Raw genomic sequence first — 72,089 nt, forward strand, 5'->3', positions numbered from 1 at the left:
TTCACTTACAAATTTTCCTTCTCCTCCTTTTTCTACTGTTGATCTCCTGTCCCCATGACTATTAATTTTTCGTCTCCCTGCACTATCTGAATAATTTACTTTATCTCATCATTCAATTCTTCAACCAGCGCGGAGTGGCCGTGCGGTTTCAGGCGCCACGTCACGGACCGCGCGGCCCTCCCGCCGGAGATTCGAATCCTCCCTTGTGTGTGTGTGTGTGTGTGTGTGTGTGTGTGTGTTGTTATTTGCATAGGTTACATGAAGTGGTGTATACGTCTAGGGACCGGTGACCTCATGTGTTTTGTCCCTAAGGAATTCACACACATTTCAACTTTTTTTTTTCTTCTTCGTCTACAGAGCTAGTTGACATATAAACTTGTGCTACCGTGGTAGGTAATGGCTTCGTGTCTATCTTGGCTGCAATAATGCGTTCGCTATGCTGTTCGTAATAGCTTAAACGCGCTCCTATTTTTTATTCGTTAATAAACCTACTTCTGCATTACCCCTATTTGATTTTGTATTTATGTCCCTGTATTCACCTGACCAGAAGTCTTGTTCCTCCTGCTCCGAACGTCCCTAATTCCCACCATATCTAACTTTAACCTATGCAGTTTCTAACCTACCTACCCGCTTAAGGGATCTGACATTCCACGCTCCGATCCGTAGAAAGCGTTATCTTTCTCATGATAACGGCGTCTTCCTGAGTAGTCCCCGCCTGGAGATACGAATGTGGGATATTTTAGCCAAGAGGACGCCGTACAGTAAATCAGCATGCCCTCGGGAAAAATTACGGCTGTAGTTTCCCCTTGCTTTCAGCCGTTCGCAGGACCAGCACACCAATTAATTTTACAAGGCCAGATCAGTCGGTCATCCTGATTGTTGCCCAGCAACTACTGAAATCCTGCTGCCTCTCTTCAGGAACCAATCGTTTGTTTGGCCTCTTCGTTGTGGTTGCACCTACAGTACGGCTATCTGTATCGCTGAGGCACACAAGTCTCCAATACAATACAAAATATTGGATGAACTAATAAATGTAGCGGAAAACCAAGGGCAGCAGCGAACAACTGAGTAAATTTACATTATATACTGTGTCATATATATGTAGAGTGTAAAACTAGTAATTTATAGGTAAATATCGGAAAACAGAAGGTTTAGAATTAAACTAAAATAATTGCAAGTGCTTAAATAACCGGCGACCATGTTGCCTGGATTCATATTTTTGCTAGAGCTGAGACCCCATAAGTGTGAGCAGCGAGTGGTCACATTTCGGTATTTATAAGTACAATATCGGAGACATGTTTTTCGCTCGTATCGGCAGCGAATACTTAGAATATATTTTGACGAGTTAGCTAGCGTGTGAACTCAGAACAATTCAAGCTAGGTGAACAGGAGAGTACTTTCAAACACTTCCTCGATTACTTGTGAATGATTGGAACTTGTTAATCAAATTTTATTTTAAAACAGACGCTGATGAAATTTTGAGTTATTTCCTAGGTTTTAACGGGGTTTACATGTTAGCACCTGTAACATGGCATACTGCTCTTGTTTACTACTGTTTTAATGCTTTCACACAGTCGTTATGTTGGTTCAGTGTAGAAATGACAATAATAAACTGAGTTTATGTTTAAATCAAAAGTACAGTGAGTTGTGTAAATTGTTTTCACCACATAATACTGCCTGCATATTTAGTTATTGATCTTTGGTACTAATTACCTAGCGTAATTCCAACAAATACTTTTGGTTGGCCCCTAGGCAGTAATTTGGACAATTGTTGAAAACCAGCAACTCATTGTGGAACAGACGAACAGTGTTTTAGACTAGCATCCATCGATCTGTACTTCGTTACTTCAGTTTATTATTCCTTAAGTCGTACTTGTATGCACAATACCTACAATGAATTAACACTTTTGAATTTTAATTTTTATATTGATAAATAGTACAGTGACACACGACAATTCAATTACATAACTCACGGAACAGTACAAGGTGACTGCCATTGCTCCTCCATTATTATTCACGGTAAACAATTGTGTATCACATCGACGTGTCTTGTATTAATTGTTCTATGCTTTGTGTGATTGTGCTGACTTACTAGATCTTGCACCATGGAAATTCATTTGAGTGACCCTTGTGCAGTGAAGCAACTTTAACATGTTACCATTAACAGCTCTGTGGAATCGCTTTACACCTAATGTTTTCAAAGTAGATAATTACGGATATCGTTTAATCTCGTGTTTTGGACTATATTCTTGAAACGATCCTAACCAAACTCTGTCCGTAAATGATTCAGAATCCAACAGCTACTTGTTTCGTATATTTTTCTAAGTGTATCCCTAACCACGGTACCTGTTTTAATCTTTAGAGAGGCGGTCCATGCGTTTTTGGAGTAGATGACAGTTACTGTTCAGCTCTTCAACTATGCCATCTTGAATCCTGGTTACAATAACAGCAAGTTCTCACTGGAATGAAGCATCAACAATTAAATATTTCTGTGTATAATATGCCAGCGATCCGGGCTCTCTTCGCAGAGGTGGCATTAAGTAGCTACTTAACTAGCATAACGTATTTTGATTGTGTACCACGAATAATATTACTCAGTGGACAACGTTAAGTAAGTTGATGTAATAACTTTCATGTTAACTTACCCAATGTAAACAGTGAACGGCAGGAAGACTGTCTAAAATCATGAGTGGTATGCGTTCCATATGGATTTAGCGTTTTTAGAGACATCTCTGTTGCAGCCACATGTAGTGAGAGTTGTTTCACACAGTGGAGAATGGAAAAACAGCGGCGACCAAAGCGTTGTGAAGTAGGCGCGGCACAGATAGCCGTGCTGACAGCGGCAGTCTACGAATCGGCGGACGCAAGGACGCACGCAGGCCGAGCGCCGAGCGAAGCCTGGAGAGTGCTGAGTAAGGGAAGTGAGGCCAGCATGCTCGCTAGGTTACGTTGCAATATACTGCGTGAGTAATAACAAGAAGCTGCCACCGAGGGTAAAAAAGTCCTCCTGCCGGATATAAATAGTGGAGCGCAGGCAGCAACGGACAGAAGCCATTAGGAAGCAGTTCGGATCCGAGAACGGACGTGGTCCGTGTCTGAATGTTCGATCTTCGTAGGCGACGATTCCGGAAGTCTGTTCCAGCTCGCAGGAGTTATCCGTTCGACACCAGACGTCGGCCCGAGTCCTGTCGGCACCATGGCTGACTAACTACAGCGAGAACTTCCAGCATACCGGCCGCAGCGCGGTCTTGGGTACAGGCGCCCCTGGGGACTCAAGACCGGACTCCACGGCAACCCGACCCCACGACGCGTGGTCCGTACATGACGGGAGCTCCCGGACATCGCGACTGACGGCTTCCCAGCCGCCGGTGCAGCAGGCGGCGGCAGCTGACCTCACGGCGACGCGGCTCCGTGGGCGTGCCCGTACTTGGGGAGCCGAGCGGCGACGAGTTCATCTCAACCACAGGGCGTCCTGACCTCAGCGCAGCACTGGTGGCGCGCATGGTCGGAGAATGTACACAGCAGCAGCCAGGCGGAAGGATCAGCAGTGCTGGGCAGCGACGACGAGGGAGAAACTGTAAAGAATGCTCAATAAATAACTGTAAAACTCTACGCCGTCTCAGTCTTCGGCGCAGCCACTGTGTCTGCTGATAACAAGTACTGCAGAAGTCGTAACAACTAGCAAACGCCCACAACCAGTCGTAACAAGTGGCCATCTGAAATAACATCTCATGACAATGATGGAAACATATCGTGATGTAAGTAATACGTTTACAACCAATGTAAATATGGTGTGATTCTTCAGTTTCTCCCGGCGTATTTGTTGCTCGAACAGTCCTCGTGTGTACTGCCGGTTCATAGTGCCCAATGTACACCATATTTCGGTGATCAGACATGTCACCAAGGTTAGGTGCAGTGACGAAGTGACCTCCTGAGCGCTCGTGGCCGCCTTATACCCCCTGCCCTCCACAAGCCGCTCCCTCCGCGGTCCGCGCCCACGTGTGCAGTGAATCTCGGGGGGCAGAGGATATATATACTGTGTCTTAAATTAAAGCAATAATCGGAAATTTTGGCAAGTCTTCGTATATTTTCCCACAAAATATTTTAAACAGCTGATAGCGAAATAAAGGACATAGAACGTAAACAAACGCAACATGCATATCAGTAGATAAAAATGCTCTTCGTTTTTTCCAACTCAACGGATTTGCACACATATTCCGATAACTGGTTGATGTGCTCGTTGTGCGGCGTGACTATCATAGGCAGCAATACAGGCCTAACAACGACGGATCAGCCTATGAATCTCATTCTGAGGCAATAACGCCCATTCCTTCCGCAGAGCTGCTCGTAACTCTTGGAGGGCGGTTGGTGGATGCTGACGTCATCCAATCCGTGGCGCTAGTGCATTCCAGGCACGCTCTATCGGATTCAAACTGGGAGAGCGATCAGGCCACGCCGTGCGTGCAATACCGCCCGTTCACAAGATAACATCAATCAGCCATGCAGTGTGAGGTTGAGCATTATCATCCACCAATAATAAATCTGGGCCCACAGCAACTCCCGACAGTAGCACATGAGGTCTCACGATCTTGTCACGGTACCTGACAGCAGTTAAACCATGCCTCTTCACCCATACAATTTCATGAGGTGTTTGAGTGGTCAACATAATCCCTGCGTACACCATTCGCGATTTCCCTTGATATTGGGGAATATTTGGGTCAAGAAATGATGTGCCATGTTTCTCCAGATTCGAATCCTTGGAGAGTTACTCTCCAGATCAAATAGGGGCTCATCCGGCCAAGGTGACCGAGCGGTTCTAGGCGCTAGAGTCTGGAACCGTTTCACCGCTACGTTCGCAGGTTAGAATCCTGCCTCGGGCATGAATGTGTGTGACGTCCTTAGTTTAGTTAGGTTTAAGTAGTTCTAAGTTCTAGGGGACTGATGACTTCAGAAGTTAAGTCCCATAGTGCTTAGAGCTAGCCAAATCGGGGCTCATTTGTGAAAAGAACACTGACCCACTTTTCGACAGTCCCGGCAGCATGTTGGTGACTCCAGTCAAACGTTCGTTCCTGTAAAGACGCGTCAGAGGTACACATACAGCAGATCTCTGACAATAGAGGCCACTCTGCCGAAGCCTTCTGTACACCGGTTGCCTCCATATAACACACCCAGTGGCTGCTGGGACGTCAGATGCCGTATGTCGTGCAGAACTAAGGCGGTACGGTCGTTCTCTTATGGCCAAATAACGGTTCTCTCTTTCTGATGCCAGATGTGGTCGGCCCTGCTCTGTCCTCGGGATACAGTTTCGGTCTCTATAAATTGTCGCCACATCCGAGAAACGACAGATGTATTCACATCAGTTTGCGACAGTGCAGCTTCCATTCTTCCTACGGCCCTCCACAGCATAGAGTCTCTGTTGCATACTGCACCACCTGTGACTGTATACACAGCGATTGTGGATGTGCGACTAACCGGCAAACGCTGCCTGTTTGATAGATGCCCCGACGTCGTAGTTTGCGTAGTTGTCCGTTGATCGGAATACCATCCTCAATAATGGTGATGTATGCATCTTCTATGGCGATAGAGTAAATAACATGGACACAGTTGCTATCGGCAATATTATAACAATTAACATCGTAGACATATAACCTCAGTTTGCATATGAGGACTCCACGGAAAAAACGGGTTAAGTGCATTTAAATGGAAAATGAATTCACGGCAAGTTTGATGGGCAGCTGTCGGTACTACAAGGCAGTAAAAATAACTTTCAAATAACGCGGCAGGATGCCGAGATCCAAAGGGTTTTACTTTTAGTAGTAATGGAAAGAACGTCCTAAATCGAACTTCACACGGAAAGAATGGAGCATGTCCAGGGTTTGCTTCAACTATTTGCAATACATTTGTAGGTTAGTAGAACTGCAGCTGAAATCTTGATCGATTCAGTTCTTTACGCTATGTTATTTCCTTATTGTAATAGTGTTTAGTGTGAAATGTGATAGTAGTGTGGTCCTTTTAGAGTCGTTACAATGTGTGCATCGTCACAAGATAAAAGTGAGAAGTCATCCGCTAATCAATCAGCTGAAAAGAGAAAACGATATGACAATGTTTGTTTAGACCTTATCGCAGTGTTTCATGAGTTGAGCGAAGTCTGCAAGTGCTCATTGTTCGAGCGTTTAAAACAAATCAGCTCCCAACGACAGAGAACAACTTATCAAGAACTTTAATTTGTCAGGTGAGTGGGATGACCAATCTTCCTGTTTTACCAGCTTTATTACTGTGAGATAAACTACTCGTAGAAGGCATAAGTATGACGATTCCTACGCAACAGATTGCTGTTTCCGATACACTGTAAGAATCAAGCGAAATTATACCATGAGTGAAATTCCTGTTTGCCAAAAGGTCTTCATTGCTTTGCATGGAATTACGTTTTACTGCTTCAACATTCATCAAATCTCCATCAGTGATCTTATATTTTATATTTACACTGAAGATTTAGGAAATAAAGGAGTGAATAGAGTTATTTGCTTTTTGTGCTACTATGTGAGTGTAATCTTTGATCCAAAAGTTAGGGTTCTAGTAATATTCTGTGATTCGTCCTCAGGAATTCATAAGAACAATCTATGTTCTTGTCATTACGAGATTAATTATTATCAAAATAGTATTTAAAATAAGAGGACACTAACATGGAATGTGATAAAAACTTCGCTGTGATAAAAAGAATGTTATTAGAGCGTTACCAAAAGACCGGGATTCATGCTTCTGAAACCTCAAGAGTGGATTCAAGACCTTACAAAATCATTATTCCGTAACATGTAAGTACACGTGATTGAACGGACTTATTAAAAGCATATAACAAACCGAAGTTTCGATAAAACAGCTCATAGAAGCTCTGTTGTGAAGTAAGACAAGCTGTCCACATACAGGATTACTTAAAATGGAGCCTGAACAGCAGTACGTTTGGAAGATTCTGTTGGTCTACAAATAGACGCCGAGCCTCGTATCAACAGCTGGGCCTTGGGAAATTCTTATGGCGTCATCGAGCGTATAATGATAAGAGTTTTGCAATATGGAACGTTTTGAAGCGTAAGCCACGATTGTCTTGCAAATAACTAATTCCGGAAGTACATTTTCATATCTCCTGCCAATACCTTGCGCACATTATGGAAATTTACCAGAACTTAAACAATTTTGTGGTCAAATTTCTGTTCCAGTATACCACATAACGAACCAAAATCGAAGACCAACGAAAAGAATTTCCACCGTTAAACAACGCAAAGAAGGGACGAAAGCTTACCAAAAAGTGACGGATTTACCACATTATTTACGTGGGAAGATGCATTTCCTTTGCATGTATTCTCTTATTTATCAGATGATTCCAACTGTCAGTTTTTTCTAGTGAACATCTTCTACTACCATTAAATTTGGCATCACCGTTATATTAGTTAAACTCAAACTGATTGTTTTATGCATTTTTTTTGTAATTTTGAAAGTTTAAATCTGCTCTCCTTATAAATGTACGAAATGTGACTTACCCCGAGTTTCCCGTGGGTTCTTCGTATGTGTTTAGTAATAATTATGTATATGTTAGCGCACATTACAAGAATCTATATAGGACGGTTAATGCTAGTACCTATTCATGCAGTACCACTGTGTGGGACACCAAGAGAAATTAATATTTGGTTCCTAAAGGAGATTAATTCTGGTTTACAAGAGAGTTTAGTTTTCACATGCAAAGTACTTGGTCTTTCTCAAGAAAGACTTCCTTATAGAGCCTGAACACTTTACTATCTTTGAATAGTACGAGAAATATGACTGCTTTTATCACGTTGAACTGTTTAAGATTCAGTACAGCAAGCTGTTTGGAAGCTACAGTAACGAAAAAACTGGTTAGCTGCTTCAGATGTCTAACATATTTACTCACATTGTAATAATCTACTGTTTACAATGACGAATTACTAAAATATTTTTAGTGAAAATAAGGATGTGTATTAAATTCACATGTTTAATGATGTAATGGCAAAGAAATTAATGTAATGCTTTTATAATGTGTGATGAAATTAACTGATGAGACACAGTTAGAGGTACAGTGTTTGACATAAATACGTATTTTATTCTTTTATAAATAATGAAGGTCGTTAGGCTACTTTTGAACGTCGCCAATATAGTGGTTACATAACTGATTGCCCAGTTCCATTTTTATTGTTCAATTCTTTCACGATATCACTTTCTTCTCTCTGAACGATTCCGAAGGTATTTCGCTTACCATTAAAGTATTCGTAAATTATTTAATAGATTATTTTAGGGTGATTGCTTCATATGAAAATACACATGAATCTTATAACGAGAGAGTCCAGTAATGATTTATCTATTCTTCCAGAGATCATCTGAAATGATATAGAATTTGTCATCGTACAAGTATAACACAACATAACTCTAAATATACATACACATAGAATGTACAAGTTACTTTTTATGAGAATGGAACAGTTGTTCGGCTGCTACCTTGTCGATAGAACCGTCTCAGCATTTTCTTGAAATGATTTAGGAGACACGCGGAAAACGTAAATCAGTGTTGCGGGACTAAGCAACTCCTTCCTTCTGTGCATGAAGTTAAGAACTGTACAGTCTCATTCGGTTCACCCCTGTTGTGCAGTGTTATTTTTATGGTACACAGTCTGCTCCATGTAACTTATTGCACGAAGCAACGTTCGTTACAGCACACACTATGGACACCTACTGGCGATTCTTGTACCACGAACGCTGTGTCTGAGTGATGCCGTGAATTTAAACACTTCTGGTGGCCACCAAAACCCCCAGACATGAACATCATTGACTATATCTGCGATGCCTTGAAAAGTGCTCTTCAAAAGAGATCTCCATGCGCTCGTACTCTTACGGATTTATTGACAGCGTGACTGGATTCATGGAGTCAGTTCCGTCCAGCACTACTTCAGACATTAGCCGAGTGCATACCACGTCACGTCGCGGCTCACGGGGGCCCAACACGCTATTAGGAAGAAGTACCAGCTTCTTTAGCTCTTCAGTGTAGCTTCACATGGGTAAGACAGGACTTGCCACAGTGTACAAAACAGTAACGTCCTCTTTTATTACAACTTGATTGTGTCGAACTAAAACAATCGGGTTTTTTCCGATGTGTGAGCTAATGGCGTGAAAGATTGTATTCTCTAATGTTATTTCAAGTGGCAGAAATGTTTCTAATACACACGTGAATGACAGTTAAGTTACAGACAATGATTCGAACGTGAGAGATCCTCTCAGATCGTGTAATTTCTCCATCAAGCTGAAAGAAACTGCTTAATATATACTACGGCCATTAAAATTGCTACACCAAGAAGAAATGCAGGTGATAAACGGGTATTCATTGGCCAAATATGTTATACAAGAACTGAAATGTGATAACATTTTTACGCAATTTGGGTGCATAGATCCTAAGAAATCAGTACCCAGACAACCCAACTGTGGACGTAAAACGGCCTTTATACGCCTGGGCATTAAGTCAAACACAGCTTGGATGGCGTGTACAGGTACAACTGCCCATGTAGCTTCAACACGATACCACAGTTCATCAAGAGTAGTGAGTGGCGTATTGTGAAGAGCCAGTTGCACGACCACCATTGAGCTGACATTTTCAATTGGTGAGAGATCTGGAGAATGTGCTGGCCAGGACAGCAGTCGAACATTTTCTGTATCCAAAGGCCCGTACAGGACCTGCAACATGCGGTCGTGCATTATCCTGCTGAAATGTAGGGTTTCTCAAGGATCGAATGAAGGGTAGAGCCACGGGTCGTAACACATCTGAAATGTATCGTCCACTGTTCAAAGTACCGTCAATGCGAACAAGAGGTGACCGAGACGTGTATCCAATGGCACCCCATACCAGCACGCCGGGTGATACGCCAGTATGGCGATGACTAATACACGGTTCCATTGTGGGTTCAGCGCGATGTCGCCAAACACGGATGCGACCATCATGATGCTGTAAATAGAACCTGGATTCATCCAAAAAATGACGTTCTGTCATTCGTGCACCCAGGTTTGTGGTTGAGTACACCATCGCAGGCGCTCCTGTCTGTGATGCAGCGTCAAGGGTGACCACAGCCATGGTCTCCGAGCTGATAGTCCATGTCGCTGCAAACGTCATCGAACTTTTCGTGCAGATGGTTGTTGTCTTGCAAACATCCCCATCTGTAGACTCAGGGATCGAGACGTGGCTGCACGATCCGTTACAGCCATGCGAATAAGATGCCTGTCATCTCGACTGCTAGCGATACGAGGCCGTTGGGATCTATCACGGCGTTCCGTATTACCCTCCTGAACCCACCGATTCCATATTGTGCTAACAGTCATTGCATGTCGACGAATGCCAGCTGCAATGTCGCGATACGATAAACCGCAATAGCCATAGGCTACAATCCGACAATTTTCAAAGTCGGAAACCTGATGGTACGCATTTCTCCTCCTTACACGAGGCATCACAACAACGTTTCACCAGGCAACGCCGGTCATCTGCTGTCTGTGTATGAGAAATCGATTGGAAACTTCCCTCACGTCAGTACGTTGTAGGTGTCGCCACAGGCGCCAACCTTGTGTGAATGCTCTGAAATCCTAATCATTTGCATGTCACAGGATCTTCTTCCTGTCGGTTAAATTTCGCGTCTGTAGAACATCCTCGTGGTGTAGCAATTTTAATGGACAGTGGTGTAGATGATTTTGGAGATTAAATTTTCGCTTTTTCTTTACTCCAATGACGGTTTCGAAATAATGAGGACAGTTTGTGGTGGTCGGTAGATTTCGCAGCAAAATAGAGGAAGGTTTTTTGCCAGTTCTACACAGGGTGGACGTGTATAGGCTTCTGAATTTTAATTATCTGTAATCGGCAGTGGTACACTTCGTTGGATTTTGCGAACTGATGAGATGGAAATTGTATCTTGCAGTTGAACTTAAAAAGTATACCGATTTTGCTCCCAAACTAAAAGAAAGTGGAATGCGTCTATTTCCGTGACAAGAGGAATTTATTATCGTTGAGATTTTAAAAGAGGCTTGATCGTAAGAAATGCGTTTACATTGTATAAAAGTGTTCTCCATCGCAGGACTGCGGTCACTTGCAGTGCGGTGGTTTACAGCATGGTCCAGTGTATGTGTGTAGTTGGTTATGAGAGGTGGCTGCGTCCCTACCATGGCGCGGCCTGTGGGACGGGGTGGCCTTCATTTACGTCCTATTCATTAGTTAGCTTTATATGATTTTGTGTTTGCGAAGGACCGTATACTCCAGGAGACCGCGAGCCCATGGGATGGGCACTCGTCCGCCGGCAGAATGGTGCTATGCCGCAGAAAACCTCGAGGCCCTCAGGAGTAGCAGCTGGGCGTTTCAAAAACGCTATCAGCCTCTGTAGGTGAAGGGAAGGAGGGAAGGGATGAGGGGAAGTAGGAGGGCCCTTAATTTGGGCAGTTTGTGATCGTACATTGAAGGGAACGCACGTTCAATTACTTTCCCCTCTGCAATCTTTAGGGACAACGATTTTCCCCAGTATATGTGTTTTAGTATTGCCGGTTCATTCCGACGTTTTTCTTACGCCAATTTCGATGTGTAATTAGAACAGTGATGCATCGGTTGTGGTAGCATGTATTGGCTTCAGTTACGTAGAATGCACGGTGATTGTCAAGCTGGCGTCTGCGGCAGACTGTGAAGTCAGACAGCGATACATGCCTGTGTGCTGACAGGTAATACATTTATTAAAATCCTCTCTGTTCAGCACCAGCTTCTCATCGGTTGAATTATTCCGTACCAAAAAAATAGAGATAGTACCTCCCACTCCAGCCATTTTTTCCCGCAGTTTGTAGAGGAAGGGTAGTGTTTGAGTGTGTCTGCTACTAGTTTCGAGTGGAATTGTGGAATTTTATCCCAGCAGGATAACACCAATCATATGGCATCGTCAATTTTTTAGCTGTATTGCGATTTTAGGCAGTCCTTGCGTAGCGCTGTGAATGAATTTATGTAATTATGGCCGATCATTAGGAAAATTACTTAAGTAGAACCAACCCTTACTCCACCTTCCCAACCAAAATAAATACACTAACCTAACCTTCCTCTCTTGCATCTGGGCAGTATCCATGTCTTGGAGTGGGAGGGGAAGTACACTTGGCTTTTCCATATCGAAGGATCACGCTTCGAGTCTCGGAAAGAGCACCGTCATTCTTAATTACCTGCCAAATCCGAGGTGGGGTTAGGGTGGTACGACAGCACAGCCCTGTGAATTCCCACCAAAATTCGAAATCCCCACCAAAATTCGAAATACCCGTCAAAATTCGAAATTCCCACCAATAGTTTGGGAAGGGGAGGGGGAGAGGGCATTGGCCCATGTTCCGTGGGAGGAAAACACATGATGTCATCTGGGGGTTGGTGGGGGGTTGGGAGTGGGCGTGGTTTGGAGGGGTAACTAATTGATCAGTTTAATTGGTTTAGATATCAAGTTGATGTAAAAATTGCGCGAATGGTACGATGGTGTGTTCCAATCGTCTCGCGAGGGGGGATCCAAGTCCTAACAATCGTTCCAGATTCTCAGAACTTGAACTGAACTATGTTTTTAAAATACTAAAACTTGCCCAGCAGGGATACTAACATTGTGCATGTTGTTCAAACTAATAATAAAAGTGATTTCGCTTTTATAAACTCGTTCGTCACAAACCTTATTAGTTAAAAAAAACTGTGGAATGGACGATGTATGATGCTTTGAAAACGAAACATGATAATATTCCACCATGTTAAACACGTATACATCTACTATATTAATGGCCTACTGTTTTGTTTATATTTATGTAAAATTTTTACTTGTGTGCTTTCAGTATATATCTTGTATCAGTCACACATTACGTGTTGCAATTCCAATGTACCACTATTTCCTGTAATCTGGTAATCAATATATGTAATAAAAGTAAGTGTACAATTTGCGTGCCGCTAAAACTCAGAAACGAGTCCTGGTACGATCAAGGTATATATAATGTGTGGTAGCTCTCTATTCCCCATCCACGAAGAAGGTTCCAGTTTTAACCTGAAGAGCGTACTTTTGAAGATATAAGGCCTGGGAAGTTTCGACATCTAGAAATTTCTAAGACATTCGAGAGTATTCCACAACATTCCATAATGTTCCGGAATATTACATAATGATCCGGGATGTTCGGAAGTACTCTGGAACATTTGGGAAGATTCCAGAATGTTCACGAACATGCCAGATCATTGTGGAACATTCCAGAACACTTTAGATTGTTGTGGAACATTGTGGACCATTCGAAGCCTTTATGGTATGTTCTGTAATTCGCCACTGTTGGGGCTCCCCATTGGTAGGCGTATATAATACAATACCCGTCGTGGATTTGAACGTCAATTTCTTATCAGTGACGAAAGGAGGAAAGGAAAAGGTAGTGAAGTGGGTGAACAAAAACAAACAGTGATATGTGAATAGTCAAAGTGATAAAGTCGATCACGAAACAGACGAAGAGCGCCATGCATGTTTAAGTTCCAACGAACGACAATGAGCACTGTGAGAAGTAGAAAAACCGAAGAACTACGAAATGAACGGACTGAAGAATCCAGAATTGCGAAGCAATCTTCTCATAAAAGACTGCAAACTCAAGCCAACCATGAAAATATCACCCTATGAGCAGCTTAGACGAGTAGTCAAGTAAACAGTACAACCTAACAAACGAAGAATTCCAATATGCCCCGACGAAAGAATATAACAAACACAATTACGTCGCAGGCGAAAAAATGGATAACATCAGCCAATATAGCGAAGCGAAGGACTATGGTAGAAGGACACCAGGATTCTGTTAAATAAACGGAAAAATTCATTTCCACCACTCGAATCACCTATGCACGAATCTTCTCTTACATGTTCAGGGAATATCGAGAATCGAAATACAGATACTTCTTCCGAATTTGGAAGTGAAATGCGTTATCTACCAGAATCTTCTCTTACATGTTCAAGGAATATCGAGAATCGAAATACAGATACTTCTTCCGAAATTGGAAGTGAAATGCGTTATCCACCAATTAGTACCACATTAAATAATGGGTGCGACGAATTAATATTGTGGTGAATGGCATATACCGACTGCGAGAATCAGACGTTCTGTGATACGAACGCGTCTCCGTGTCTCTTTGTGAAGGAAATGGAGAGATCGGACGTATGAGAGGAGAGAGATAGTATTGTTGTGAGACGCCATTACGGTAGCCTATATAGTAAATATTCCAATAGTTTTTCCCAAAAAATAAAATCTAATAACTAACATCAAGTATTCAAGGTGTGTGTATATCTCCATACCGAAATTAGTTAACTATCACGGTACAGATATTACGGGACGTAGATCGCTGGAAGGTGAAGTGTGCAACGGTCAGAATTTTCCACGGTCAGAATTCGTTGTGAGATTATCTCTGAATTAATAAATTCTAACTTGCTAAATTATTGGCCCTATCATCCAGAATCATCAAACAACATAGCACACGGTTGTCGCCAACGATCTGCGTGGCTATTTGAGGTTTCACAGATTTAGGAGGAGCAGATAACGACGAGGAATTTCCGCAAGATCGCCGCTGCAATACATCTCTCGCTCTCCTGTGGTATTTAAAACGAAATATTTATGTTTTCCAGATTTCCAGGAGAGTAAAAATAAAATGAAATAGGAAACTAATCTAAACCAATTAAAACGAATAACTAAACCAATAATTAAAATAAAAGCACAATAAAGAATATTTATGTATAATCTGACACTTCCCTCCTTTTTTCTTTCGTCAGATGTTAGCAGAAACACTCTTTGAGTGCGTCAGCGTCTACTGAATAAATGACTGGGGTGAGGACAGAGCACAACGATGTTTAAGCTGGAAATAAATTGGTTTTAATGCTGAATTTTTGTCAAAGAAATACACGAATTTACTTTGCTTGTAATGTAATAATATTACGACAGCTGTCGCTATAACACATCTCGTCCTGAGTAATCGAAATAACTCTAAACACACCATATCAAATTTTAACTAGAAGTTTCTTTACAAAATTTTTCTTACTACTAAGTTGGGCAATATTACGACAAATCATTCGATTCCAGTTCTACACTTGGTACTAATTAGGATGATAATCAGGTCTACAGACGACGGTTAGTTTTTGTGACAAGCTGAGGAAAAGATAACTCAAGGTTCCTCGAGTTCATAGCGGACGCAAGTTGGTGAACCAACAAGTTTACGCCTCGGATCGTGGTATTTACCTTTGCTGTAATGAGCTGTCGTCTGCATGGCTGCTCTTGTTCTCAGAAATTGATATAAAAGCTAATCAAAACCTTTGCTTATTTTGTCGACAGAAACTCTCCAATGTTTCTCATTTGGCGAGAAAACACGCACTCATCTCTATTCTTGAAATACGGCGATATGAACTCACTCACATGGCTAGAGCAGTGTTCTTATTGCAATGCCCTCTTAGTTCTCAGAAAAACAATTAACTAAGTGGCTAGTTCGTTCTTCGCTGTTGGAGCTCATCGACGCTACAGCTAATATACCTAGTTGAATGTTAGCTGCAGTGAGCGCAGCATTCACACAAATATCTCCTCTGCATCATACAGAGCTTCATGCACTTGACGCCAGTTCAGAGGAGAGCTCACGAAATTTTCAGTCTTGTCGTTCTCGTAGCAGAACTGTCCCCCTCCTTGGTCCTTTAGTTCTCCACGTCACAGCTTTTTCTGACGAATAGGGGACTTCCTCTGATTTTGTGGAAACTCTCTCTGCCAATAGCAAAGGCCCAACCATTAAACTGTGTCGAAAGCTCATTCCTAGTTCGTTTACGCCAATTGGGCATTTTGTGCCCATTCCAGACGCCTCACAGTTACATGCGTCCGTCATGAGCGTACCATGCTCTCTTCACATGATCGAGAGCATCACTGCTGTATTCGTATCCATTTGGAAATTCCGCAAGACAGTTTTCTGAAGCTCATTTCCATACCACCCCGGTGACCCACTACTTGCCCTCCTGGCTGAGTCACCTGGCCCATTCGTTGACTCTCTCCACATCACACCTTTAAAAGCTTTCTGTTGTACTGCGCCCATGACGCACCCCTCACACTTGCCTCTAAACGCACCGTGCTCTCCAGCCCCTAATTTCACCTTTGGCTCGTTAACACACATTATACAGGTTCGATGTGTCAATACCGTCGACTGAGTGCCATCTCTTTCCTTTGCATACCGTCCATTTGTATAGGCAAATCTGCCGAAGTATGTCAGGAGACACATTCACCTTGCCGTTACAATGTATAAAAACTCTCATGTAAGGTGCGAAATTGACCTTTATTTAATCTGCTCCCTTAGAATAATAATGAATAAATAAAGAACATTTTAAATTAACTAACCAATAAAAAATACTAATTACACCTGCTTCCAAATGACTTCTGTTGGTGTCACTACGATCAACACTAACACAGATGAAACTGATTGTTTCTCCTTAAAGGGACATATCTATCACAATATGGGATTATTACTACCACTACCCAACGAAGACCATTCATTTCTGCAACTATATTTCATTGGAAATGAAGAAATAGAAATTGATCAACATTGTATCATTGGATTGGGATAAGTAGTAGTCCAAGATGTACAGAGGATATTACACGAATACGATCAACTGAGTCACGTATTCGAAAGGGCACTAGACTGAATGATTTCGCATGACATAAAATTATAATTTTTATTAAAAATCAAACTCCTCCAGCTGTAATTAAGATTTCATATTTATTTGGCTACTAGTTTCGACGCTCCGCCAACGCCATCGTCAGGCCCGTACACTTTGATGCATATCAGCTACGTGTGGCTAAATACTAGAAGTCAGCGGTGAGACCAATACGTGCTCCACTTAGATGGCGGGCAGTAACCAATTCGAAAAACGTCACACTTGTTACTGCCCTCCATCCGCATGGAGAGCCACACACAATTTATATGCAACAAAGTGTACGGACCCGAAGATGGCATTGTCGCAACGTCGAAACTAGTGGCCAAATAAATATGAAATCTTATGTACGACTCGAGGAGTTTCATTATTAATAAAATTTATACCAGCGGGTATACCACCAACTTCCAATTTAAATATGGATATGCGAATATAAAGTTATAATTCAAACAGACAAAATAAAACGCGGAGAACACGACCGTGGATTTAATGGCCTTTGTAATAATGGACAGCGAAAACACAAGCCGTGACAAATACTGGATGATCAAAAAGTCAGTATAAATTTGAAAACTGAATAAATCACGGAGTAATATAGATAGAGAGGTACAAATTGACACACATGCTTGGAATCACATGAGGTTTTATTAGAACCCAAAAAGTTCAAACGTTCAAAAAATGTCCGACAGATGGCGCTTCATCTGATTAGAATAGCAATAGTTAGAATAACAAAGGAAGAGAAAGCACATATGATGTTCTCTACAGGAAATGCTCAATATGTCAACCATCGTTTCTCAACAATAGCTGTAGTCGAGGAATAAAGTTGTGAACAACACTGTAAAGCATGTACAGAGTTATGGTAAGACATTGGCGTCGGATGTTGTCTTTCAGCATCCCTAGAGATGTGGGTCGATCACGATACACTTGCGATTTCAGGTAACCCCAAAGCCAATAATCGCACAGACTGAGGTCTTCGGACCTGTGGGGCCAAGCATGACGAAAGTGGTGGCTTAGCACATGATCATCACCAAACGAGATCATTCAGGCATCTAGAAATATGGGGCGTTTTTTTGTTCTAATAAATCCCCATGTTATTCCAAACACGTGTGTCAATTTTTACCTCTCTGTCTAAATTATTCCGTGGTTTATAAAGTTATCAAATTTATGCTGACTTTTTGGTCACCCAGTATGTACACTCGACAGCAAGAAAAGTTGGTCAAGCCTGAATTCCAACATGTAGGCTGCATCTGAATCTATGCAACCAACATAGCATTATCTGTGTGGCACATCGTTGCAACCCTCCAATGTACAGTCGTTGTAAGATACACAATGGGTACTGCTAGAGACTACTAGAGAACACCAGTCTTTATGACAGTCCATCCAGATGTAAAGTAACACCATGATAGTACAGAAGATATCAGACAGTTCTTAACATGTGTAAACTAAACTTAATTACAATAAGTGACATTTCAGATGTTATGGGACAGCTAATTTTGTCACATAGATCGTTCAGCAATCCTTAGGTACAATTAAATATTTAAGACAGTATATGGACTTATAAAGTTGTATGGCAATTGGAAACAAGTAATTTGCTGTCTAAAAGGTTTATCCAACAGATGCTGAACGTCGTTCAATTTTCAACAGGGAGCGATTTCGCATCAACTTATGTAATACTAAGAAGTTAAAAGAAAAGGTGATTAACAGTGGCAAGAACTCAACGGAAATCCCTACATTAACAGCGAAGCACCAGTAATATCATTGTTCGCATTACTCATCAGCAGTTACTTGTACACAAAGTCGTACTTTAAATGACATGGCAGGCCGGAGTAGCCGAGCGGTTTTAGGTGCTTCAGTCTGGAACCGCGCGACCGCTACGGTCGCAGGTTCGAATCCTGCCTCGGGCATGGATGTGTGTGATGTCCTTAGGTTAGTTAGGTTTAAGTAGTTCTAAGTTCTAGTGGACTGATGACCTCAGATGTTAAGTCCCATAGTGTTCAGAGCCATTTGAACCATTCTCTTAAATGACATGACCCACGTCTACGTTCTAGATCCGCATGCAAACCCAGAACGTAAAGCCATTGTTAACCAAGCAAACCTTTGTGCCTCATCGAGACTCGATCACTAGGCAGAAGGATATGTCATATATTGACGTTTGCACCAGTATCAATTACCAATTCTCAACTTAAACGTAAATGACGATAATATTTGTCCAAAACCAGGAACCCTAATATGACAATTACCTTCTTGGTAATTAATCTCTAAAGACATTGTATATTGTTGCGTTGTCAAGGAACAAAGGATGCACATGTTTAAAATAGAAATGCCATCATGTAAAACTGGTGACAAGGATGCAAACCCAGCACCTAACGTGATTGTTGAATACGTACGTAAAATCAGAATGTAGATATCACAGTTTGTCACCAGAAGTGAAGTTGGAATCGTAAGTGACGACTGATGTTGTATTGCCTGCCCGGGATTCGCCTACCGCCGTCATTGTCCAACCAGGAACAGACGAGAACTGTCCAATGTTGGTCCACTATTAGCGAGATGTGCGCACGTTTAACTAGAAATAAGGCGACGAAAACGTCTATGCTAACTGAGAGTCGAACGCCGCACATATGGTTATGAAGTCACGTTAATAATCCAATTCTTATTCAGTAGTAGCTAGCAGTAGCATGTGTAGTTGCAAACCTTAAGGCCTTTCTCATCCCTAGTAACACGTTGCTTCATATCTGCGATATCATGGTGTTAATTTACAAGTGGATTTACTGCCGTAAAGAGAAATGTTCTCTAGTAGTTGTGTATCATTGAGATGTAAATGAAGTGCCTCAGCAGAATGTAATTTCCGTCGTGCAGCACGTATTGTTTCAAAGACACTGAGTACATGTTACAGCCGGCCGCGATGGTCTCGCGGTTCTAGGCGCGCAGTCCGGAACCGTGCGACTGCTACGGTCGCAGATTCGAATCCTGCCTCTGGCATGGATGTGTGTGATGTCCTTAGGTTAGTTAGGTTTAAGTAGTTCTAATTCTAGGGGACTAATGACCACAGCAGTTGAGTCCCATAGTGCTCAGAACCAACCAGTACATGTTATAAGTGCAGAAAACATGTATTATATACTACGTATATACTATTATTTGGAGAATCTGCCACCAAACCTGTTTACGTTTGCATTCCGCTTAGTTGTCATGGTTGAATACACGTTTTCTTAAGGCTACATCTAATGCAGAGCGCTTACGAGAAAGAATAGTTTCCTGCGTCATGCTGTTGCTAAGCTAGGTGAAATATTTTGTGGTAGCTATGTTCAAAATTAATCTATTTTTGAACGTATTGTTCGTCAAATATTTGAATGAATCGTCAACTGTAGGTGTGCCTGCACATGTTATAGCATAATAGCTGTAGCTTGGTTATTTTATACTACAGACTTGGGTAGGTTAGGTGTAGCTTTTGATCCTTCAAGGGGTGATAGTGGCCTAGCGGTCCACGTAGTACTAACCGCGTCTCGCGAGCTACGGGCCAGCCAGGCTGGCTGAGGCAAGACGGAAGTGAGCGAGCTGGCGGTGGCGTTGGTGGGCCAACAGCCCGGGGCGAGCCAGCACGGCTGCGCCGCATGCCTCTGCCTCTGCCGCTCCGTTTGACGTAAATATGTTTACCTCCTCTCCTGGCATCAGTATAAAGCGGCAAGTAGAAATACACATCAGGCTGTCTGCCGCAATGGCTCACTGGGAGAGGTCTATTCGAGATAGAGTCGTCGCTCTCATTGAAGAAGGCGGACGTTCCAACAGAGGAGCTGGCAGACTGTATGGCGTATCACATACCACTGCAACGAGATGGTGGAGGATATGCCTTGCAAGTGGCACCACCAACAGGGCTCCTGGCTCAGGCATGAAGAGAGTGAGCTCACAGCAGGAAGACAGGGACCTAGGGTCTAGGACCAGAGAAAATCCCTTTCTGAAAGCGAAGCACTTACGGCGGGAGACCAACTTCCCCGGCTTCAGTGACACGATTGACCAAAGGCTGTGGGACATTGGACTGCATGCACGACGATCCGCCGTGAAACAAGAGCTCAGCGAAGACAAAGTTTTATACCGGCTAGGATTTGCGGAGCTCCATCTGAGGGCGTCGTGGGACAACGTCATTTTCACTGATGAGAGGGGGTTTTCCACCAGCAACGATGGTCCACGAATCGTTTACAGGCCGCAAGGGACTCGCCATTGACGCGAATATGTAACCACGACGAGAAGAAGTGGCCGGCTATTTGTTACCTGCTGGGGTTGGATTTCTGCGAGGTGGGCGGGAATTCTTCACAGGATAGAAGGAACTCTAGACAGCGTGCACTATGACCACATATTGGAAAATATGTTGCTTCCGTCAGTGCGAATGCTGTACGGAGAAGGGGACGTCACATTGCAAGAGGACCATTCTCTCATTCACAAGTCTGAATTTGTTCAGCAGCGTCTCTCCATGATTGGCCTCAACGTCATGGCCTGATATGAACCCTATGGAAAACGTGTGGGCTGAGGTCTCCAGAACATTAACAGAGAACTGGCCACGAAACCAACCAACTACTGTAGACGCTATTTGGGACTGCGTCTTGGAATCCTGGGAGGAAGTTGCTTCTTCAAGCTGTTACGTCCGACGGCTTATACACTCTATGCCAAGACGCATGATAGAAATACAAAATAATGAAGGATTCTGGATAAAATAATAAAGTCCTTCAGATGTTTTGTTATGTCTCCTTTTTCGTCATATTTCCTCATTTGGAGCTAGTGGAAGATTGCGTGGCAACAGAAAAAATATGGGGTAGTTTTCCTTTGAATTGCATTTTTAATTCAAGTGTGTTTCTTTTGATTATACAGTTTGTTAAATATTCTATTTTGATTTCATTTGTACCCTGTCTAGATATTTACAAACTAATCAGCGTAGATGAACTCTGTCACAGTAGTTTTTGTTATTTCAAACACATCCTCTCTCTTTCCCTCCATCCATGAATACATCCTCCGTCCTCCACACAATACGCAAACGATTTCATATTATGTTTACTCGTTGTTAATATCTCCTCTATTCTCTCTCACACCCTCTTTCTCTCTGACACTATCGCCACAAGTGCCCTTCTATTCCATTCCCCCAAACACTTCATAAACAAATCTAGCGGTTTCCATTGACGCTACATTTTCTCTTTTAATTGCTGCTGTCTTTACTCTCCATCATTTCTCTCAACACCTGTGAAACAATATTCTTTGATCTCCCCTTCTCTATAACCCATTCGTCGATCTGAAAACAGTCCTTCCATATCTCTCGGTCCTATGATAAAACGAACTGTAGCACACATCTAAGTATGCAATACTTTGCAAGCATTTCACGCTTATATTTTGCACTTCTATACATTCCCAGATCCCGCCCTCCTTCCTGTTACCCGTCACTTGAAATCTGCATCTACATCTAAATGAATACTCTGAAATTCATAATTATATGCTCTGGTGGATTAATCTTGTACTCATTTGTGAAACGTGTAGGCTCAAATCTCAGGTCAGGCGTAGATTTTTAACACACACACAAGTAACTCTCCTTCACCCCTAGTAACGGCAAGTGCAGAACGCCAGTAAGCTCCGTAGTTCACTATCCACAGTAAAGATAACATCACTTTGCTGCCGACTGGGGCAGAGCGGCATTCGTTTGAGCTGTGCAGATGGAGAAACCCCGGAAGGCAGAGACTCTGTCACCAACAAGCCGTCGTAAATTAGAAAACGTATTTCATTTAATGAACCAATGGCCATGTAAGTTTACAAGGCTCTTACTTTATTTGAAACTGAGACGTTGAAAATTGTGGTGCTGGACTGGGATTCGAATTCGATTTCGCTGTTTTCCGCAAGATTTCAAACTCTTCTAGGCCTCCTAGAAAGGTACCTATCTTGTTTCGAATCCTGATTAGCACAAAGTATTCATTATTTCATTTCAAGCCCTAGCATGTGCACTCCGAACTACTAGAGAAAAACAGTTGCATTTTCAACGTCTCTTCGTGCGTTGTCAGCTGTAACGTGTTCGTTTCAACTCACAGCCGCATGATGAGCTTTTTATCACAGCATTACAAGACCAAACGTGTCCTTACATCTTTTCAAGTTCAAACATTCCTCTCCATCCTACTGGCGAAAACGGATTTGGATTTGACGTTGTGTTCGTTGTGACCACCAACGACGATATGTTTTGGATTCAACTTGTAGCCAGCAGCGTATTTTCCATCACATGATTGAAAGTACAAACATTCCACTCCTAGCTATTACTAGAAACGAAATTGATAGCTAAAGTGTCTTCATGAGCACGTGTGCGGGGTTTGAATTCCATTCAGCACACATCTTTTCATCGCCTGATGTTTGGCTAAACATGCTCACATCTCGCTACTGGTGAACCACCTATAGCTATTTATCGTCTGTTCCTGGCTATAAAACGACGGCACTAGATGCTGGGTTCGAATCCCAGTCAGGCAAAAATAATTCTATCGTCATTTAAGGTTCCAACATCCCGCTAATGGTAAAAACTTTTGATATTTAACTCTTGATTCTACTTACTTTGTTAACAGTCCGATTAAGTTCTGGGTTTGCATCCCTGTCACAAGCTTTACGTGATGGCATTTCAATTTTAAACATAAGCATATCTTGTTCCTTGTGAATGACACCATATTAAACGTCGTTGGGGGTAGTTCCCAGGAAGGTAACAGTTATGACAGGATTCCCAGTTCAGCACAAACATTTTCGTCATTTATTTTCAGGATCTGAATTTATAATTGATAAATTATACTTGTGCAAACGTCTATACTTCACGTCTTTTTATGCCTTGCGATCCGGTCTCAATAAGGCACAAACAAAGCTTGGCTTAGTTAGCAATGGCTATAGGTGCTGGGATTGAATCCAGGTCCAGAACGACGACGTTAGTCATGTCATTTAAAGTTCAAATTTGTGTACACGTAGCTGTTAATACCTTACGAGAACAATGATATTACTGGTGATTCGCTGTTAATGTTGAGATTTCTGTAGAGTGCTTGTTGCCGTTAATCGCCTTTTTTTACTAGTTCGTCCAATATCCAGTTTCCAGAGCCACTCGTCTTTGAGGGACGTTCAGCACGTGGATGGAAAACCTTTTCGAGAACGAAAAACTTTTTTACCGATTGCCGTACAGCTTTGTACAAAATGGTTCAAATGGCTCTGAGCACTATGGGACTTAACATCTATGGTCATCAGTCCCCTAGAACTTAGAACTACTTAAACCTAACCAACCTAAGAACATCACACATATCCACGCCCGAGGCAGGATTTGAACCTGCGACCGTAGCAGTCACGTGGTTCCAGACTGAAGCGCCTAGAACCACACGGCCACACCGGCCGGCTACAGCTTTGTAACTCCATGTATTGTCGCAAGTATTTCATTTTGACTAAGGATTACTGTACGATATATGTAAAATAATCTGTTCTCTCAGAACTTTTGGAGTGTCACTTGCTGTAGATAAGGTTAGTTTATGAGTGTTATGGGGTGTCTCATCGTTAAGAACGTGTTTTCTAATATGTTTTGTATGATGGTATTAGTTGACGCTTAGACTGACTGCCATTAAGATCTTTGGTCTCTACTAGTCTCTTACGGTACCCATTGTGTGTAGTCAAACGACTGTACCCCACGGGGTTTTGGTGTTTAGAGGACAAGCAACACAGCTAATTTATGTTGGTTGTATTCTGCAGTGACCCACTTTTTTTGCCGTCAAGTGTACAATGAAAAAGAGAAGGACTAAACGCATTGCAGATACACATCCTTCATATGATGCTCTCCAATATTTATTAATATTTCTGCACGGTTAAGGCTGATATAATTTTAATGTGAAACAAATTCAACCTGAAACAGGCGTAGAACCAAACAAAAACGTCACTTCCAGGATTTTCTTTGCTTATACTTAATGATCAGAGACAATGAAACGTACAGTCACATACACAACACTCGCCATTTATTCCAACAATTCCTGGTAGATATTACGTGAAAATAGAAGCTGAACGGATGCTTTACATAAGACTGAATCAGAAGAAACTGCGCACGGCAGAATACGTCCATAGAGTCGCAGTCATAATTGATGTAAACATTGACAACGTTGGAATAATGGTAATATTGGCCTCAAGATTCATAGGAAGTCCCAGGCATATATATGAATGCACTCAAGATACCATGTCCTACATTAGAAAATATGGGTCACCTGACCTGTTCGTAACGTTAACAAGCAACTCGTCGTGGACAGAAGTCAAAGAACAATTAAGATACTGAGAAGCCCCCCTGCATGGTCACGACATAATAGTCCGAGTATTCCGACAAAAATAAATGAGATTTATTGAAGTCATCACAAACAACCATATCTTTGGAACCGTTAGATGCTGGATGTACACCATCTAATGGGAAAAACGAGAACTGCCACACTCAAAAATTCTGAAATGGTCACAGGACGGAATTCATCGACAAAAGCATAGAAGCTGTATTTCCAAACCCACAAGAAGATCTGGAACTGTACGACATAAACGTGAAAAACATGATTCACGGACAACGAGGACCATTAAAACCCAATTCGCCATTTATGATTGATGGAAAATGTACAAAGAAGTACCCAAAACCGTGCTTGGACGACACACAAACCGGAGGTGATGGTTACCTCAAGCACAGAAGACGATCACTCCAAAATGGTGGCTTCACACTGCTTTCCAAAATGTTCCAAGCACACATAAACAGATTGCTACGATTCAGTGAAATACATCAAATATGTAATTATTTGAACAAAGACAGTGACATGGCAGTATTTCATACAGCCAAAGACAGCGGACAATAAAACAGAAACGACGAGACACTCATGTATCAAGTGGGAAGATACATCAACAGTGACGAAGCGGCATGACGGATTTTCTGTTTGCCTACACACGAATGCGAACTAATTGTACAATATCTAGCAGCACATTTGGAGAATAGACAGAAAGTTTAATTCACAAAAATCAGCGGCAGAAAAATTGCCAGCGAAACACGTCAGAACACAACACCAACAGCTCTTTACGAACTGTGCGATACGGATCCTTCCACGAAAACATTTCTACATGACGCGTCAGTACCTACTATACTTGGAACTCAAAAAGAAACATCTTTCTCGGACGAAAACAAGAAATTCCAGTAGAAGATCATCCAGGAATCAAGAAATCTGGAGCACTGGACCGAGTATACACCATACATCCGAACAACGCTGAATATTTCTATCTCCGGATGTTGCTACACGATATACGGAGGCCGACAAGTTTCACATACCTCAAGGCTGTTGACGGTTACCTGTGTCAGATATACAGAGAAGCATGCGAAGGCTTATGACTAGTGGAAAACGACGACCACTTGAAATCGACACTACAAGAAGACTCAGTCACAACCTCGGCTGAACAAATGAGAGACTTCTTTATCGTAAGTTTAACAATCTGTAACCCATCGAATCCAAAACAGCTATGGGACTGCTTCAAAGAGAGTATGAGTGATGGAATACTGCTCCGTATCCGACAAGCTCACCCTGAAGTGATTGATCATCGAATTCAACGATATATTCAACGAAACACTCATTCGCCTAGAAGATAAATGTTCGGCAATAAATAAGCAGACCTTAGTGCTCAATCCTAGTTTTCCTTTCTTGTTTCACGAGGAACAATAATAAGTGCATTCTGAAATTCTTTTATGAAACCCTTTCCAGAAATTTCTCAGTCTGTTTAGACGACCAGCTACTCCGCTATTCAACCCTAAACATTTCAAAGTTCTGTACAGGCCATTCAGACTCACCTACACTAACTGACCGTTTCAGAGTCGTCACAAAGCTGACAGTTGTAAATCGTGAATGTGAATTGCTACAGATTTCGCTTTTTCGATAAAACATTGGGCATCCGAGTCTTTAGTACGGCGACCGCTTCGATTCACTTCATTTCTGTAAAAGGCGGCACTGCCAGAGCATAGTTGTGAGACTGTAAAGTGTTAGCGGTAAAGGCCCAGATCCGAGTGGTCGCTCGGCACAGTTTTAATCTCTAAAGTGAATTATCTATACATCTGTGTCCACACGCATGTAGCGCTCAACTAAAAGTAGACTGCACAAAATACCATCAGCTAAAAGAAGGAATTTTTGCATTGCAGCTTACGCAAACTAACATTAGTACAGCATTGTTCTCGAGATTAATCATTGGTACCTTTTCTTTCTTCATAAGTCATTCGACTTCTTGTAGGCCGTCTTCCATCTTTTTTGTGTCTCTTGTTAACCTCTTCGTCTCTATGTCCCTACCGCAAGCGACATCGTCCATAATGAGTTTCATATTTTCCAATATTCATCTGTCCTTATTATTTTCGGCCTTTCTTGCTCTTTCCATTGTCGAGTTTACTATTCCTGGATGCCGTACGAGATGTATCTCTATAGTGTCCCTTATCCTTGTAAGGATCTTCCAGGAACTTCTTACCTCATTATATTATATAATACGTTTTCATTTCGTACTTTACGTTTGAAGGTTCTCACTAGTTTTTACTTACCCAGCATTATATGAATAAACGCAATCTGACTTTCACTTCAAGTTTCGTACTGGCGAGAGCTTTCGGATTGCATAACGGAATAATGGATCAAATAGCTCTGAGCACTATGGGACTTAACTTCTGAGGTCATCAGTCCCCTTGAACTTAAAACTACTTAAACCTAACTAACCTAAGGACATCACACACATCCATACCCGAGGCAGGATTCGAACCTGCCACCGTAGCGCTCACGCGGTTCCACACCGTAGCGCCTAGAACCGCTTGGTCACCCCGGCCGGCACAGAATAATAAGAGGGCGGCGTAAAAAGAGATAAAACTCCAACAACAAACCATAAAAAATCTCATACAGCAATTCGCTATACATGCTTGTGAATTAAACAGTATCTAACACTTGGTTCAAGAATCATAAAAGAAGGTTGTATATATCGAAGAATCCCGGAGATACTAAAATGTATCATATAGATTATATAATGGTAAGACAGAGATTTAGGGACCAGGTTTTAAATTGTAAGACATTTCCACGGGCAGATGTGGACTCTGACCACAATTACTGGTTATGAACTGCAGATTAAAATTGAAGGAATTGCAAAAAGGTGGGAATTTAAGGAGATGGGACCTGGTTAAACTGACTAAACCAGAGGCTGTTCAGAGTTTCAGGGAGAGCATAAGGGAACAATTGACAGCAGTGGGGGAGAGAAGTACAGTAGAAGAAGAAGGGGTAGCTCTGAGGGATGAAGTAGTGAAGGCAGCAGAGGATCAAGTAGGTAAAAAGATGAGGGCTAGTAGAAATCCTTGGGAAACAGAGGAAATATCGAATTTAATTGATGAAAGGAGGAAACGTAAAAACGCAGTAAATGATGCAGGCAAAAAGAAATACAAACGTCTCAAAAATGAGATCGACAGGAAGTGCAAAATAGCTAAACAGGAATGGCTAGAGGACAAATGTAAGGATAAAGAGGCTTATCTCACTAGGGGTAAGATAGATACTGCCTACAGGTAAATTAAAGAGACCTTTGGAGAAAAGAGAACCACTTGTATGAATATCAAGACCTCAGATGAAAACCCACTTCTAACCAAAGAAGGGGAAGCAGTATATAGAGGGTCTATACAAGGGCGATGTACTTGAGGACAATATTATAGAAATGGAAGAGAATGTAGATGAAGATGAAATGGGAGATACGATACTGCGAGAAGAATTTGAAGAGCACTGAAAGACCTGAGCCGAAACAAGGTCCCAGGAGTAGACAACAATCCATTAGAACTACTGACGGTCTAGGGAGAGACAGTCCTGGCAAAACTCTACCATCTGGTGAGCAAGATGAATGAGACAGGCGAAGTAACCTCAGACTTCAAGAAAAATATAGTAATTCCAATCCCAAAGAAAGCAGGTGTTGACAGATGTGAAATTACCGAACTATCAGCTGCAAAATATTAACTCGAATTCTTTACAGACGAATGGAAAAACTAGTAGAAGTCGACCTCGGGGAATATCAGTTTGGATTCCGTAGAAATATTGAAACACGTGAGACAATACTGACCCCATGACTTATCTTAGAAGAAAGATTAAGGATAGGCAAACCTACGTTTTCAGCATTTGTAGACTTAGAGAAAGCTTTTGACAACGTTGACTGGAATACTCTCTTTCAAATTCTGAAGGTGGCAGTGGTAAAATACAGGGAGCGAAAGGCTATTTACAATTTGTTCAGAAACCAGATGGCAGTTATAACAGTCGAGGGGCTTGAAAGGGAAGCAGTGGTTGGGAAGGGAGTGAGACAGGGTTGTAGCCTCTCCCCGATGCTATTCAAGCTCTATATTGAGCAATTAGTAAAGGAAACAAAAGAAAAATTCGGAGTCGGTATTAAAATCCATGGAGAAGAAAAATAAAATTTTAAGGTTCAGCGATGACATTGTCATTCTGTCAGAGAAAGAGGGTATTAAATGAATATTGACAAAAGGAAAACGAGGGTAATGGAATGTAGACGAATTACGTTGGGTGATGCTGAGGGAATTAGATTAGGAAATGAGACACTTAAAGTAGTAAAGGAGTTTTGCTATTTGCTATTTGGGGAGCAAAATAGCTGATGATGATCGAGAGGACATAAAATGTAGACTGGCAATGGCAAGGAAAGCGTTTCTGAAGAAGAGAAATTTGTTAACAACGAGTATAGATTTAAGTGTCAGGAAGTCGTTTCTGAAAGTATTTGTATCGAGTGTAGCCCTGTATGGAAGTGAAACATGGACCATAAATAGCTTGTACAGGAAGAGAATAGAAGCTTTCGAAATGTGGTGCTACAGAAGAATGTTGAAGATTTGATTGGTAGATCACATAATTAATGTGGAGGTATTGAATAGAACTGGGGAGAAGATGAGTTTGTGGCACAACTTGACGAGAAGAAGGGATCGGTTGGTAGGACATATTCTGAGGCATCAAGAGATCACAAATTTAGCATTGGAGGGCAGCGTGGAGCGTAAAAATCGTAGAGGGAGACCAAGAGATGAATACACTAAACAGTTTCAGAAGGATGTAGGTTGCAGTAGGTACTGGGAGATGAAGAAACTTGCACAGGATAGGGTAGCATGGAGAGCTGCATCAAACCAGTCTCAGGACTGAAGACCACAACAACAACAACAGATCTAATTCGTGCGTTGTTAGTGGTTTGACACTCTGCACCTTGCTTGCTGACCTCAAAACATTTGAACACAGTACACTCACCAGTCACTCTGTGACACTGTACTCCTTCCTCCTTTGCGTATTTACAGAGGTACATTAGGCCCTGACTTCATTTTTAAGGATATGAATGCGCAGATGTAGGATCTGTTAGGACGAGAGGGTAGATGTTCGGTGAGCGTACTGGCCTACCCGTTTGTCGGAGTTTGACCTCAGCGATCACATATGGCATGCAACGGGGAGACCTATTTCGGGACTTCCACATGCACCAATGACCATCCAGCAATGGTCAACCCCGCGTGTGGAGGAGGAGTATGTCCTGCCCCAAGCATTCCTTACGAACCTTCTGAACAGCATGGGAGTACGTTGCACAGCATGCTTCTCTCTCTGTGCTGGTCCACATCCAACCATGTCCCGCGGCTTGTACTGTGGAGGGAACCATCATCAGTTGCGGTGACTTCATTGTAGTAATTGTCTTTGAAGAAAAGTGTCATTTGTGTCCGTCACTCAGTGTGTTTCTTTCAGTTACCTTTTTTACTATACTGCAGTAATTATTTTGACGTATGGTCCAAGACTCATGGAGCTGTGTTATTACTCAGTGATATATCATGCGAAAGTTACGTTGGACCTTAAGTTTGGCACACCTGTGTATTTTTACTTTACACACTTACCAAGATATAGAACTGCAAAGGTAAGGTAGAATTCTCAAATTATAACAAAATGGGAAAACTGCAAGAAAGACTTGTTTTAGCACTTAGCTTATACTTGCCCAAGTTTTTCTTTAAAAGGTAGTAACAACGTAACATAAAGCTCGCCTACCCCTCCACACGTCCCTCATTGGGATGTTCTTTTCTGTTAGTGCTCCCAACTATCAATGTTAAACGCCGCTAGGAGAGAGGTCCCTTCTGTCTCTTGAATAGCAGCTTCATTAAGGTGTACAAACATACAGAAAACCTTAATTTTTAACTTATAAAATGTATATTTTATGATAATTTCCTATTATAACTAGTACAATGTCATTTCTTACAACCTACATGTGTGCTGAAAAAATTAATCGCACAGGGAAAACTTAACGCCTTGACATATTTGGTCCATAAAGTAAGTCAAACTGATCATCAGTTTCTTCCTCCTTTTCTGCCATGATGAGGTCGGTTAAGATTTCCTCGTCGAAATCGAGGACAGCAATTTCCTCCTAGTCGTCCAGGCTTACGCTGCATGGCCACAATAATGTTTGTAAATGGCATAGTATTGGGGGTCGGCTTTTTCTTTGCAGAAGCAGCCTCCTTCCGTATATTAGCAGCTAAATTATTTCGAGTAAAGAGACTGGTTTTTCTATTTTCACTGTTGTCACGGGAATAAATCTTCCTCTTCTTAGCGTCCAGCCCCAAATTTTTAGAATCTGCCTATAAACACTTTAATGGCTGTTGTGGAGGAACTGATATGGTTGACAGTGGTAGAAAAGCCTGCTGCTTTGGGGTGTAGCGTCAGTGACATTGGAGACTGGAGAAAATCCGTCCATGCTGCAAGTTTGAAACCGTTATAGAACTTGGTCGAGAAATAATCGAACAAAGGCAAGACTTGAATAACTACAAACTTTAATCGGTCGTCTGAGCAATTACTGGATAATACTTCGAATGAATGTAGGCTACTGTTTACTGCAAAACCCCATCGAGGCAGATAGGCGGCTAAGTATCAGCGTGAGCAGAGCCAGAGGTAATACTACAAGTCCAGGCCCTGGGTCTGATCTACACAGACGCCCCTCCTGGGTCACTGACTGTACCAAACTCCCTCACAGGCCTTTATACAGTGTGGCAGGCCACGCCACCCCTTCCACATTGGCGCTTCCAGACATCGCCCTGTGAGGTCTTATGTATGGCCATATATGGTGTCCACCCAGATAGCTGAATAGATAGGCCGGCACCGTAGATGAATGTGCTCAGTTAGAGGGTTAACTACGCCTCTGTAATAAAAAAAACTGAGTGAACGGATCAACAAAGAACCTAAAAAGGGTGTTACCGGACGTCCGCTCCGAACAAATTCAACGAACAATACACAACAAAATAAGGGGTAAGCGCGACGGACTGCCATCCTAAGGGGCCCAGATTCGATTCCCGGCTGGGTGGGGAATTTTCTCCTCTCAGGGACAGGAAGTTGCGTTTTAATCATTATTTCATCCCCATCCGGTCCGCAGGTCGCCCAGTGTGGCGTCCAGTGTAATAAGACCTGCACCAAGGCGTCCGGACCTACCCCGTAAGGGGCCTCCCGGCCAATGAAGACAAACTCTCATTTCCAATTTGCCATATATGGTCGCCGCTAAGACACTGCCGCGCTCGCGGCTCAACACTCAAGCTCACTTTGTACCTCTTCAGTCTACGTAACACTTCCAGCCAACGCCCAAAACAACACCCTTCCTGTAGCGTCTCCTTTGTACTCTGAGTACTTTCTAGAAAACTTATTCGTTCGGGCTGCTGATCTGTTGCCTTTCAGACGTAGTATTTTTTAAAATATGCAACACCTCCCCCCGCCCCCTTAGGGAAAAATTTGTAGGTGCTATCCTCCGCGACTAAAAATTTTATTCCATTAATCGGGAAACATACACATTTGCTTCACAATTAATGTTCCAACTGTCCACGACAGAAAACATATAACACTGCACTCGCATTTGCGAGGACGACGGTTCAATCCCGTGTATGGCCATTGTGATTTAGGTTTTTCGTGACATCCCTAAGTCGCTTCAGGCAAATGCCGTGATGGTTCCTTTGAAAGGGCACGGCCGACTTCCTTCCCTAATCCGATGAGACCGATGACCTCGCAGTTTGGTCTCCCAAACATCAATCAACCAAGAAAACATATAAATCAATCATTTTGTGTGAGAGAAATATTTACGTTTCTACATTTCACTCTTAATATCAGGGTTACGTCTTCAAACGCGTGCAATAAGATACATTTTATTTCACAGTATGAGGTATTTCGTATTATCCTACCAATTCTCGTTTCTCGTAGGATTTGTGTATGTACTACTTTGCAATCAAACTGACAAAGAATTACACTCGATACATTGACGTACATTTCATTACATAATTACGTTTCCAGTACTAGACAGAGAAAACACTTCACACTTTTTTTTCACACTTTCTATCAGTGCTATTATTCTTCCGCGTTTGTCTGTTTTTGTCTTAACACTTGGATAAATACCACTTTTAATTTCACTTCTAACATGTGTAGCAGGCACTAGAGACCTTAAAAATTATCTCTCCACTGTCTCTAGATGTGCTTCTCGTAGGAAGGTACGTGACTGTTTCCCCCACTACAACAATGGTTCCCATTTCATTGCACACAAAGCTACAACAGTCTCGATAAAATTTACAGTATCTGCATAAAGAACGTAGTATTACTATAATTACTACACCAAAGCCGATGGAACCACAGAAAGAGAAATGACATAACGAAAAGTTGCTGAGGTCTCTTCTCTGCTCTCATTCATCCAACGTATGTCCTGCAGCTGATAGGTTATCTAGCCGCCTAGTTGTAGGTTGTATCGGCAGTTCCAGCTGAAGTTCTTTTATATTCTTCGGCTCATTATTCACTAAGCTTAAGTTCGGCACAATACAGCTACTGGCGACATTTGTTCGTATTATATGTTCAGAATGTATCACCATCTGAGTCGTACACCCACGACATTTACCTAAAAATTTTAACTTCTCTGTGCCTCGAAGCATGATATCTGTGGGGCGACTATCGTTTAACACTGTTAGCTTCTGCACGCAGTACTTGGGAAATTCTCTCACTGGTTGCAGCAGCTGAGGCTCACACTTCTTATGATCATACGTGAAAAAAGTAAAAATACTTTACTTCGCATATTGACGCTTTGCGTCGTTAGTTGGCAGTAGCTCCTTCTCTGGGACAATATACGTAAATGAATGTCTCGTTCCGTCCGCTTCTGAGGGTAACGGTACTATTTTGTAGAGGTTATACACCTCGTTCCCTACTAGCAGAACATTTAAACATAACTTAAGATGTTTCCAGCAATAAAAATATCCAGGTGAACGACTCTGATTAATTGGTATCATTCGTCTACCGTAAGGTCGACAGGGAACCGCTGGTCTTGTATATCATCTTTTATTAGTTGTAGATACTTTACGATCTGAACCAGAGTGATCAGGTTCGGCTCCAGAATATCTTTCTGAGTTTTGACAATCGCTAATATTGAAATACCGTATTTCCGTTCTAGCTCATTAATAATGCCCTCTGTTGTACCACTGTTCGTTAACGGTAATCAAAATTACGGGTAACTGTAATCGTTTGTCAGCGCTGGTCTCAATTTTAACTATATGGTGTCTTACTTTATTCAGTCCATACTTGATAATATCTTCATTTATCGCTTTGAAGCATACCGTTTGGTTAAAACTAGTCAGGGTTGCCTTAACTACTGTCACTTGCCCCTTCGAAAGCTATTTCTGTTATCCTTCTAAGACAAGTTCCTTCGCCTTGAAGTACGTGGCGTCATCTTCGTCTAGGGTTCCGGACAGGATGTTACTGACCTTGCCCACGAACTTTAGGATTCCTCATTTCTTTATACGAGATTCATGTGATGCCAACTGCCGAATCGAACGCAAAACCATTTCTATTTCTCCTTTGTTAAAGTGGCACTTATGTTCTGCACTTGTGCGTTCTGCTCTATTCAGTCTACATGATTCCAACTAGAAAAACGTCTCCAGCCTGTTGGCTTGAAACGTAAGATATTTATTTCTTTTCAGACAGATTACAACATTAGGACCTATTGTCTGTACCATCATGTCCGAACCCCACCACTGTGTATCCAGCATTGTGTATCAAACTGACGTGATTAGCCTCGTCATACACTCTCATCAAACAACAGAACCTTATCCCCCAATGGAATTCCTTAAAAAATAAGTAATATTATGATAGTACCCTAAATTTTATCTTACATTGCACACTGTGCTTTCTTGCAGATGGTGCAATTCTTGCATGCGATAATTTAGCTCTGCCACATAATCATCAGAATTACACCTCACTCCAGCCTGATCATTCTGATCTTTGTTCTTCCAGAGAACAATTCATATGATGTATAAGCTACTGCAGTACGTGGTGTTGTATTATACATAAAAACCATGAATGAAACACAGCTGTCCCAATTCATCTGTGTTCTATATAGTGCCACAATACCTCCGTTAAGTTCGATGCGATCTCTCTAACGCTCCATTACCTTGAGAGTGATAACTTGTTGACTGTATCTTTTCGATACGCAGTAATTTACATAGTCTCACATATAACATTACTTCCCATGTCACTTAACAATACTGACGGTATTCCATACCTCAGTATAATGTTCTCAACTAGCACTCTCGCCACTGTGTTGGAATCTTGCCTTCCGACGGGTTCAGCAACCATAAACTTCGTCAGCGCTTCCTGAAACTTAAGGATATACTTGTTCCCTCTGTCTGTTTGCTTAATAGACCTACTATGTCAATGTCACACCTTTCTAAACCATGGTCAGGTGTCTTCGTGATCTCTAGAGGTATATCTGTATGTGTTTTCTATTGAGCTTTGTCGGCGACTTGATTTCGCTTGCCACTCTTGCACAGGATCTGACGGTCAAATTCCTCCATCTTTAACCTACATTTCATCAACCTGGATGACGGATCTGATATACTACCCTCCCATGTTAGGGGTTAATGGTCAGTACATATCAAGGAATTTTTATTCCTAAAACATACGGTCTAAAATATTTCTTTGAGCAACAAATGGTCATCATCTCCCTCTCAGTCGTACTATACTCTCATTCTGCCTTGTTCAGCGTCCTAGAGGCCTACACGACAGGTAAGTCGCTTCCGATTTTTCCTTGACTTAAAATCGTTCCTACATTTCTCTGGCTATCGCCGGTGGTAATCTGAAGTCCTTCTCAAAATCTAGGTACTGTTGTACAGGCAGACTGGTCAGCTTCTCTTTCAAATGCTGGAAAATGTTTCCTTGCTCGACACTCCAGGTTTAAGGCACTTATATTTTTAATAATTGATGTAGGGGTTTCGCGATTTTGCTGAAGGTGCCTATAAAACGATCCTACGAGGCCTAAATATGCCTTTAATTGGTTCATTGATTCGGGCTGTGGATACATCTTTATCACCTTGATCTGTTGATCTGGCCTCAAACTCTGGGCCGATAAATATGAACCAAAAAGCATATTTTCTTTCTCAAAAACTCGCACTTACCCACTTGCTAGTTTAAATTGTGGGGTGTAAGCTTTTTGAATACCTCTGTCAGCTGCACGTTATGTTCCCATAACGAGAAGCCAAATATTACCACGACATCCACATAGATGAACAATTTGTTACCTAGTAGCCCAGTCAAGATGGAGTTCACTAACTTCTGAAATGTACTAGAGGCTGTTTTAAGAGCCAAGGGCATTCATCTTTGCTTCTACAGCCCATGCGGCCTACTGTAAGCCGTATTCTCTTGATCCTGTTTGGCTAATAAGACCTGATGGGAGCCCTTCGGTAAGTTGAGCGTCAAGAAGTACTTTGCCGTTCCTACAACGTCAATAATTTCGTCTATTCTTGGCAATGGATACACAGAATTTAGGGAGATCTCCTTAAGTCATCTATAATCTGCCACTAATCATCACTTTTGCTTTCCACCAGCAGCCATTTTTTTGCAGTTAAAGTAAAGGGAAAATTCGAACCACTTTTACTTGGTCCTATACTATCGTCCACTAATGTCTTTTCAGTTTCCTGTCGGAGCACCTCCTTTTGTGCTGGCAGTATTCTGTAGGGTCGTGAACTTAAAACCTACCTTGTGCTTCTGCTGGGAGTTTCATTTCATGCCAGATGCTATCCGTGTATGATATGTCAGCCTGCAAATCGAAAATGTCGCTGTACACGGGGCATAACTCTATGACTGCTGCCTTTTATTCCACATTCAAATGCCGATGTTCTCCTTTATACATTTATTCTTGATTTCAGCTATGGCCTGGTTTTACTGACACGGTTCACGCCGAACGATTCCCCCAGCAATGTCCGCTTTGTAACTGCTTCTGCCTCTAGCTGTGAGCAGTCTACTGATACACACTCATTTCTAGTGTTCAGCAAAATCATTAGGCATTTTCCTGATTTTACTTTTACTAATGCTCAGGGAAATACACGCCCTTGTTATTTTCCTGTTTCGGCATGACAGCCTCCCTATTTCCGCTCGCCTCTATTTGTATTCGACACATCCGTTCTTCTCCGGATGCTATCGTTTATGCTGAAATAAATCATTTGCACTCTTTTGCTTCCCTCCAGCATTACCTTTCGCCTGCCTCTGTTCCGTTATGACAGTTAACGAGTCTCTGTCACTATTGGCTCTCTGCTTTCCACATGTTCCTCGCTTTGCACTGAAGCGTCTGTCACAACAGCCTACAATTTTCTTTGATTATACTATGTGGAGCTCACCCTTTGACTCCGTCTTCCTTCCCTTACACACCTTTCGCTGATTATCTGAGGTTCCCGCGAAAGAGCCTTACCTGAAGAAGCATATTAGCAAGATTCTTACTTCAAATACCAATCTGCACCAGGTAGAGCTCGCACTCTTGCTTCGTCTCCATTCTGATCCATTCCCCGCAGTTCCATAGGCTTCTTGTGGCATAACTGATTACGAGTCTATGTTCTTTCAAAAGGTGTCGGCTCGGTTGCCCATCGAATGAAAGGTCTAAATATTTCCCAATTACGTGAAAACGGTGCCTCACCTGCAATCCGTTTCCCGTTGGTAACACCTGTATGGGGGTTACAGTTCCCTCTTTCCTTGCAACCGCGTTAGCAATTCCCCAAATCCTAATACGCTCGGCTGGATTACACACCCCGCTATCTGTCAAACAACTTGTCATAACTAGACTTATATGCGCACCGCTATCCACGAGAAATCTCAGAAATTTAGAAATGCCATTATGACACTTCAAATTTATAAACTCATTTTTACTTTCGCAGTCGACTGTAATATCTCTCCAGGTAAGGCGTAAGGTGACCGATTTCTTACACCTTTATTTAGTTTTTCCTGACTTTTACTTCTATGTGCATTCTGTGCTTGGCAAAATCTTTCTGGGCAATCTCTCGCATAATGACCGTTTTGTTCGCATTTAAAGCACGTTACAGCCTTCAGGTGTACACAATGGCCTCTATAACTTGGCGAATTACAATGTGAGCATCTCACTACTCGTGATTCGTCCGTCTTCCTGCATTTACTTCATACATTCGGTCCCATACTTCTCATTCTTTTATCTGCGTGACACTCTTGCACCATATACCCTGACTTCCCATATGTGGAAACATTTGGTTGATTTCTTCTTGGTCCGCTGCAGGGCACTAACACCGCAGGCGATCACCTTTTCTCGGGGCAAGGGTATCGCGCTCTCCTCTGTCAGAGCTGTCTCTATAGCCTCTGCTAACGTTAGCTGCTCACCTCACTCACGCACTATTATCTTTATCCTGTCATCGCTAATCCCTGTGAGCTTAATTTCCAAATGAGAGTAAGGATGCCTTCTAGCTCCGATTCTGTGATTGCTTCCCAGAAATGGTGCAGCATGGTATCCAATCTCGAGCTACACTGTTCCCAAGTTGAAACTGTCTGTAGTGAAACCAATACACAAAAAGGTGCAAATAAGGCATGTACAGAACCAAATCCCATTGCCCTAATCTCAACTTTCAGCAAACTGATAGAGAAAATAATATTTAAAAAATTCATTGAACATTACAAAAATGTTGACATATTAAGTGATTTCCAGCATGGTTTCAGAAGAGGTCGAAGTAGCACGTCAGCAGCAGTAGAATTTTTTCATGTAGTTGAAAAAATAATTGAAAAATCCCAAAGAGCAGGAGTATTCCTGGACCTTTCAACGGATATTGATAGAATACATCATGATGTGCTCTTATCAAAAATTGCATGGAGTGACCCCACTGGAAATCTCATGCAATTTCTAGAAACATATTTAAAGGTTGGACAATAGTGTACGGATATTATGTACTCTAATAGAGAAATACCGGGGAGGAGAAGGTCAAGTATAAGAAATATACATTTTGGTGTTGGTCAGGACTCCATTTTAGGACCAGTCCTATTCATATGCTGTGTACTGTAAATGATTTCCCTAATTCTCTTGATAATAAAGAATTGATCACTATGTATGCATACGATGCATCTGGTGTCTGCTATGCAGAGAGTGAGCACAGGCCAGTTCAAGAGATACATAACATTACTGAAAAGGCAAGAGCTCACTTTGAAAGAGAAAACGTAGAAGTAAACAGAAAAAACTAATATTATTCACTTTAAACCAAGTGGTCCAAACAGACAAAATACTGTGGTTGATGAAATTCTACCAAAATCCTATACAGATGTAAATTCTTCGGTTTATGCATAAATGATCGTCCTTCATGGAAGCAGCAAGCTGATAATGCCTGCAAAAAAAAAAAATAACACTCAGTCTATATGCATTAAGAAGATTATCACAATTTCGTAATAATGTAACCTTAGGAGTGTGTATTATGGATTAGTGTCCCTTTTCTTGTCTTCTGGAATAATGCTGTGGGATGGGACATGCCAAATTAATGTGAAAAGGGTTTTCATACTGCAGGAGAGAGCCTTGAGGAGCATAGCAAAAGTAAAACTAAGAACTTCATGCAAACTCCTATTCATTAGACAATATTCTCACAGTTTATGCCATTTATTTACTAGAAACTATAATGCTGGTGAAAGAAGACTCTTAGATCACAAAAGAAACATAGATATTCACAACTACGAAACAAGGCATAGAAAAGATTCTCATATGGTTAACAGAAGATTATCTTTAACAGCAAAAAGCTCCTATACGAAAGGACCTGTTTTAATAATTTGTTACCTAATGAAGTTAAGATATTGGCAGGGTATACCTGTAAGAAGCGAGTCAGGCAATGGCTTATGCTCTTGTAACTTACATTTATCATGAATTATAAAGTAATAAGAAATAATGCAAATTAAAAAAATTGTAAGTGTAGAAACTACATACTTAGATGAAAACGCACATGGATGTCAAATTACGTGTTACGTGCAATAAACTGAATTGAACTGAGCTATACTTTCCCTATGTACTTACCGTCTTGCGAACATTTAACATTCTTAAAAGTCAAGTATCCTTTTACTACCATAGTTTCATACTGTAGCGGAAACTGGTGTCGTAAATATTTCGATAAGACAGTTAAGCGACCACCTGCACGTAATGCGTCGTGGGCACCCAGCTGCACGACAACCACCTGACAAAAGAGAGCCATTAGTGTGTGCCTTTCAGAGGCACAGGTAAAAGAAAAAAAAGGTGTCATTATCCTCGCTATTGAGATTCCTTTGTAGAAAGCGTCGCAAATACGACACGCTCAAACTTGAAAACATATGATTACACTGTGGAGCTCTTAATTGATGATATTTACTAAAATGCCTAATGAAACGACGAGAAACATTTCATGGCTATTGTCCTGCTAGTTGAGAGAAATGCCATGTGGCTTGCTTTATGCATTTATTTACTCATTTTGTTTAATATCCAGTTTCTAACTGCACTGAAGCATTGGTTAAAATAAATTTTATGGATGTACTAATATAAATATTTTATGCCTACAGATCCAGTAAATAATAACTTTATGATGTACTTAAAAAAAACGAAGTAGCACAAAAAGACATTTCCCTTCACAGAAATTGCATACAGAATTGTCTTTTCAAGTACGTGGTAATATTTTTTTACAATAAATTTTTGTGGTGCACCACTTTAATTGCATAGACATTAAGATGTGAATAGACATTGTCCTTATCTGCATTGTTGTCTTTAGTGTAACATTTTTTCTGATTGAGCTTTGTCATGTTTAGGTATAAGTTATAGCATTTGCTGCGGCTGTTTGCCATTCATAGTGCTACTGAATGTCACTTTGTATTACTAGGTTAAGCCAATTTTATTACTGATTTATTTTTCTTGTTTGCTGCGCATTGCCTTATATTAGTTGTAATATTGCTGCCTTTTTTTGCCAATTTCCATTTTTTAACATTGCTGTTTGTGTAAATTGTTTTGTGCTGCTGCATTGCCTCATCCCTTAGTTAAGAATCTGAGCTCAGTAGAATTAAATTAGCTTAAGAGGGGGTAGCCTATATAAGAGAATGAGTTGCGATGGATGTGAAGAAATGCACTGAGAGGTTATATGAGAAAAGTACAGAAAGCAGGTATAGATAGGACTTTTTGGAAATAATGCAGAACGAAGGGAGATCTCTGAGAAGTAAAGAAAGTTTTGTTTGCAAAATACTGCAGCAAAACAAACCCTGTCCTTTCCTTTTGTGTAATCCCACTATGTGTTTGTGTACCCATGTGTATTTATGTTCTTCCTGTCTTTATATGTTCATCTGATAAGACTTATGTTGTAGAATTTTCTAATATTCAGCTACATTCACTATGATGAGGAATACTGTTATCCTCAAATATAATTTCAATTAATAACATGTTATTTACTTTGTAAAGATGTTTAGACATTATTTATTCTATTTTGTTCTAATGCTCATGTGTAAAGTTGATGTTTCAAAAGTTATTCTGATCTTTTATGTATGTACTTATAATTTTTGTAACACTGATGTATTTGCTATTTCGATTCTTTTGTAAAGCCTGTACTACTGCAAATCTTATCTGTATTGTTATGTTCTTTAAAGATGTATTTTGTACCTTTGTTATTGCATTCTTATGTTATAAAATTGTAATTGACAGCAGTTCATCAAATTAAGTAACTTGTAAATTAGATTTCACTGCACACATTTCTGTTGGTCATAGTATATGGACAAATGTGAGAAGTAGGGACTGTTAGTGTTTGCTGGTTCTAAGGACATTTCAAACAAATTCTTTGTGATTGGACAAGTGGTGGTTTATGGACTTGTATATTCTCCGCAAGACTCTTCGAGGGTGATTGTGCACCTGCACATTCGCAACAGATGGCTGTTGGCCATCTCTACAAGGACTGAAGTGGGTCTGCCCACCAATACCATTATTTCTACATGGACTGCAGTGGGTCTGTACCTCTGGTGGTCCACCAATACCCTAATCTCTACCAGGACTACAGTGGGTCTGCTCTGTGATGACCTACCTACCAATAGTCTTCAACTTCGACTGACTCTGCTGTGGGTTTGCTCTGTTGTGGCCCATTACCTGTCTGCATGTCAAGAGTCAGCACAGTCTTTCCGTTGGAAGGACAACACTACTTCTTCAAGACTGCTTAGAAATCCACTACTTCCAAGTGCAATTTCTTTTACTGCTCAGACATTGAGCAAAAACACTGCAATTTTACTGTGATGAACGATCAGGACTGTCTTTATGGACTGTGAGAAAATTTTTACTTTTGACCAACATTGTATCAATAAGTGTGTGCATTTGATATCTTTGTTATAGTAATTATGAAAAATTTTATCAAATCATTATTGGCCACTGCCCAAAACAATTTGTAAAATTTTTTTGTGTGGAGCATGGGGGCTATGTAAGTAGGCTGTTTAGGTTTTTTTTATTGGTAACGCGTAGCGCTCTGTATGAAAAATCACTGGCTGTGCTGTGCGCAGTGTGTGTTTAGTTTGCATTGTTGTCTGCCATTGTAGTGTTGAGCAGCGGCAGCTGGATGCTAACAGCGCGTAGCGTTGCGCAGTTGGAGGTGAGCCGCCAGCAGTGGTGGACGTGGGGAGAGAGATGGCGGAGTTTTGAAATTTGTAAGAATTGGTGTCATGAACTGCTATATATATTATGACTAGTGAGGTAAATACATTGTTTGTTCTCTATTAAAATCTTTCATTTGCTAACTATGCCTATCAGTAGTTAGTGCCTTCAGTAGTTTGAATCTTTTATTTAGCTGGCAGTTGTGGCGCTCGCTGTATTGCAGTAGCTTGAGCAACGAAGATTTTTGTGAGGTAAGTGATTTGTGAAACGTATAGGTTAATGACAGTCAGGGCCATTCTTTCGTAGGGATTTTTGGAAGTCAGATTGCGTTGCGCTAAAGATATTGTGTGTCAGTTTAAGCACATTCGTGTATAATTGTTCAAAGAGGACGTTTCACATAGACCAGTCGTGTACAATTTTTCTAAGGGGACGTTTCACGTGCAATAAACTGAATTGAACTGAGCTATACTTTCCCTATGTCCTTACCGTCTTGCGAACATTTAACATTCTTAAAAGTCAAGTATCCTTTTACTACCATAGTTTCATATTAATATGGCACACATATGACATCAAGTGGCGCTTGGATCTCTGACTAATAACTTGGAAAGCGCTGAGCCCTTTATTTTAGTTTTAACAAGTTTCAAAGGGATACCATTCTGCTCCGGGCCTATAAGTTCAAATGTAAGATCACAACTGTCAATGAACTCAGTCAGACTATCCTCAGTGCCATCAAGCGATTGGTGTATTAATTTTACCACGTCTGACAAACTAACAAATCGCTTACTTTGTTACTCAGGGGCATCAAGAACTGCGCCAGAAAAAAATGATCTCTGTCTCGTGAGATGCCTGCTAGAACGTAATTGTCCGTTGGAATTCTCAGTGCTGCCGTTGCTTACGTGCACCACCACCTGCGGAGCGTTGCCATGGCGGCACCGCCGTCCGTCGACGACGCTGCTACCGCCTCCTCTGGTGATGTCTCACGCCGCTGGGGCGTCTGTGCTGAAGCCGCTGCTGGCTGCCCTCCCACCACGTGTCCCGTCCCTCTCTCTGTGGTCGCTAGTGCTGCTGCGCCGCCTCTGTGTCTTCTGCGACCCCGTGCTGTCCGCTGTGGCTGCCGCTGCTGCTGGAGGACCCTCGCACCATCATCGGCGACCTCGCGCCGCTGTCAACAACTGCCGGTGCCGTTGCACCAACCCTCTGCGCGCCGTCTGGGACTCGCGCTGCCCACCGTGGCTGCAGGATGTCCTCGCGCCGTCGTCCGATGCTACTGAAGCTGCACCATCCCCGGCCGCCTCCCGGGATGGCCACTCCAACACCAGGCCCCACCGGTCTGCTGGGCTGGCACCGACCTCTTCTACTGTCCTTTCCTTGCCACTGAATACGGACCATCTTCTTCTTCTCGCGAGCTCTTTTACTCTCCTGGCTCCTGGCTTTACTGCTAGCCTGCGTGCAGGCTATTCAAGTAATGCAAAAGGGGTTTTCGAAGGCTTTCGGTCGTTTTGCTTGATTTCGGGCTAAACAAGTTCGGTAGTGGAAAGAGAGGTGAATCACTGCTATAACTCGTACCGTGACGCGCTAATCCACAATCGGCGCCACACGCCTGGCACCAGAAAATAGAGTCGCTATGTCCTGCCAGCGAGCGGTCCAGACACTCAATAACACTGGAGCCTGGAGAAGGTCCGTCCAGGCAACTGAAATTGAGTTCGCTAAGTGGAAGTTGGAAAGCGTTATGAAACTCGAACGGGAAATGATCTATCAAAGGCAAGATTCAAATACCTACATTCTTGAATTGCTCGTCTGAGCACAAATTCGATAACTTAAATGCAAGTTCACTATTCCTGATTGTAAAGTATCATAGATGGATGTACGTAGCTAAATATGAGCGCGAGCTAAGTCAGAATGAATACTACAAGTCGAGGCAATAAGCCTTACCTACATAGACATCAAACATGGTCTGTACTAAACTCAATACCGCACTATCTGTTCGCTGGTGGGTGGCTGGAGGACTACTCTGCGAGTATCACAAGGACACCGAGCCAGCTTACCGCCTACATCTCCAACCAATGACCGTGGAACTGATATCGTTGGGAGGACTTATTACCTTTGATAGTCTATGACTATTAGACGCTGGTACCATTATGTTTTTGAGAATGAAAACTGTAAGTTAAAATGCTCAAAAGGTGCCCTTGTTATAGTTGTTTGATGATTTGAGATATCTGATGCTCCTGTGAAATACTGTGTCCTGGTAAGTATATGGTGTTAAAAGACGTTCAACCAGTGCCATCTCCACGAAATTTAACATTCTACACGGAAGGTTCAAGTTCAACTTCACGTTCTTCAAGACTATACAATGAAGAATGTGGCAGAGTTTCTCTTTTTATCCCCCTGTTTAGTGTATTTGACCAACAATCGTCTCAAACTGTTTTCGCACGGGTGCTGAAGACTTCCCTGTCGTGAGCCCATACCGTCATATCCATCCATCCATCCCCTTTTCTCAGAGATGGATAGACATACCGAGTTAAAAAGTATCTCCCTACTGGGATCTATAGTCTATAAGTCTATACATTCTCGAAAGTTTTGGAATCCATTTGACCATCGGACAGACTCCCATATGAACGACATAGTAACAAGCATACCAGGCGTAGAGAAACAACTGAAATATTTCAAAGCAAAGAATCACCAGTTGCGGATGGAATTGCTCCTCTATTGCACAAAGAGTACTCTACGGCATTGGCCCCCTACCTGTCTTGCATTTATCATGAACCTCTCGCCAAAAACAAAGTCCCAAGCGACTGAAAAAAAAGCACTAGTGACTCTAATGTACAAGAGGGGTAAAAGATAGGACCCTCAAAATTACAGACCAATACCCCTCACATGATATACTGAAAACTATGTATGAAGGGCAAGAGGCAGATTCTATATTTCTACTTTCTCGGAAAGCATTTGACACGGTTCCTCAATGCAGGCTGTTAACGAAGGTACGAACATATGGAATAAGTTCACAGATATGCAGACATCTTAAATAAAAGTCAATATGTTGTGTTCCACGACGAGTGTTCATCAGAGACAGGGTAACGTTAGGAGTGCCCCAGTGAAGTGTAATAGGACCGCTGTTGTTTTCTATATACATAAATGATGCGGCGGATAGAGTGGGCAACAATCTGCGGTTGTTTGGTGATGATGTGGATGTACGGTAAGGTGTCGAGTGACAATACGGAGGTGCAAGACGACTTAGATAAAATTTCCAGTTGGTATGACGAATGGTAGCTATACCTAAATGTGTAAAAATTAAAGGTAATGTGGATGAACAGGAAGACCAAACTAGTAATGTTCGGATATAGTATTGCTAGTGACGTGCTTGACATAGTCATGTCGTTTAAATATTTGGTTGTAACATTGCAAAGCGATAAGAGATGGAAATGTGGTAAGGAATGCAAATGGTGACTTCTGCTTATTGGGAGAATTTTAGGAAAAGATTGGTTCACCTGTAAAGGAGACCTCATATAGGCCGCTGGTGAGACCTATGCTTCAGTACTGCTCGAGAGTTTGGGATCCGTATCAGGACAGACTGAAGAAGGACATCGAAGCAGTTCAGAGGGGCGCTGCTAGATTTGTTACCTGTACATTCTGAAGTGTTACGGAGATGCTTCAGGAACACAAATGGGAATTGAGAAAATTTAGAGAAACGACATTTGAAGCTTACTGACGAATGATTCTTGGCGCCAACATTCATTGCACATAAGGATGACGAAGATGAGACACAAGAAATTATGGCTCATACGGAAGTTAATAACAGTCGTTTTTCTCTCGATCTAATCGATAGTGGAACAGGAAAGGAAATAGATAGTGGTACACGGTACCCTCCGCCACACACCATACCGTGTGGAGAACCTATGCAGATGTAGTTATAAGTAGTAGGACTAAGTATGTGTCACCCCCTCTCCATTGTTGCCAAATTTATTGAAGTCGGAGGCGATGACGTCATCCAAGAGGGCTGAATGTAGACTTGGCAACAGTGCCCAACACATACTATTACTTCGCTATTCGGTCGTCTAGAGGACATCAAAGTTAACTCTCACAGACCCACACACTACAAAAAGAATTTGCATTCGGACAGCTACTCCAGTTATTTATTATCATTTATGATCATTTATTATTATTTATTATAATTTATTATTATATACTTAGGTCCGCTGATGTAAGAGAGAAGATTAGCTCTGAGTGTCGGGTCTGTAGAAAGAAAGAGCAGGTTCACAGTGCTTTCTTAGGAATGGAGAGAATTGGGACATGTAGTGGGTATTGTAAAGTTAATGTGGCCTACATGGTGTAGGTTTTGTATATAATGGATTGTAAAGTAACTATTGCTTATGTTATGGGATGAGTAGAGAGGATGAATTGGATGAAGAGGAATAAGAATGATTAATCGGTTGTGATGGGAAATAGCAAGGTTGAGAAATTTAGGTATGTTGAGGTGGAAAGGTAGAACGTTAGGATCGCATTCAGTATTATTTTGGTGAACAAGTTCTGTCAGGTTAAAATTTGAATTTACAAATAAGCTGAGAAAACACGAAAGCGAGCGTTAACTATTTTTGGGGGCACTATACAATTTCGGAGAGGTTGACTGGGCTTTTATTCATTTTTTTTTTTTAGATTATCAGATGATCGTTTTAGATTGTGAGGGAAGGGAAGCGCTGGGATCTGTGCGGACGGTGTGTGTGTGTGTGAAGCCGCTCTCGGCTATTCTGACAACAGACGTGAAGGTGGAGATGTGTCGCATATAGTCCAGCAAGCATGAAACGCAGCCTAAACATGTGTGTTGGACCGCACTGAGTTAGGACGGTGACAGCCGACTCAAGCGGCCTGACTTGGATAGTCATGTGCGGCGTGTATGTGATATGAATTTCTCGGGCGTTAGGTGTGAATGCGGCTGTCATCAAGTCATGTTTGAGGGGGTCGAACAGAGTCCTTTGAGCGAATTGAGAGTTGGACGTGTGACTGGTTGATTGCGCGCGTCTGTTTAGCTATTTTGCTATGCGTTATTTGGACAGATTAAGATTAGTGATGGTGTTTACAGTTATGTGTACTGCATTATTTCGGAGCAGTTTGATATTGTACGCTGTAATTAGGAGCTGTTTGTGTGTCTACCGACCGTGCAACATGACACCAGGTACAACAGGGCAAGTGTTTTTTGTATGAGAGTGATAGGTATTCTCCATGCGTAAATCAAATGCACGTTAAGTACTTGTGGGGCGATATAGAATGTGAGAGAGTACGAGTTGGATCTTATTTTTCCTGCTTGGAGTAGTTTTTACATCGAATTGCTGAGGCGACTAGCCACGACAGCGCGAGGAATGTGATTGCAGCAAATCTCCGTCTCTCAGCGGTTAACTAAAGGTAGGGCGAGCGATGTTCTCGGCTAAGGTACTTGGGGTGTACTCTGGCCGTGTCCTAGACCGTGTGGATTGAACAGCAGTATTAGGGTCATTGTTTAGCTAGCATATTTACAGAGGAGTATGTCCGACAAGAGTATAAAGGTCCAGGCTGTGACGTTGGCGGCCTCGCGCTCGTGGTGTGTGAGAGAGGCAAATCAGACGATTTAGAGTCATCAGAGGTGACTTAGGTTAGTGGTTTCACAATTTTCTTCTGTTGGTAGCGAAACACGAACTGACCATGAGAATTGAAGCTTGGCTTATTTGTATAGACAAAATGTGATAGAAGTTAACGTATGTTAGTACACGTTAGGGCACGTTAGTTAACGGAAGTACGCATTAGTACATGTTAGCCAACGAACATGGGTCGGTAAAAGGACGTGGTGGTCGGTAGGGACTTTAACTATTTCATTTCAAGTCCAGGTGGGCGTCGCAGTGGCCAAAATTGATTCCAAGTGTACGTGGACATGGAAGTTATCCGCATCAGAGAGGATAATTAATTGATCAAATTAATTAAACAGTTAGGCAAACTTTATTACATTCACTTGCGGAGGTACTAAGCTAAGTGCGCGTGATGGATCATGTGTATGGACTTGTGTTTTCGCGAAGATCTTGGATTAGGTAATGGAAGCATGTGGGGTGAATAATGAGAATCAGGTGAACAAGTAACTTAGTGAGAGTGTTCTTTGTCCGACAGAGCCACGTGGTCGATCGCGCGTTGTGATGTCAAGGAAGTTTGCAACTCGGTAGCAAACATTCCAGTTGGAGAGTGTCGGCTCCTGTCTTCCGGTCTGGAATTCCAAAGTTTATGGGGATGAGAGCGACGTTTGTGCTCCATCATACGTGCTGGAGGCGCGGTATGAGGCGTGTGGGTGGTTTGGGCAAAGGAAGCGTGTCGGTTCCTGTTCGTCGGTGCTGGGAATTTGCTAACTTTAGGACAGATATAGCTTTTAGCGTGTCACGTGATAGAACTTTCCAAACATCTCGGGCGGTTGTGTGAGGTAGGTATCGGCAGGTTCGAACCTGTTCGGAAAAATAAATTTGGGGTGGAACGTGTACTTTGTCCAGCACGTGGTCGACAGGTTCCATCCTGTCCAGCGTTAAGTGCTCGCGGGTGCGACTGGATGTTTACGTAGCGGCCTCTGGAACAGTGGCTGGCGCGGGCTGGGACGCCGGTCGACGCCTGCCTGCCGCCCGGGGCCTTCAGAGAGAGTCGGGGCACGGAGCGTGCTGCCTCAGCTGCGCTCCGGAGTCCGTTGTGTGAGCATCGCGAAGTCAGTTGGGATACGCCTGCATGACCGTAATGCATGAAATAAAGAGTCCTTTCCCCACCTTGTGACTTAGCGTAGTACAAGTGACGTGATTTTAATAATGTATGTCTGGGTGCTGATTAAGAAATACGTGGCCTGATTCGACTATCCTGCAAAACAGGTTGCGACTGGCCTATCGACGGTTGTGACGTCAGGGCAGATTCTCCTCTCGAGCAAACAACTTTGGCGACGAACATGTGGTGGGGCGTTCCTTGTCCCACAAAGCCGCGTGGTGGATCGCGAACCGACCGGCCGATGTTTACGCCAGCCGAGTGGACCTGTGACGTCAGCAGTGGCTTGGTGGCTGGACCAGCGGAGCGCGTGGGCTACGGGGGGCCGGGGGGGGGGGGGGGGGGGGGTAGGTCCCTCTGCTGGTGACGACGTGAAATAAACCATTTGGGCTCTGGAGTTCGTGGTGTGACCATCTCGAAGTCAGTTGGGACATACCTGCATGACTGGATTGCCGGAAATAAAGAGTCAGTTCCCCACCTGGTGACTTAGATTAGTACATGTGGCGTGATTTTAATAATTTAGCGGTTGCAGCATAAGTGACCCCGAAAATTCAAACTTGGTGGACGTGACCCAACTGGCTTTCTTGCCGCCATCTTAAATGACATCACGGCGACGTCCTCGGGTGGCTGAGATACGAACTAACACACAGTTGGACTTTGGACCTCGTAGCGAGCACGGTGGATGCTGCTGCAATCTCAAAGATGTGTACTAAGTATGTTTGAGAACAAGTGTTGACCGTACTGTTTGAAATAAAGACCTCAGTCCTTTTCCCACGATTTAACATGAGCTGGCTTAGATTAGTGGAAGTGCACTTTGTTATTATTATTTGACGCGATTTTCAGAGCTTACGAGTGAAACAATTAGTGAGCGTGAAGAAATTAAAACTTGATAGTACGAGGTGGCTATTTTGTATACGTGACCGATTATCGTGTTGGAATTTGAAGTTGTGACCGCTTTTTTGTTATGGTTGCAACGGAATTGGCTTTCTCCCCGCCAAAATCAGGCGTATTGAATAAATAATAATAAATGATTGAACTTGGTGCGATTTTCTATGTTAGTGGAGGTAGACCAATAACAATAATAGATAATAATAAATGATAATAAATGAACATAAATAATAATAAATTTTGATAAATGATAATGAATGATAATGATTAATAATGAATAATAATAAAGACAAATACGGTTTTGCATGCATTATCGGTTGGAATTTGAATTTCACGCCTATTTTTTCTGGAGGTTAGGTTAGTGGACGTAGCCCAATTGGTCTATTTTCCCGCCAAAATCCGCCTTCTAGGATGACGTCATGCACTGTTGCCAAGTCTACATTCAGCCCTCTTGGATGACGTCATCGCCTCCGAATTCAATAAATTTGGCTACAATGGAGAGTGGGGTGATACATACTTAGTTCCTACTGCTGTTATAGATCCCTGTGACCAGTTTCTAGTTGATAACAGGCATAAATCGTTGAGATCTTCGATTCCCGGGATGGATGAGCTGAATGATTATTTCGTCCATAAAGTACGGCATTATGAGGGTTACGACTGTTGATACATACAAACAAAACAGTGTTCTGCATCTGTCACTTGTTTTCTTTGACACTACACATTTCGAAGGTTCACACCATCATCTTCAGATGGAGGATTGTTACCAACACCAGTGACGAAAACAACGAAGTTTCCAACCATCGAAATGGATAGTGGCAAAAGCCAACAAGAGACTGATGAACAAAGTATTTTTATTATTTATTTGTATGGATGAACAGTTTATATTCGTAATTAAGATTTTCGGAACTATCAGTGAGCGAATTCTTCTCATACCTGACAAATTTTTGGGTGTTTTCCCACATTTCAAATGTTTCAATTGGTTTTTGAACTCTTCAACTTTCTTTGTGCTCTTCAGCCAGTTAAGTTCCTTGCTGAACCTAAATTCAGCTAGCATCTAGACAATCATGTGTTTCTGTGAATATTCGCAAACACGGTGGTAGTTGTTCCTTTTTCTAGAATTATATCCTTATATTCCTTCGTTTAGTGAAATAAACCAATTTATTTACATGATTATTATCGAGTATGTATGAACACTTACAGGCAGTAAGTATTTCTTGTGGCCCTTGAGAAAGGACTATTGCTGGTCATGTTTCACTAATTCAAGCTTTTCACAAATTCACAAATCACTCGTTTGTATGTGAGGATGGTCTGTGAGGTATATATTTTAGTAATATCAAGTTAGATAACGGCAAACTAACAGCCTGATGTAGACACTGGCAACTAGCTCTTAATGTTAAGAAATGTAAACTCTTATACTTCACAAAAGGTAAATGGTTGCAATTCTTTGGCTATAGCATAACGAGTAGCATGTTACACATATATTTTAAAGTAATAATTTATTATGATTTGAAGTGGAACGACTATAGAAGCTCGGCTGTGACGTAATGCACTTGGTGCGCTACCATTTCTTTGTAGCATAGATAGAAAACGCAGTTTTCCAAAGAGAATGCACATATACTTTGTACGGTGTGTGCGTGTGGTAAAAACTGATCTGCTACCACCAACAGTTACTTAAAGCCCTGAATCATTGAGCTATGCAGTATAAAACAACATTTAAGCACCATAAAATAAATTGGAAGCATAAATAGCACTGGAGCTATCTGCTAGAATACTCACAGAAATGAACTCTTTCATGATCTGAGCGCAGCTGAAACTAATTTCGCATAGCTGCCGTTCAAACATCAGATAATAAGTTATTATTCACCAAGAAGCTGTCCAGAATTAAATAGTGCCTCAGCTTCCATCTAATACATTCAAGCAATATAGATGAGGATATTTCCTCAGCTATGTAATCATCGACTCTGATTTGAAAGAATAATTAAACTAATCGTTTATTGAGCTATTAAGATTGAAACACAAGTTTAGGATGTAAGATACACTCAATACAGCAATTAGGAAACCCTTTGCTATAATGTATTCCGCAATAAATCACAGTAAAATGCCAAGTTACTCTCCAGTACCATTAGGAAACAGCAAATGACCGCAACAGTAGCCAACGAACTGCCTTTCTCCATTTGAAGCCTTATTTGATGCAATAAATAAAATTCATTGCTAGTTTTTTTCAGCTTCAGAATGCAATTAACACAGTTAACGTTTCGCACCATCATGGAACATTTACATATTCATTCAGCAGCTACCTTGTAGTTGCTTTGAATAAACGTAATAAATCAAATTACTTGGATGGAGTCCAGAAATTGATAGGGAACGTGTCCTCAAACAGTTAAATTAGTTTACGAAGTCCACATGAATTCTCTAACGGTAAATACAGAATTTTTTTTAGGAATGACAAACGACAAGACACGGTCGCAGTACACTACTTCCTGCATGAGAATACCTCATTTACAATTCAGGAGAGCATTGAAAGTTTGTAATCCACAACACAATGGTTCGAAAAGATAATGTTCGCTCCTATAATAAACTTCCATTTGATAAAAAGTGAGCAACCTATGAGGTTCCATTTTGTCACGCGGAAGATTATCTTGGTGAGCCTGAACGCGGAGTTATCGCAAGTTAATTGCGCAGATCTCCAGAATAGCTGTCTGAAATAACATATTCGCTTAATATTCACCACGACAAGTAACTTTTTATTCTCGAGTCAGAAACATACAAATTTACAGTACCCTTACGCATTAATAAATATGTACATGTATATACACAAATTGTATTTATATCACATGTGCCCAGTACTTTGCAACCTCCAAGGCGCTTGGAGTGGCTTACAGGAGATCAATCTTCGTGCAGGATGTAGGGCACAAAAGGCGCTGTAGCATGTGGCTTGTGGTTTGTTCTTGTCCACAATCACAGGACGTATTTTCTGTTACAAAGTCCCATCTCTTCAGGTTGTCTCTGTATCGTCCAGCTCCTGATCGTAATATGTTTAAAGATTTCCACACCAGCCAGCTCTCGTTGTGTCCAGGTGGTAGCTCTTCAGCTTCTCGCGTCTACAGGTGGGGCGCCGACTTTTTCCATAATTCCAGCCTTGCCTTCTCTGGTGAAATCGTGAGCTTCTCGGATGTTCTCAGGAAGCTCTTTCGCGATCTCAGCCGTTGCTGTGGTGGATTATGTCCGTGCAGTGGATGGGCACTGTCCTGTTCCACTTTTAGTTTCTCCTTTTTTGGTAGCAACTGCTCTGCGTACCCATGGTGGCGCTATTTCAGCCAGGCAGCAGAACTTATCAATTGGGGTATGTCTTAAGCAACCTGTGATCAACCTGCAGATTTCGTTGAGAGCAATGTCTACTTGTCTGGCATGAGATGACTTGTACCAGACTGGAGAAGTATATTCAGCAGTAGAAAATCACATTGTCATTGCAGAACAGCGAATAGTTTGTGGATGTGATCCTCACTATGTTGTGGTGGTGGTTAGTGTTTAACGTTCCGTCGACAACGAGGTCATTAGAGACGGAGCGCAAGCTCGGGTTGAGGAAGGATTGGGAAGGAAATAGGCCGTGACGTTTTAAAGGAAAAATTCCGGCATTTGCCTAAAACGATTTAGGGAAATCACGGAAAACCTAAATCAGGATGGCTGGAGACGGGACTGAACCGTCGTCCTCCCGAATGCGACTCTAGTGTGCCAACCACTGCGCCACCTCGCTCGGTCCCTCACTATGTCCCCGCTAGTTTCCGAATTAGGTTGTTTCGAGCGGAGATTTTCATTTTGTGGTCGTACATCTTATGTTGATTTCTGTTGTTCTCTGACACAGTGTTGCTTGCCTCTGAGCACTAACAACTCAATGCAAACGCCGCTGCTCTCGGTCATTAAGTAAAAGCCGTTGGCCACTGAGTTGACCGTGGTGAGAGGTATTGCCCTAAATTCAGTAATCTCGGCATGCTCTTGACACTGGTTCACGGAACATTCAATTCTTTATCGATTTCCGAAATGGAATGTCCTATGCGTCTAGCTCCCACTACCATTTCGTGTTCGAAGTCTAATAATTCCCGTCTTGCGGCCATAATCACGTCGGAAACCTTTTAACGTAAGACTCCTGTGTATAAATGACGGCTCCGCAAAGCACTGCCATTTTATACCTTGTGAACGTGATACTATCACCATCTGTGTACATCTCAGTGCACGACACTATGCAAATAAGAATGTTACACAGACTCAAATAAACAGATATAATGAATAACGTCAGTCGCTACATACTCAAGAATGTCACTTAATCAGTGAACACTATAGCACTGAATGAGGGGGAAAATATGCTGACAAAATTTCAACTTTCCCAAATTACTGGACTGCTCGATCAACGGGAGAAAATCGCTCGTGGTAAATACTGAAGTACACAATAAAATGAAGCCGAGCGAGATAGAGATTCCGGAAAAGTATGGTCCTGTGGCAGCACAACTTTTAAGATTCGCCTGAGCAGCATTTAGGATAAACTCATAGGTCATTTGCTGCCGTCCGCAGTTCGTGGTCTCGCGGTTGCGATCTCGCTTCCCGAGCACTGTGTCCCCTGTTCGATTCCCGGGCATTTCAAGGATTTTCACCTGCCTAGAGATAACTGAGAGTTTATGTTGTCCTCATTATTTCATCATCATTCATGAAACTGGCGAGATTGGACTAACGAAAGGTTGGGAACTTGGACGGTCGCTGATAACGGCGCAGTTGAGCGCCCCACAAACGAAACCTAACCGTCTTCATCGTTTGCAGCCGTAGCATGTAATATCTCTTTGTCGAGTTTTTGCAACGAGCGGGCAATATGATACTTAAATTTTACGCACAACGACATCTGGCAGCCTGCATCAAAACTGTTACGCATATCTACTCAAAAATATTGTTATACCATGGCACCTAAATGGTCGGTCCACGTAGTCTGGAGACGATGTACCTACTGCTGCGGTGCTTGATGACGTCTGCCCGTCTCAGATACTGTTAAAAACCTCTTCTCTCAAGGTTAACACACCATAGTGGCATTACTTTTTACTACAGATACAACTGTGTCTTTTGCAGTAGTTCTGGATGGATCAGTTTACAGAGCAGTGGACAGACTTATCCTGCAGAAGCTGTATTATTATGGTTTGCAGAGATATTCCTGGTAAATGGTTATCTTCCTGTATAACTAGAAGGCTAAAGAAGTTGCTTGTAGAAACTCAGGAAGTGTACACAACAAACCACTATCTTCAGAATGTGAATTATCACTACAGGTGTACCACATGAGTCGATAATGGGCCCATTGTTTTTCTAGATGCGTATCAGTAATTCTCGATTCCACAGCCAAGAAACAGATGTAGTTCTCTTTGCTGGCGATGGAAGTATTATAGCCAGGCTCAACGAACTGCTTGATTGTATAAAAATTTTATAATATTTTCTGGAAAATTTATAATAGGTTCTCAGGTGAAGAACTGCCACTGAATTTAAATAAAGTGTAATACACGCAGTTCGGCGCCGCTGAATGCCTGAAACACCATTTTAAATAATGTCTGAGAGTAAATTAAGAGAGGAAATAGATTACTCAAAATCCTTACGAGATTACATTGATAAGAACGTAACTTGGATTTCTTATGTTACAGCAATTCTTAAACGTTGAGGCTCTGCAACTTTTGCGTCATGGTTAATACTCCTATTGAAACTGTTAGCAGAATATGGAATCGGTGGGTTCAGAGGGGTAGTACGGAACGCCGGGCTGGATCTCAACGGCCTCAATTCACTAACACTCGAGATGGGAGGCATCTTATCCTCATGGCTCTAACGGATCACGTCTCGATCCCTGAGTCAACAGACGGGGACGTTTGCAAGACAGTTACCACGTGCACGAACGGTTCGACGACGTTTGCAGCAGCATGGACTATCAGCTCGGAGACCATGGCTGCGGTTACCCTTGACGCTGAATCACAGTCAGGAGCGCCTGCGATGGTGTACTCAACGACAAACCTGGGTGCACGAATGGCAAAACGTCATTTTTTCGGATGAATCCAGGTTCTTTGTACAGCATCATGATGGTCGCAACCGTGTTTGGCGACATCGCCGTGAACGCACATTGGAAGCGTGTATTCGTCATCGCCATACTGTCATATCACCTGGCGTGATGGTATGCGGTGCCATTGTTTACGCGTCTCGGTCGCCTCTTGTTCACATTGACGGCACTTTGAACAGTGGACGTTACATTTCAGATGTGTTACGACCCATGGCTCTACCCCCCCTTCGATTCCTGTGAAACGCTACATTTCAGCAGTATAATGCACGACCGCATGTTGCAGGTCCTGTGCAGGCCTTTCTGGATACAGAAAATGTTCGACTGCTGCCCTGGCCAGCACATTCTACAGATCTCTCACCAACTGAAAACGTCTGGTCAATGGTGGCCGAGCAACTGGCTCGTCACAATACGGCAGTCACTGCTCTTGATGAACTGTGGTATCGTGTTGAAGCTGCATTGGCAGCTGTACCTGTACACGCCATCCAAGCTCTGTTTGACTCAATGTGCAGGCGTATGAAGGCCGTTATTACGGTCCGAGGTGGTTGTTCTGGGTACTGATTTCTCAGTGTCTATGCATCCAAATTGCGTGCAAATGTAATCACATGTAAGTTCTAGTATAATATATTTGTCCAATGAATACTCGTTTATCATCTTCATTTCTTCTTGATGCAGCAATTTTAATGGCCAGTAGTGTAAATTTGTTGTCAAAAGCGAACTACAGTTGAAAACAGTAATAATATTTATATATACAACAGTATTCAGTGTTCATCCTTAATGTGGTAGAGAAAGAAGTGTAGTATTCAGGCAAGAAAATCATTGACCATATACCCAGAAATGCAGGGAATCAAAGTGATAACGAAACTAACTTCAAACGCAAACTGAAATTATATTTGCTTAATTAATCACTCTGTCCAACAGAAGAAATTCCGAATGTGTAGTAATAGTATTAGTAGTATCAGTAGTGGCAGTAATTTGTTTGTTCTTTCATTCTTTTGTATGGTGTGGATGTGTGTGTCTGTGTGTGTGTGTGAGAGAGAGAGAGAGAGAGAGAGAGAGAGAGAGAGAGAGAGAGAGAGAGAGAGATAGTGAAAATAATTAACTATCAATCATCAGTCTCTTTGTACACCTTCGAGAGGAAGTAACTTGATAAATCAGGTAAATGATGATGTGCAATCTGCTATAATTTAAAAATGACTCATTCAGAATTATAGCGAGAGGTCACTATTATGAGCCGTGGTCCATTCAGATAACTAAGGAGCTCTCGACCTTTAAGCAGCCAGACGTGGTCGAGTTAAGCTTGGAGATGTGTCACCGCAATTGAAAATGTTCTACGTCAAACTGCTTTTAACCATATTGGAGAGAGTTCGGCACTTTTCAAAGAAACTAGGGATTGTTTCACAAAAAAAGCAGCGTAAAAGTACCTCTGCATCATTAGGTCTACCGATTTATCATTCCTCAGCAGCTGTCGCATCACAAAAAATTGATAAGAAAAATCGCCATCTCATATATTACCGAAATTTTTGAGTTTGTTTTTTACTTCAAGTGTTCCGTTGTTGTTGTGGTCTTCAGTCCAGGGACTGGTTTGATGCAGCGCTCCATGCTACTCTATCCTGTGCAAGCTTCTTCATCTCCCAGTACCTACTGCAACCTTCATCCTTCTGAATCTGTTTTGTGTATTCATCTCATGGTCTCCCTCTATGATTTTTACCCTCCACGCTGCCCTCCAGTACTAAACTGGTTATCCCTTGATGCCTCAGAATATGCCCTACAATCCTATCCCTTCTCCTAGTCAAGTTGTGCCACAAATTTCTCTTCTCTCAAATTCTATTCAATACCTCCTCATTAGTTATGTGATCTACCCATCTAACCTTCAACATTCATCTGTAGGGCCATATTTCGAAAGCTTCTACTCTCTTATTGTCTAAACTATTTATCGTCCAGGTTTCATTTACATACATCGCTACACTCCATACGAATACTTTCAGAAACAATTTCCTGAAACTTAAATCTATACTCGATGTTAACAAATTTCTCTTCTTCAGAAACGCTTTCCTTGCCATTGCCAGTCCATATTTTACATCCTCTCTACTTCGAACCATCATCAGTTATTTTGCTCCCCAAATAGCAAAACTCTTTTACTACTTAATCCTCTCATTTCCCTTAAACAATTTTAGTAACTATAAGGTTTCCCGTTTTGTCGCCAATCCTTGACGCTTGGGACAACGCAAGTGAATGATTCAGTGTCGCGGAGCCACCTTTTTCGCACAGTCCGCTGCCACTCTGCTCTGTCTTCCTGTCAGTCAGCTGCCCGCCCTCTAACGCGCCGCTCTTAACAGCACGTGAGCGACGGGCCCCGAGGGACTGCCACGTGCAAATTACAGCCGAGTGCGCAGCTGCTGTCGGCTGGGCCGCAGTGTAGGGCTCGCCGCCTCAGGTCCCCAGGCTATCTGCGCCAGCCGCAGCGCGTCCCGACTGTTGCGTCAGCACGTAGCTCTCCCCGCCTAGCCCACGGCTGGTCTGACCGTCCATTTGCGCCCAGTTAGGCACCAGGGTCCGATGGCAAAATGACCAAATAGAATCTGCTTCCAGCGGGAAAAGAGCGTTGGACTGCCGATGTAGTCGTTAGCTCTGTAATTGCCGAACACGTTCAGCACACCAAAGGCGATGTTCGCCACCTCTGTCATTATTGTTGCTGTCATTCTGTGGCAATCGCTCCTGCGTTCCCTTTGGCGACTGGTGATGCTACAGTGTACGATTTTTTTTCAATTAATCTGTATTACAGATGTAAAAAGTAGACTACCATAAGTAAGCGTGGACTACGGGAGCTACCTTAATAGTTATGGTCAGTTGTCATACCATCGTTACCTGTGCATTGCGTGTGTTGCATACCTATCGGGCGTTTTCTCATACCGTTCACTTTCTTTACTAATGCGATCAGTGACTTACTAGACTCCCCTAAAAACTAGAAGCGGTGAACCGTCTGGAAACTGAGCGAGGACATATGAAGAACTTGTTGACCTACGGGACATTTTTGTTTTACATAATTATCCTCATGTCTGCTGCTTCAAAGTAAAGAGTATTTATAGCAGAACTCAAGCTGCAAATGCTTAATTCAGGTTTTATTTGACATTTGTTGGTTTGTAACGTGAAACAGAGGGATTTTGTAGTAAAAATAAAGAAAGCAGTACAGTTTTATCGCATAGCGCTAGAAAACGACGTTTGCTAAGCAGAAAGGTAAAATAAAAAACAAAAATAAAAACGCCAAACAAAATTTTATAGAACACCGCTTCACTACTTCGTCGAAATTACGTACAACGTGTTTCTCTTATTCTTAAAGAGCTTTCGCATTTATCGCTAATAACAGAAAACTCTAGCCTTTGACCCTTATGAAGAACATTCTACTGAGTACAAAACAGCAACAATAATTATATCTGTTATGTTTATGGCCGGCCAGGGTGGCCGAGCGGTTCTAGGAGCTACAGTCTGGAACCGCGAGACCACTGCGGTCACAGGTTCGAATCCTGTCTCGGGCATGGATGTGTGTGATGTCCTCAGGTTAGTTAGGTTTAAGTAGTTCTACGTTCTAGAGGACTGATGACCTGAGAAGTTAAGTCTCATAGTGCTCAGAGCCATTTGAACCATTTTTAAGTTTGTGCACGTGAAACGTACTTGCATTAAAACTAATAACTTTGGACACATTAGTTACTTATTCAACTAATTTTCGGTACCTACATAAAGCAATTTATATTCTGTAAAGACATAAAACACACATTGGACCAACACTGAATGATGTGCGGTTCTAATTATGTGAAAGAAAGCGAAGTCATTGACTACATATTCTTGTAGGTTTGTCTGGTATATTAAGAAATAATGTGCTCTATTCGAGAATGACAGAGATATGGGGAGCATCGCCAACGTGCTCAGTGTCACGTCTCACTCGACTTCAAATGTGACGCCCACCAGGAATGACACAGAACGTAGAAAAAGGTGAAAAGCCAGCTGCCGCGACACTTGACCCCCTATACATTATGTACATGACGCCTGATAGCGATACTTAATTTCGAATGTATTCATGCTTCACCTTTATGACGACTTCAGCTGTGCTGGGGCACTTTCAATAAGGTATCTGAATCTCTGTGAAGGAATCACACACCATTTTTCCTCGAAAGTCGAAACAAGAATCAATAGTGATGTTGGAAACTGTGGTTCAGAGCGATGTCGACGTCCTAACGTATACCAATGGTGTCCTCTTGGGTTCAGATCAGGACTCTCTGCTTCACAGTGTACTTCTGGAATGTTATTGTCCACGCACCATCGGTTCACAGGTGCTGCTTAATGAGTCGGTACATTGCCACACTGACACAAAGAGTGATAGTCACCGAACTGCTCCTTTCCACTACACAGTACACAATGCTGCAAGATGCGCTCGTATCCTCCCACATCTATCGTTTTGTTAAGCGCCATCGGGGCACCACACCCCAACCATGAGAGACACGTCTGTACAGTAGCACAACCACCTCAGTACTTCACTGTGGGCAAGCAATGTTCTCCAGGCATCTGCCACACCCTAGCCCTTCCCTTCGGATAGCCAGGGGGCCTAATGCGATTCTTGATTCCAAATCACTTGTTTCCAGTCATCCACTGTCCAGTGGCGTCGTCGTTCTTTCCACCACTATAGAAACGTGAGGCTATGAACAGTTGCTCGGCCATTGTATCCCATTCCTTTTAACTCTGTACTCACACTTATTGCGCTAGCTGCACATTGATGTTGACACGTTGGTTACCTCAAGTGATGCCTTCCGCTAATTTCATGCTGGTTTTTACGACCACCCTTTCCAGTGGTCGTCGGTCCCTACCCGTGGGCAGATGAGGTCTGGCTGGTCTTGGTTTAGCTGTAGATGTTTCTTGACATTTACACTTCCTACCCACATCACCAACAGTCCACCAGATTTGGACCGTTTGGAATGTCACTGAGGGGTTTATTAATCAGGCGACACCCAGTTGACTAGTCCCGATCAATCCACTCTGCTGTTACTGCTTCCCTGATGATGGCACAATACTCCTCGCCTCGTTTTATACTGTCTGGTCTAGTGCTTAATTCCGCATTACATGCGCTGCCCGGATACTTTTGATCAGATAGTGCGTGGTCTTTGTGATCCCACCAATCAGTCAAGGTTCGACCGCTGAACTTCAATAACGCCGCTCTGGGGCACTACTTGTTTTCTCTGCTCTGGACACTTTTCAGTTGGTTGCGATTTTGGCTTTGTAAGACGACACAGCGGTATGTAGTGTGACCTGTTCTGTGTAATAGTGTTTGTGCGCCCAGTAATGATGCTACGAGTATGTATTCCTGATAAAGCTGCATTTCATAAGGAGTCGATAAGGCTGTTTGATCTACTTATTTGCCGGCCGCGGTGGTCTCGCGGTTCTAGGCGCTCAGTCCGGAGCCGCGCGACTGCTACGGTCGCAGGTTCGATTCATGCCTCGGGCATGGATGTGTGTGATGTCCTTAGGTTAGTTAGGTTTAAGTAGTTCTAAGTTCTAGGGAACTGATGACCTAAGATGTTAAGTCTCATAGTGCTCAGAGCCATTTGAACCATTTTTTCTACTTATTTATGACATTTCCTTTTTTATGTTTAGTTTGTTGTCGGCCAACGGCAATCGTAAGTCATGTTCCAAGTTAACTCTTCTTTTTTATCTACTCGCAACTTTCTAGTATATTGTAGTCTTCTATCACTTTCTCCAAACGGCGAATGGTGAAGAGTATTTCTACTGGAAAACTGCGCAACTGCCCTGCTGATACCACCAACTTTACCCTGTCAAAGCGATTTCGGTTACTTCAATACTTGTCTATTGGTATCCAACACATAATATCGTCACGTTCTTACCACATTGTACACCACACAAATACCCAGTTATGAAGAGAACAAAGGAATATGGGTTCAAATGGCTCTGAGAACTATGGGACTTAACAGCGGAGGTCATCAGTCCCATAGAACTTAGAACTACTTAAACCTAACTAACCTAAGGACATCACACACATCCATGCCCGAGGCAGGATTCGAGCCTGCGACCGTATCAGCAGCGCGGTTCCAGACTGAAGGGCCTTGAATCGCTCGGCCACTCCAGCCGGCAAGGAATATGGGAAGCTTCAGCAAATGTTTACGGTTGCCATTAAACTCGGTCATTTTATTCAACATTGATGCATAGGCATTTTAACTATATCAAACACAATCCGCTGCACAGTACCCGAACTTGGTATTTCATGAGAGGGGTTTCTTCAAAAAAGTATTGAGCACTGTTGGTGTTTTTGTTATACATACTGCGTAAAAGGCAATCGTTTTACATAGGAGAAGGAATAGTATTTAAGTGTATACATACAATCATCTTTAAGCACGGAAAAAATATGTTATTAATAACCACATCCCTGTACTCAAGTAAAGCATTTATTTTCCAGTATTATAGTCAGTACCGCTCTTCAAGCAATTATTTTCGAGGGAACTGCATCGATTACACGGTAAAGCGCTGTAGTTCATGTTTTATTTAAATGTAAATTTGTGGGTAAGTGAGAAATAATTATTCCGGCTGACGGGAGAGGTGTCTCCAACTCGTTGTCCTCCAAACCGTACAGATGCAATTAGTTTTAAATTTACCTATCAAAATTCAATTAATGTCGTGATGGATTACTGTCTAGCCTCAATTCGTGTGGAAATATTAATTTCACTCTAGCTGCTATGCCAATACCATCTCAGCCAACTCCAGTTTCGAGCAGACTTGTTGCCTTTTATTCTCTAGGTTATGGCAAGATAACGTTGTCTTGAATAACTTTTGCGTTCGAAGTACGCAACGCGATAACAGTAGCTTAGTGGTTAAAATAGTTTAATTATTTCAGACAAATGGATCTCATTGACGTACTGACGGATGTGAGTGGTCAATAATTTTTATAGCTCACTTTGCGGGATGATTTGACAGGAAAAATCAGAAATAACGGCGTAGTAAGGATGCAAGAAATTCACTGTTTCACAGTTTACCTTGTTTCCTGTTTATTAGCAAACGAGGCTAGAAATGCCATAGAGTTTTCAAAATTTCCTTGTTAGCAAATGCTACAGGAGCTAGCTTCAAAATTTCCTACCTGTGTGACAAAACGTGTGTAATGCAGAGTTTGCTTCTGACAGTAACAAAAGATACTTGCTTACAGAGGAGATAGATATAAATTAACCATTAAATGTTCAGATGTTTTGCCGGCCGGGGTGGTCGTACGGTTCTAGGCGCTACAGTCTGGAACCACGTGACCGCTACGGTCGCAGGTTCGAATCATGCCTCGGACATGGATGTGTGTGATGTCCTTAGGTTAGTTAGGTTTAAGTAGTTCTAAGTTCTAGGGGACTGATGACCTTAGAAGTTAATTCCCATAGTGCTCAGAGCCATTTGAAGCATTTTTACAGATGTTTTATTGACGAAAGAACAGTAATCGAAGAAAAAACAAGATAGACGTTGTTCGTTATAGGTTCCAAATTCCAAAATGAGTCAAGGAACATATGGCCTGTTTCAACATACATCTCATACTATAATCGTGGAACCTCCAGGCACATGAGTCAGTAAAGTTGTAGATGAATGCGTCAGATTTTGTTTTTCTAAAGAGATAATACGGAATATTATATTATATTTTGGGATATGTACCGTATGATTGTCCCACTTCCTGTCAGCTGGGGGAAGCTCCTTTTCAACATGCTAGTAGTACTACTTAAGTCGTAAAAGTGATAAAAATTTAAAACAATATTTTATAGAATTGTATGGAACCGGGGTTCCTGAAACGACGGAGAGGCTTCGTCGCCGCCATAGCCCTGAGAGGTACACAACACCACAACAGGCTACAGCAGTCCACTCACTCCCCCGCCGCCCTACAGCGAACCTAGGATTACTGTGCGATTCGGCCCCCAGTGGACCCCTCCGGGAACGTCTCACACCAGACGAGTATACCCCCAATGTTTGCGAGGTAGAGTAATTATGATGTACGCATACGTGGAGAAAGTGCTTGCTTATGTCCGAAAGAACAGACACCATATCCATATAAGTACACTCCTGGAAATGGAAAAAAGAACACATTGACACCGGTGTGTCAGACCCACCATACTTGCTCCGGACACTGCGAGAAGGCTGTACAAGCAATGATCACACGCACGGCACAGCGGACACACCAGGAACCGCGGTGTTGGCCGTTGAATGGCGCTAGCTGCGCAGCATTTGTGCACCGCCGCCGTCAGTGTCAGCCAGTTTGCCCTGGCATACGGAGCTCCATCGCAGTCTTTAACACTGGTAGCATGCCGCGACAGCGTGGACGTGAACCGTATGTGCAGTCGACGGACTTTGAGCGAGGGCGTATAGTGGGCATGCGGGAGGCCGGGTGGACGTACCGCCGAATTGCTCAACACGTGGGGCGTGAGGTCTCCACAGTACATCGATGTTGTCGCCAGTGGTCGGCGGAAGGTGCACGTGCCCGTCGACCTGGGACCGGACCGCAGCGACGCACGGATGCACGCCAAGAGCGTAGGATCCTATGCAGTGCCGTAGGGGAACGCACCGCCACTTCCCAGCAAATTAGGGACACTGTTGCTCCTGGGGTATCGGCGAGGACCATTCGCAACCGTCTCCATGAAGCTGGCCTACGGTCCCACACACCGTTAGGCCGTCTTCTGCTCACGCCCCAACATCGTGCAACCCGCCTCCAGTGGTGTCGCGACAGGCGTGAATGGAGGGACGAATGGAGACGTGTCGTCTTCAGCGATGAGAGTCGCTTCTGCCTTGGTGCCAATGATGGTCGTATGCATGTTTGGCGCCGTGCAGGTGAGCGCCACAGTCAGGACTGCACACGACCGAGGCACACAGGGCCAACACCTGGCATCATGGTGTGGGGAGCGATCTCCTACACTGGCCGTACACCTCTGGTGATCGTCGAGGGGACACTGAATAGTGCATGGTACATCCAAACCGTCATCGAACCCATCGTTCTACCATTCCTAGACCGGCAAGGGAACTTGCTGTTCCAACAGGACAATGCACGTCCGCATGTATCCCGTGCCACCCAACGTGCTCTAGAAGGTGTAAGTCAACTACCCTGGCCAGCAAGATCTCCGGATGTGTCCCACATTGAGCATGTTTGGGACTGGATGAAACGTCGTCTCACGCGGTCTGCACGTCCAGCACGAACGCTGGTACAACTGAGGCGCCAGGTGGAAATGGCATGGCAAGCCTTTCCACAGGACTACATCCAACATCTCTACGATCGTCTCCAAGGGAGAATAGCAGCCTGCATTGCTGCGAAAGTTGGATATACACTGTACTAGTGCCGACATTGTGCATGCTCTGTTGCCTGTGTCTATGTGCCTGTGGTTCTGTCAGTGTGATCATGTGATGTATCTGACCCCAGGAATGTGTCAATAAAGTTTCCCCTTCCTGGGACAATGAATTCACGGTGTTCTTATTTCAGTTTCCAGGAGTGTATACAATTCTGTCAACACCAGCCATGAGCTCCTTCTTCTATGCGGATCCACACGTATTCCCCGAACTCTTAGGGGCCTTGGTAAGAATGTCTTCCACGAGTAATGAGTGTGTTGGGGTGGGACAATACGAATGTAGTGTGTGGACATACAAGGTGAGAATGTGCCTCTCGCGGGAGGCGTGCGCGAGATAGTCCCTGCAATCGCGTTATCCTCTGTACGCTCGGTGGCTCAGCTTGATAGAGCGTCTGCCATGTAAGAAGGAGATCCCGGGTTCGAGTCCCCGTCGGGGCACACACTTTCACCTGTCCCCGTTGATATATATCAACGCCTGTTAGCAGCTGAAGGTATTAATAGCATACTAATTTCGCATTTAATTGTGGTCTTGTGAATGGGACATATTGTCTTTCATGGACACAAACATATTACAGGCCTGCTTTTCGTAAACTGCGAAACGCCAACACTGCATTGATTAAAGTAACTGATGACCTGAAATATGCCATGAAAAACCGCGAAGCCACAATGTAGACCCTACTTCACATCGACTATTACTGTCAAGTTTGACAAATTGCTGAGAAAAATACGACAGCTTAAATTTTCAGATAGAGCCCTGAAGTGATTTGAAAGCTACTTGAGGAACAGAGGTAATGTGTTGTTTGTGAGAACAATCAGTTGCTCTGGAATCACATACTTTCAGGAGTGCCAAAGGGGTAATTCCTAGGTTCACTTTCGTTTACATTGTATGACAATGGTCTCTCACTGGTTCTCTTCTGTAAATACCATTTCTATGCTGACGACATACAGCTTTATCTAAGTACCAGTGCTGCGGTCGCCCAGGTGAATGATAAACAGTCTTCGGATTTCATCGCTGAGAAGTTGTTATCATTCACCTGGACTATCCTAATATTGATGTCTTCAGCACTAGTAATTAAGCTGGGAGTTATATTAACGGCAAAATCTCCTCAGTAATCTTAGCATCCCAGCGGAAATCAATAAGTTCAGAGCTCCGCGAACAACTCCCTGGTGTTCTTCCCGGTTATACGCTGCCACTTCAGAAAACAGTTAAAAACTTGTGTCTAATTTCGGATGACCATCTTAGCGGGGCAGAAAATACTATCGCCAAATTCAAGATTTGTTCTTGTTTCTGCCGCGCGGGATTAGCCGAGCGGTCTTAGACGCTGCAGTCATGGACTGTGCGGCTGCTCCCGGCGGAGGTTCTAGTCCTCCCTCGGGAATGGGTGTGTGTGTTTGTCCTTAGGATAATTTAGGTTAAGTAGTGTGTAAGCTTAGGGACTGATGACCTTAGCAGTTAAGTCCCATAAGATTTCTCACACGTTTTGTTCTTGTCTCTATTAAAAAGTTTTGCTACATATTTTCGTATGACGTGAAACTTAAACGTACGCAATCACTCGTTCTATTGCACCCAACTACAGCGAAGTAATCTAGCAAGGCACCAGTAGGGAAAACACAAGGCGGTTTGTACTAACCAAGTATAATGGTCTATGCTAAACATCCTACATTCGTATGTATGACTGTGTCAGAGCTTCATACGCCCAATTAGATTTGTTGCGGTCAGACAAGTTACTGCCATACTCTGTGTCTACTTCATGGTCTCTCCAGTGTGCAACGACATCAGTACCTCGCATGAGAGAGTAAATACCTGTCATCTCGTCGTAACTGAGAGCCAAGGTTTCACTTATCGCGTATCGTATCTGTGTCCGTTCACATAATTAAATCATTCGCAACTCTCTTCCCTATTATCGCTGCCCGCCTATGGGAAAAGCTACCCGATTCTCTGCGCACAATTCAGTGTCCTCTTCCTTCTAAGAAGTAGCTGCAGCACTTATTTCTGTGACCCTCATAGCGTTTCCATTGAAATTAAATTATCTGACCAGTTTTCCCCCGTCAGACATTAAACGCAAAGCTTCCCAGTTACACTTTTGTCCTATTCCTTTCCGTATTAATCACACCGCGTTCTTTTCCTTGTCTTCATTAATTGTGTGTTATCACGTTATTGTTAGCCTCCTTTTTCCTCTTCGTTCTCTCATGTACATTGCTGCTAGTGGTGGTAGTCTGAGCCTATCTTCCCATAATTTCTGTTTCCGTGGAAGTATGTAAAGCGTGAGTTCTCATCGGTACTACTGTAATTTATGAAGTTAGCATTCCACTTAATAAGCAACGTACAGTATTTTTGTGGTAATGTACGCTACCCTCCATAAGCCTGGAAATATCGAGTGGTTATGGACAGTGGAAAGGAAATACAGTATGAAATTGCATTTTATTGTTTTCTCAGTGTTTACTAAGCCCATTCAATACATAGGTAACTCCTACTATTAAATTTTAAATTCCTCGAAGTAGCCAATTTTTGCTTTAATCACTGCCATACGTGCTCTCGGCATGCGGTGGGTTCGTTTTGCCAGGACTTCCTTTGCAGTTGGTACCCATGCTTGCTGCAGGAGCTCACAGTAGCTCTATCGAGTTACAGTCAGGGGACTGGAGAGACCATTCCATGTTCCTCAAACTTTTCTTTACCTCTAGAGACTTTATATAGTTCTGACACAAGCGAAATGTAAGTTTCGTGTCGTTGTCTTGCTGCAAGATATACCATTTCCCAGTCAGACGCAAACCATATGTCTTGGCATGGCGCAGGGATATTGTATGATAAACCTTTTGATTCATGTATCCATCTTTTTTCACCAAATATCCTATTTTATTCCCACGCCCCCCCCCCCCCCTCCACCACCAAAGATCCTCATACCATCACAGAAACTACTCCATGCTTCACAGTTAGAATTACGCACCGAGGATTAAAGTTCTCATGGGGTAAACAGTCTCGAATTCATGGCGTTTACTTACAAACATTTCGAACTTGCGTTCATTGGTGAATAAGACTCATTTCAATTACCTGATGTCCAATCTTCGTGTGTCATAGCCTAGTGAAGCCATCTCTTCTTGTTGACAGCGTGCAATAACGATTTACTTGTTGCTACATAACCCTGGAGGTTCTTTTCTGCCTGGTGCCGTCTCACTGCTGACTGACTCATTGGTGTGTCTCTAATCGTTCTCAGTTCAGTAGTCACTTTGCGGGCAGATTTGAATCTATTAGGTTTACTGGTAACAGGCAAATACTTTTCCTGGCATTCTGCTAGTTTCCTGGGTACTCCTGAGCGAGGACGATCATCATAGGAGTCTGTATCTCGACGTTGGTGAATGGTCTTGACAACTGTGCTGGTGTAAATCTTCAGTTCCTTTGAATTTGTCGCATGCTATTACCTCATTGGTGCAAAGTAACGATTTTTACCCGTGAATGGTAAGGAATCTGGCGTTTGGCACCATTTCCTGTTACTTTCGCTGAGTGTATTACTTTCCGTCTCTGCGTGTCCCACCTTCACATAGACGGAACTACAGCTGAATAGAACCGAAAACAACGTTCCTCTACACTGTAGAGACGTAAACTAGCGCCATCTGGCGTGTTTAGGAGAACTCAAAAAATGCTTCAAATGGCTCTGAGCACTATGGGACTTAACATTTAAAAACCCTCAACGAGCCACTATAGCATCACTTTTTTAATCACAGAAACGAAATTGTATGACACTTCTTTTCTGTAGACACAGTATTTAGCGACTATCCATTGATCTCAAAATATATATCTATATAATTGATAAGAAAAGCTTGAGAGGCTACCAGTCTCCTACGATGTCCTATGTTTATACAGCTGATATTTTAGCTTCAACTGTATTTTCTGTTATTACTTGTCCTCCTCTGTCTGATCGTGGTAGAAGCAACATGTAAGTCTTGTGTACTTTCTGAATAATAAGTTTAGATTTAACAATCTAAATGGCTCTGAGCACTATGAGACTTATCATATGAGGTCATCAGTCCCCTAGAACTTAGAACTACTTAAACCTAACTAACTTAAGGACATCACACACATCCATGTCCGAGGCAGGATTCTAACCTGCGACCGTAGCGGTCGCGCGGTTCCAGACTGGAGCGCCTAGAACCTTGGACAGGTAAAGTCAGATGATGTGAAACTGAACAGAAACAACATGTATGTATGAGATAATAATTATCTGTACCTTGTAACATTTTGAAGGCAAATGATTTCTCTGTGTCTTACTGTGACCCTCAGACAATAGGTAGTTGCTTGTTCAATTTAAGAGACAATCAGCCATCACAAAAAGTGGGGTTTGTAACATAATATGCCGTTAGTGTCAATCTTGTTACACTGCACAGACGGGGAGATTAATCTGCACCAGGCTTAAAGAACATCATAGAAGCTCGAAATTGAAGAAGCCTATTCAGCCTTTGCGGAACACTGCCTGAACAATAACCAGAAATACTTAATAGGTGTAAAACTCTTACACACAGAGGAGAAGTGGGCTAAACTCGATTAGACATTTTATAAATTAAAAGACAGATGTGTACATCCCCACATCTATTACTAAACGAGCTAACCCAATTCAGTTATTCACCTCTTTTAGATGAGGTCATAATTCCAGGATAGAAGCAAAACTTTGGGTCTCAGTCCATGAGTGGATAAAAAGTTCTTGGCTGATTCATAACGTTAGTCCCATCATGTTAGTGTAATTGCTCAGTATGTAATTCCACGCGAAATTTGTTAAAAAATGATCACTGAAGTAATTTTACATTACGCTATGGATCGATACCTAAAGAAGTTGAGACTACTGTCTTTCCCTTATCATAATGTTTGTCTGTGTATTACCTTCTTTGGGAACCAGTAACGTACTTGAAAATGGGCTTATAACAAGAAACCTAGGTTGTGCAGTAACATAAATAATAAAATTGTGAAACAGGGCAAAAAACAGTGTTCGTTTAGTTAATTAGCTTTACAGTACTACGAGTGTCATTATTAATTGTTCTCTCAGCATAATATTCTATATCTTAACCAGTTACTCACATATATCAATGCCATCTTGCAGCGTATTAAAACACAGCTTGGTGTTTCCAAACTTATGGAGGGTAGTGTACACTGCCTGACAAAAAAAAGACAAAAAAATATTTATAAAGGCAGGGATGAAAGATATGAAACTTCACTGGTTGACAGGGTATGTGACGTTACTGCAGTAATAGCGAGAGGAGTCAAAATTTACAAAGAACTTGGCAGTGTGAAGTCACACATCTACATCTACATACATACTTCGCAGTGCACAATAAGGCGCGTGGCGGAGGGTACCTCGTACCAAAACTAGCATCTTTTCTCCGTGTTCCACTCCCAAACAGAACGAGGGAAAAATGACAGCCTATATGCCTCTGTACGAGCCCTAATCTCTCTTGTCTTATCTTTGTGGTCTTTCAGCGAAATGTTAAGTTGGCGGCAGTAAAATTGTATTGCAGTCAGCCTCAAATGCTGGTTCTCTAAGTTTTCTTAGTAGCGATTCACGAAAAGAACGCCTCCTTTGCTCTAGAGACTCCCACCCGAGTTCCTGAAACATTTTCGTAGCACTCGCGTGATGGTCAAACCTACCAGTAACAAAGCTAGCAGCCCGCCTCTGAATTACTTCAATGTCCTCCCTCAATCCGACCTGATAGGGATCCCAAACGCTTGAGCAGTACTCAAGAATAGGTCGTATTAGTGTTTTATAAGCGGTCTCCTTTAGATGAACCACATCTTCCCAAAATTCTACCAATGAACCGAAGACGACTATCCTCCTTGACCAGAACTGACATTACATGCTTGTCCCACATCATATCGCTCTGCAATGTTACGCCCAAATATTTAATCGACATGATTGTGTCAAGCGCTGCACTACTAATGGAGTATTCAAACATTACAGGATTATTTTTTTCTATTCATCTGCAATAATTTAGAGTTATCCATATTTAGAGTTAGTTGCCGTTCTTTACACGAATCACAAGTCCTGTCCAAGTCATATTGTATCTTCCTACAGCCACTTAACGACGACACCTTCCCGTACACCACAACATCATCAGCAAACAGCCGCATACTGCTATCCACCCTATCCAAAAGGTCATTTATGTAAATAGAAAACAACAGCGGACCTACCACACTTCCCTGGGGCACTCCAGATGATACCTTCACCTCCGATGGACACTCACCATCGAGGACAACGTACTGGGTTCTATGACATAAGAAGTCTTCGAGCCACTCACATACTTGGGAACCAAACCCATATGCTCGTACCTTAGGAGTCTGCAGTGGGGCTCCGAGTCAAACGCTTTCCGGAAGTCAAGGAATATGGCATCCGTCTGATACCCTTCATCCATGGTTTG

Source organism: Schistocerca gregaria, chromosome 5, assembly GCF_023897955.1.
Source record: "Schistocerca gregaria isolate iqSchGreg1 chromosome 5, iqSchGreg1.2, whole genome shotgun sequence".
NCBI lineage: Eukaryota > Metazoa > Arthropoda > Insecta > Orthoptera > Acrididae > Schistocerca > Schistocerca gregaria.